At 39.8% G+C, this 72,089-nt stretch overlaps 3 protein-coding genes across 3 annotated transcripts; all 3 read right to left on the reverse strand.

Moving 5' to 3' along the window:
• Window positions 1–15,678: 15,678 nt before the first annotated feature.
• LOC110931591 lies at window positions 15,679–20,939 on the reverse strand. The gene is made up of 3 exons (XM_022174975.1): window positions 19,965–20,939; window positions 16,591–19,845; window positions 15,679–16,515 (listed from the first exon to the last, which is right to left on the reverse strand). Exons 1-3 carry the CDS (start codon window positions 20,937–20,939, stop codon window positions 15,679–15,681), a joined length of 5,067 nt encoding a protein of 1,688 aa, XP_022030667.1.
• A 3,021-nt stretch (window positions 20,940–23,960) lies between these two features.
• On the reverse strand, window positions 23,961–27,411 carry LOC110929168 (purple acid phosphatase 2). The gene is made up of 8 exons (XM_022172288.2): window positions 27,003–27,411; window positions 25,936–26,136; window positions 25,691–25,802; window positions 25,376–25,605; window positions 24,940–25,078; window positions 24,638–24,858; window positions 24,439–24,560; window positions 23,961–24,349 (listed from the first exon to the last, which is right to left on the reverse strand). Exons 1-8 carry the CDS (start codon window positions 27,183–27,185, stop codon window positions 24,157–24,159), a joined length of 1,401 nt encoding a protein of 466 aa, XP_022027980.1. The 5' UTR covers window positions 27,186–27,411; the 3' UTR covers window positions 23,961–24,156.
• Window positions 27,412–36,333: 8,922 nt separating this feature from the next.
• LOC110929167 (V-type proton ATPase subunit a3) lies at window positions 36,334–43,115 on the reverse strand. Its single transcript, XM_022172287.2, has 16 exons — window positions 42,764–43,115; window positions 42,108–42,152; window positions 41,225–41,347; window positions 41,026–41,133; window positions 40,833–40,943; window positions 40,324–40,743; window positions 40,115–40,222; window positions 39,828–39,976; window positions 38,969–39,122; window positions 38,716–38,876; window positions 38,421–38,627; window positions 38,151–38,334; window positions 37,983–38,066; window positions 37,684–37,877; window positions 36,953–37,012; window positions 36,334–36,783 (listed from the first exon to the last, which is right to left on the reverse strand). Exons 1-16 carry the CDS (start codon window positions 42,908–42,910, stop codon window positions 36,579–36,581), a joined length of 2,460 nt encoding a protein of 819 aa, XP_022027979.1. The 5' UTR covers window positions 42,911–43,115; the 3' UTR covers window positions 36,334–36,578.
• Between the last annotated feature and the right edge of the window lie 28,974 nt (window positions 43,116–72,089).

Raw genomic sequence — 72,089 nt, forward strand, 5'->3', positions numbered from 1 at the left:
ATTCATCGTTATACAATCAAACTGTTCAGGCTAACCCTACTCTCAAGCGCTCCCTTCAATCCATCAACCAATTGCTGTGATTATACTCGATCCCTTTTTGCTTTAGCACTTTTGGGTGTTACATACGTTACTTATATCAAAACACAATCGATCACACTACTCAAACTATTTGAACGCTAACCGATTCGCATGTATTACATGACTAAATGAATGCTTGTTATTATGTTTACACATGGAATGCTGTCTACCTGCCTTAACGACGTAGTACTATAGTTTGGACTCAGCACCCGTTCACACGGGGGTTGTTAAGGACAATTACTTGCATGGATTACGGTGGTAATCATGTATTGCGAACTGTCTCGGACAGTCAACCCGCAGTCATTGGTATCGATAGATCCATGTCGATAATTAACATGCTTCGTTTTCCTCTGTGTACGTGTTGGTTATGCGTAAACTATTCGAACTTTATATGCTATTATCAAACTTGTATGCTCACCTTTACATTTTATGCATTGACTTTATTTTAACGTATGTGACAGGTGTTTAAGATGTTTGCTTGCTAGGGAAGCGAGGCTAGAATAAAGATCTAGAGGCCCCCAACAAATAGTTGTCTGTCAGGAACAAGCGTCTAGAGCATAGTTGTCTGTAGATCTTGTTCGACCGGGTCTTTAGGAGCATTTGAACAATATTTATTCGTTGTTAATAAAATCTGAGTTGTCGGAACAGAATTACTTGACTAGTTGTTATCTGTAATAATATATTGTATTATTTGGGATACGGTATGGGACGTATCATTTAACTGGATAGTATTAATAGTTGTTGTGGAAACTTCTGGACAATCTGTTTCGCTCAGTGCCATGCCCCGATGATTCCGCCATCGGTTGGGGTGTGACATCCATGATCTCGACAGGCTTCTCCATGAAGTGTAATGTTTCGTTCACTTGAAGATCCTCCAGTGGAACGTGTAAATCATGCTCCGCCAGCCACTTTTTGAGGTTCGAAACGTGGAAAGTCGGGTGGACGTTGCTAAGTTCCTCCGGTAGTTCGAGTCCGTAGGCCACTTTGCCGATCCTTTCCAGAATCTTAAAAGGTCCAACATATCGAGGCGCGAGCTTTCCTTTCTTGCCGAATCTGACCACACCCTTCCAAGGTGATACCTTTAGGAGTACGTGGTCGCCAACGTCAAATTCAAGAGGCTTGCGTCGTCTATCGGCGTAACTTTTCTGACGACTCCGAGCTTTCAGCAGATTGTCTCGAATTTGGAGGATTTTGTCAGTCGTTTCTTGCAATAGCTCAGGACCGGTTATTTGCGAATCTCCGATCTCGTGCCATACAATGAGCGATCAACATCTCATTCCGTATAATGTCTCAAATGGTTCCATTTGAATGCTGGAATGACAACTGTTATTGTACGAGAATTCGACTAAAGGTAAGTATGCGTCCCAATTACCGCCGAAATCTATGACACACGAACGGAGCATGTCTTCAAGGGTACGAATCGTTCTTTCAGTCTGACCGTCGGTTTGGGGATGGAAAGCGGTACTTAGATTAAGCGTAGTACCGAGAGCGGATTGAAACGTTTCCCATAGACGCAAGGTAAACCGAGCATCACGGTCAGAGATGATGTCGCGAGGCGTCCCATGTCAACAAATGATCTCATTGGTGTAGATTCGGGCTAATTTTTCTACCTTGTAATCTTCTCGTATCGGCAGAAAATGAGCATATTTAGTCAAACGGTCAACGACAACCCAGATGCTGTCGTGACTTGATGGTGTGCACGGAAGTTTTGTTATGAAGTCCATAGCTATACTCTCCCATTTCCACATAGGGACCTCGGGTTGGACGAGTAAGCCAGAGGGTCTTTGATGCTCGGCCTTAACTTTCGAGCAAGTCAGGCACTTTGAAACATAGAGAGCGATATCTTTCTTCATGCCCGGCCACCAGTACTTTTAGCGAAGGTACTAATACATTTTATCGGCACCAGGATGAATAGAATATCGGGATTTGTGGGCTTCGTCCATCAGAATCTGTCGTAAATCGGTCCGCTTAGGGATCCAGATTCGGTCCACATAATGTAATATCCCATTCGACTTGTTCACTGTTTGGGCTACATCGTTGAGCATCCTTTCCTTCTTCGAAGTGCGTTCGGTAAAACAGGCATGTTAGCCGATAATATCATTAGATATTATTATTAGCATATATTGTAAAATATAATTTGTAATATCGTAATGATAGTGTAGGATAGTTACCATAGTTAGTGATTGTCTTAGTATTATTATATCTAGGGGAGTGGGGGTGGTCCGTGATGGCCACCTAGGGCTGTAAACGAACCGAACGTTCAGCGAACAGTTCGTGAACCGTTCGGCGGGAAGTTCGTTTATGTTTGTTTATTTAATAAATGAACGAACATGAACAAGAAATTTCGTTCGATTAGTTAAATGAATGAACATGAACAGAGGTCTCGTTCGTTCGATTGTGTTCGTGAACGTTCGGTAAGGTGTTCGTGAACGTGTTCGTGAATATCCGTTGATTTGCGTTGGTTTATGTTCGCATGTTTGTGTTTTAATTGAAGATTTTTGTACTTTCTTATATTTTATTTGTATTTTTTATATTATTAAACTTTTATTTATTTTATTTTCCTAACAATTAAACTAGGGTACCCATATTCACCTTGTTTATGCATCATTTCCCTTCCATGTATCATTATTTACATCCACGAATACGATCGACATCCGTTCCACAATAAGGGATTCAAGTTCGAATGCTACTCTCTGGGTCATCTATCTTTATCCTTCGTCGCGTTCGCCAAATTTATTTGTGTTCGTGAACCGTTCGCGAACACGCTCATTTCCTTAATGAACGAACACGAACATAAAATCTCGTTCGGTAAGTGTTCATGAACCGTTCATGAACACATTTATTTCCTTAACGAACGAACACGAACAAGGCCTTGTTCGTGTTCGTTCGGTTCGTTTACAGCCCTAGCCACCCCATCACGCGTGGAACTCGATCACACACCGCCGCCGCCAATATTTTTAACGCGTTGAATTTGTAACGCGTTGTTTATATCACGCGTTGAAAATAAATTAGCCACAAAGATTGTTTTGTCGTTTTATGAAATTGAATTAATAGCAACTTTGATGAAAAGTGCAAATTAGCCCCTCAACTTTTGTTAAGCTATTTTTAAATAGCTTTCCTTTAATTGCAATTCAGGTCCCTCATCTTTATATAAATTTTAATTGCCCATCTCGATGAACCGTTTAAGTCGATTGTAATTCAACAAAAGCGCGAGATTTGCGAAAGGTGGGGTTGGGAGATGCCACCCGTTTAATTTAAGTTTTTTTTTCCAATGTTTAGTTGTTTTTTATTTTGCTATGTAATTTATTTTTTAATTTTAATGAAATTTATAATTTAGTGTTTTATTGTTAATTTCTAATTTAAAAAAGAGTAAATTGTCATTTTAGTCCCTGTGGTTTGGGCCATTTTGCCAGTTTAGTCCAAAGGTTTCATTTTTAACATCTGGATCCAAAAAGGTTTCATCGTTGCCATTTTGGTCCAACTGACTTAACTCCATCCATATCTGTTAAAGCTGCCAATGGCATTTTTGTCATTTCATTTGGTCCAACTGACTTAACTCCATCCATATCTGACAAAAATGCCCTTGGCAGCTTTAACAGATATGGATGGAGTTAAGTCAGTTGGACCAAAATGGCAACGATGAAACCTTTTTGGATCCAGATGTTAAAAATGAAACCTTTGGACTAAACTGGCAAAATGGTCCAAACCACAAGGACTAAAATGACAATTAACTCTTTAAAAAATTAAAAAAAAAAAGTTGTGAGTGATGGAATTTCATCACTAGTGATGACCACCGCCACTAAAAAGGCTTGTGAGTGATAGAATAGTGGTTGATGACATGGCGGAACTTGATTAGATGTTTGTGAGTGATGGAATTCTATCATTAGTGACGACCCCCTAACCTTTGTAATCATTCAAGAAAACTTACTGTCTAACAGAGATGTCTTACTTAACAACTGATGACGAAGGCCTCAACGAGGAGGCAGTGGACAACACATGTAAGGTGTTATTGTCTTCCATGCTTCAAACTTACCTACTTTAACTATCCGATGATGATTCTACGGTCTTCTACTTCTTGTAGGCTATCATGGATTATGTCGAATACCCAACCTCCGGATGACGTTGGCTGGATGTTCGCTGACGTTGAGAGCTCATGTCCTTGCTTACTACAAAAGAATAAACCGTTAGCCTCGCCACGGGGGACCCCGGGAGGGGGATCCGTGACCAAGCTCCGGCGTGAGAATAAGTAAACTTGCCGGATGAGGAAAGGAATATTTTCCGATGAAGATATTCACCGGAGAATTCCTATCTTGGTGTGAATCTAATTAATGTGTTATGTGTAGTAAATACGAGGAATGTTGGTCGGATTTTATGAGAGGGAATAAACGAGAGTAGTAAATGAGAAGTTGGCCGGAGATTATACCTGCCTCTGCCTTATCTTTTCTCCCCCTTATATAATGGCATGCCCCTATCTCTAAGAGAAACATCCCTCATGTTATCTAACGGTAACTGTGATACCTTGGGAAGGTCAGACACGTGTCTGACCCCCAACGGTGCGATGCCTTTCTTCATTAATGCATAGCCGGATAAGTACGATGATGGTGACCGGATGCTTCTCTTAACAAGCATTTAATGAACCTGTTATCTCTTAGCTGTTTTCCCGCTCACACGAGGAAGGAACCTTGGTAAGCAAGGGTAATTCACTTAGTGGGTATTTGAGTGATTGGGCTTCCTAAAGAGAAAGGCCCAAAGCGGGTAAAGTGGGCTTCCCCACTGGCTCGTCGTCAAGTCATCTTTAGTCCCTGGTTCTGAGACCCGAGGCTCATGATCCGGGGCTGAATCACAACCGCTTAAGAGAGACGGTTTCTTTTTTTGGTGGGCCCATTCTTGATCAGTTGCAGTTTTGCTAATCATGGCATCGCCGATTCTACTGGGGTGGGAATTAATTCCCTAGTAGCACGTGCCTTCTTTTTGAATTTTGAAGAAACCGCTGACGTGACAGTTACTTGCATGTCAGCGGCCATCTCCTTTAAATATCCCCCTTTTCATTTCTTCCGTCCTCGCATCCAAATTCCCCATCTTCCTTTCTTTTCTCTATAATCACCTTCCCCATTCATCATTTCTTCACACTATGAGACGTGGGGGCCGGTCGTCGATAAGGTCTATCTTAACGGTGAAGGATCTGAAGTCCTTTATCGAGGCGTATAACATACCGGATCAGTTTTCCCCTTCTTTGCCTGGCCCCAATGAATCGGCAGAATGCACGCCGGATAGGATACCCGTTTATACTCTTGCCTTTTCTTCTTGTGGGGTCCGATACCCCCTTTCTGCCTTCAAGATTTCTTTGCTTCGTCATTTCGGTGTGCATTTCTCACAGATTCACCCTTTGGGGTTCATGAGGGTAGTTCATTTTGAACTGTCCTATGCCGCTATCTCGGGGGAACCCTCTGTCCCCTTGTTCTGTATGTTTTACCGGCTGATTTCCGATGGTGACTGGTTCACCTTTGCTAAACGTCAAAACAGTGTTTCGAGGCCTTGCTACAGCTTTATGCCGACTTCGACCTACCCAAAGGACTGGAAGTGTAGGTTCATATTTGTTTCTGCGGCTATGTTACCGGAGTCCCCTGTGCCAAAAGATCTTGACGTCGTTATTGAGGATGTTGTCCCTACCCTTTCTGCAAGTGAGACTGTCCAGTGGAAAAGAATGTGTGATAATCCAACAAGGGCTTTTACTTTCTCTGAGGGGATGCTTGCTATGGGTGGTTTGAGCCCTTCCTACCCAGTTCGTCCAAGAGCCTTCTTTGGCAAGAAAGGTACTTTTTTTGTTCCGGGTTTGTTTCTTACAATCATTTCCTTTTTTCTTTTATGCTTTTGGGGACCCGTAGTCATCTTTGGTGTCTTGTGCAGAGATAACTTTGTGACGGTGATGCGTGTCGGTGTGTATATATTTTAGATGTATAATTAAGCCCTTTTTACACTTTTAGCCAAGTTTTAAATTTATAAAACACGATATTTACTAACACTAAACACACATATGGGCAAGTGCACCCATCGTAGACGTAGTATAGTGTTGGTAAGATACCGAGGTCGTCCAAGGACACAAGAGCTTTTAATACCGGTTTATCCTCAACGTCTAACCAAATCAAAAAAAATTAGAAAAATGTTTTAAACTAAGAAAAATAAAAACTAACTAAATGCTGAAAAATAAAATAAAATAAAAACAGATAGACAAGATGAATCACTTGGATCCGACACGTGTATTAGTATAACCTTTGATTATTTTCGCACTTTTGCACTTGTTTAAGAGATTATCTTAGTTATTGTAGTAGGCCCCTCTTTTGAAGGCGACGTTACCCTCAACCCAGTAGTTTGAGTCAGCAAGGATACAATCCTAAAGGATCGGATTATTGAAAGATAATGAATTAAGTTATTAATGCAAATTATGGTAGGCCCCGCTTTTGGCGGTGACGTTACCCTCGGCTAAGTAGTCTGAGTCAGCAGGGATACAGTCCTAAATAGCCGGGTTATAGTATTAATAGTAGTTAGCTTATGAGGGGGTCAAAGAGTTTGGATCCCCGCCATCCAATACCTATGGGCATTGAAGGAGATCCTACTAAATTTGACCCAGGTCCCAAGCAGGACCTCTAAACGCTGAACAAGGGCAAGACCCTTACCAAACCGTTCCCTTAACCCCCGACCAGGTAGCCAACATACCTCCATATAGACCGTTGAGATATGAATGGTGAAAATCTTTTATTTTATATAGACAGTAAAATAACGCCAAGACACCACGGACAAACGATAAGGAAAGATCACCTTCAACATAAGTAACTAGTTATTAAAGTCATTAATACAAAACCAAATAAAAAGTGCAAAAGATTAAAAATAAAAAGTATTATACTAAACACTTGTCTTCACCAAGTGATGTAAGAGACTTAGGCAAACATGGCCTTGATTGTCAAGAACTCTTACGATCAATCTTGGATCCCGAGACGACTCACACACTCTACGATGGACAATGGATGATGGTGGTGGATGATGGTGTTATGGTGGTGGTGGGTGGTGGATGAAGTGTGAGAGAGGTGGTGTGCCAAGGGATGAGAGAGAATGAAACCAAGCTCCTCTATTTATAGGCTGAACAGAACGCTGGACACGGCCCCGTGTCCGCTGGACACGGCCCCGTGCCCGTCTGACATTCTCTCTCTTCATTAATTGTAATTGCGAATTACAATTAATGCGCCTGCTGTACTTTCAACACGGCCCCGTGGTGAGCAATGGAAGCTTCTACTGGTTTGTCTTTTCTGCTGCTTCCTGGGCACGCCCCCGTGTTCACTGGACACGGGGCGTGTTCAGACTCTGTTCTCTTCTCTTTGTCTTGGGAGGTGCCGTTGAGGGTCCGGGCAGTTTACTTTTGTTCCTTTTCTTGTATTTATGGTAGAATTAGTGGTCTTTTTGCTTCTTTTGTGATTTTGAGCTCATTTCATCCTGAAAATACAAAAGGAAGACAAAAACACTCTTTTTCCAACATTAGTACTTAAAAAGGGTTAGTTTTATGCCTTAATTGATGTGTTTTATATGTTGCATTTTACACACATCAAATACCCCCACACTTGAACTTTTGCTTGTCCTCAAGCAAAACTCTTTTAATGTGGCTTACACTCCCAAATGGAATAGGTAGAAGAGAAGTTTTTTTAACTTGTCCTAGAGTGTCGGGAATCCAAGGTTTGTATAGGTTCTATTTTTATTTTATTTACAATCTTATTCGTCATGGTTTATTTTGAACTTTTCATAAGATAAACTACTTATTTGGGCATAGCATGCCTTATTAAAATTCCATTTATATACAAGTTCACATACCTCACGGGAGATCACTCAATCACTCGGCCGAAGGTGTATATTTAAGTGAATCGCTCGAGAGCGGCACGGATTTACATTCTCCATATGCTTGCCAAGCGATCAATCCTCCTCCTTTTTAACTTTTTACCTTTGTAAATATCAAGAGGTCTTTTGGGGTGAAGGCTTGGGTTTAAAGGTGGGTGGATGGTTAGTGGTTAGTAAAAAGGGCGAAAATCGTAACAAGTGTCGGTTTTCGTAAAATACCTTATTTTTGGTGACATTTATTTTTGAAGTATTTCTCCAAACAAGCTTTTTGTAGCTTATGTTTGTTTTTGACTTCATTTCTCTTTTTTTTTTTTTTTCTCATCACGTAAAGGGTATGTTTATGAAAAACCGAGTTTGTTACTAAAATAAAGGTGAAAAAATGAAAAAGGTTTTTGGTGGGTAAAAAAAAAATTGTTTTGGGGGTAATGAAATGAAAGGTTTAGGCTCAAAGGGGTTTTCTAGGGGGATTTTGGGTAGGTAAAAAAAATGAAAAATAATGGTTTTGAAAGAAAAATAGTTAGTCCTAATGCCTCCATCATTTACTTACTTGGGTTTAAGTTGGTAAGGACCGGGAATGTATCGTCGTGGCAAGTTCTAGATTTGTAAAGACCGAGCGGCTATTCACACAAGAAACGAAAAATGAGCATTTAATCTAAATATGTGTATTTTTATGCTCAATAAAGGCTCAAAACTCACTTTTTGTGGGAATGGGTTTTTAATGTGACCAAGCATATATAATCGAATTTTAGCTAGACTTGTTATACCGTTTCATAATTTTCTTATGTTAGTTCTTTTTATCACGACGCTATCGGTTGTAAGTTTGTAAAAATATAACCCTTTTATAACTTGTTATTCCCAACTTAAACTAAGACAAGTAAATAAAATAAAAAAATGAAAAAGTTTTTGAAAAAATTTGGGGTGTTTAGCGGTTCCAATAGAGTTTTGTGTAAGGCTTGTTTTAGGATTTTGCAAAATTCCAAGGTTTTAGCATCCCCCCCACACTTAAATTACACATTGTCCTCAATGTGTCCAAAAATAAAGTTTTTGGTTGATTAGAATATGTAAAAGTGTGTTTGAAAACAAAGATTTGTGTTACTGGCGCTCTGGACACGGCCCCGTGTTGACCGGGCACGGCCCCGTGGTCAAGTGCCAGTAACAAAAATTATAGAATTGAAACAGAAGCCTGGACACGGGGGCGTGTCCGCTGAACACGGCCCGTGTCCAGTTACCTGAACTGGGTGATTTCCTGCAGGGGGCTCAGCACGGGGCCGTGTTGGTTGGGCACGGCCCGTGTGGAGCCTTCTGTTATGGAGATTTTGTCGGTTTGTTCTGTTCTTCTGCATGGTTCCATTTTTTCTCGTTCCCTTTTTCATCCATTACCACCATGAGTCCATAAATCATAAAAACCATCATAACATTGCTAACCATAGAGGAATTACATAGCTAATTAAACTAAGGGAAACATAAGGTTATCATAAAGGTTCTACTTATTTAGGAAAATTTCGGGAATAGTTTCCCGATGTAGAAACATTCTTCAGCCCATGGCTCCTCGGTTTTCACTCAAAGCCATTCTTCTATCTCCCTTGGGAGGTAGAAGGTAGCCTCATTTTCTTCGGTTTCTCGAGGAGGAGCGCTAACCGGGACTCCTTGCACTACTCTTGGTTGAGGCACTTGGTGCAAGGCGTGCCATTCTGCTGGGATGATAACCTCGGGTACTACATTCCACGCCCTGTGTGTTATCACCGGAACCAAAGGCGGGGAAGCAAGAAGGTTTAACCTTTGGTGCAGAAGGTTCACTTCTTGCAAGCAGCCCTCCAAGCTTATCGTCAGATGATTAACGCGGTCCACCAAAGCTTCTTCTACACTTGTCATTTCATCTACGGCTTCCCTTAAAGCGTAAACGTAGTTTACCAGGGAATCCTCTGCGGCGGATGATCTCCTTCCATTTCGGTTATTCCTTGAAGACGCTCCGCTGTTTCGGCTGGCCATTTTCTGCGAAATAAGCCGAGGATAACTGAATTTTTGCTAAACAGTACCTTGAACACGGCCCCGTGCTCAGTGAGCACGGCCCCGTGTTCAACTGTCTGCAGGAATTTTTGTCTAATGGTTCTAGTTTTTTTTAAATTATTTCCATATACTTACGTTGTGTTATAAGCTCAGATAATTTAAAAACAAAGTTATAGAACTAACTTTAGACAAGAACCCATAGCTAAAACTCCTACAAACTTTGCATAGAAGGTTGGAATCATGGGTTTCCAAGCTTCCATGGAGGTAGGGTTTGAAAAATCTTTGGAAGAAGAGGAAATGAACAAAAGTGGAAAAGACAAGATGGTCCTTAGGAACCTTCTTTTGGTACTTACCTAGGATGGTATATGTGAAGATTCCAGGGATCTCTGCTTGGTGGAATGGTCAAAAATGAGCAGGATTCAGGCTGCATTTAAAGAAAACGACAGCACACTGAACACGGCCCCGTGTCCGCCGGACACGGCCCCGTGTGCAGAGAAAATCCTGACACATTTTGTCCGTATTCTGACAGAATCAGCAGAAAATCTTCTGAGCGAACACGGGGTCGTGGTGACCGGACATGGCCCCGTGTCGGAGGGCTGTTTTATGGAGTTTTGTCTTTATTAAGGAGCTAATTCTTATCGGGTGGCTCCTGACTTGTTGGAACAACCCCAAAATGCCTAAGATACCTTAATTGTCCTATACTAAGGCGAGAACGCAAGAGGTTGTCGGTGAGGGTAATTCCTATTTTCATTCTAGGTGGACAAGTCCAACCCTTTCCCGGGCTCTCGTTAAAGAAGGTGTATGCCGAATCGCTCAGGTCTATGTATGCACCGAACGAGGTCGATGGGGAGTCCTTCATGGCACAATCGGCACAGGGACGACTATCGTCCACGTCTTGTTTAGGAAGAAAGGTATTTTTGGGAGCAACGAGGTTGTCAGAATGCGGTTCCAACATTTCCTCATGGTCATCATCTTGGGATGGATCTAAGAAATCCTTCCTAAGTTCTTTTGACCAATTTAGAAGTAGTTCTTCTAGTTGAAATAGCTCGTCAAGGAGCATATCTCCTAGAATATCTGGTTGGGCGCATTCGAGGGAGAAATAGTGTTTATTTTTACTTTCGCCCCTCTTAAGGTTACAAGGAATTGGTGGGTCTATATAGTGTGGCCTATAAGTGAGGAAGAAACATTTCAATTCCTCGTGTTCGCCTCCACATATTTGACACCACAAACCACAAGAGTGCCGAAAGTAAAAAGAATCACTATTACTCATGTTTGTATCAGAAGTTACCAACCGCCGGGATCAAACGGTTCTGTTTTCAGCAACTGAATCTTGGGCACGGGGGCGTGTTGAGTGGACACGGCCCCGTGTTCAGCCTACTGTCTGATATAAAACAGGATTGCCAGTTCCAATGATTGGGCACGGGGCGTGTTCAGCGGGCACGGCCCCGTGCTGAGCTCTGCAGAAGCTGAAAAATCTAAAAAAATCCTAAAAAATTAAAGAAAAATAAAAAGATGATTAGGCCGTTGATTCCTAACTTTCTTAAAATCCTTGTGTCCCCGGCAGCGGCGCCAAAAACTTGATGCGTGTCGGTGTGTATATATTTTAGATGTATAATTAAGCCCTTTTTACACTTTTAGCCAAGTTTTAAATTTATAAAACACGATATTTACTAACACTAAACACACATATGGGCAAGTGCACCCATCGTAGACGTAGTATAGTGTTGGTAAGATACCGAGGTCGTCCAAGGACACAAGAGCTTTTAATACCGGTTTATCCTCAACGTCTAACCAAATCAAAAAAAATTAGAAAAATGTTTTAAACTAAGAAAAATAAAAACTAACTAAATGCTGAAAAATAAAATAAAATAAAAACAGATAGACAAGATGAATCACTTGGATCCGACACGTGTATTAGTATAACCTTTGATTATTTTCGCACTTTTGCACTTGTTTAAGAGATTATCTTAGTTATTGTAGTAGGCCCCTCTTTTGAAGGCGACGTTACCCTCAACCCAGTAGTTTGAGTCAGCAATGATACAATCCTAAAGGGTCGGGTTATTGAAAGATAATGAATTAAGTTATTAATGCAAATTATGGTAGGCCCCGCTTTTGGCGGTGACGTTACCCTCGGCTAAGTAGTCTGAGTCAGCAGGGATACAGTCCTAAATAGCCGGGTTATAGTATTAATAGTAGTTAGCTTATGAGGGGGTCAAAGAGTTTGGATCCCCGCCATCCAATACCTATGGGCATTGAAGGAGATCCTACTAAATTTGACCCAGGTCCCAAGCAGGACCTCTAAACGCTGAACAAGGGCAAGACCCTTACCAAACCGTTCCCTTAACCCCCGACCAGGTAGCCAACATACCTCCATATAGACCGTTGAGATATGAATGGTGAAAATCTTTTATTTTATATAGACAGTAAAATAACGCCAAGACACCACGGACAAACGATAAGGAAAGATCACCTTCAACATAAGTAACTAGTTATTAAAGTCATTAATACAAAACCAAATAAAAAGTGCAAAAGATTAAAAATAAAAAGTATTATACTAAACACTTGTCTTCACCAAGTGATGTAAGAGACTTAGGCAAACATGGCCTTGATTGTCAAGAACTCTTACGATCAATCTTGGATCCCGAGACGACTCACACACTCTACGATGGACAATGGATGATGGTGGTGGATGATGGTGTTATGGTGGTGGTGGGTGGTGGATGAAGTGTGAGAGAGGTGGTGTGCCAAGGGATGAGAGAGAATGAAACCAAGCTCCTCTATTTATAGGCTGAACAGAACGCTGGACACGGCCCCGTGTCCGTATGACATTCTCTCTCTTCATTAATTGTAATTGCGAATTACAATTAATGCGCCTGCTGTACTTTCAACACGCCCCCGTGCCCGCTGGGCACGGCCCCCTGGTGAGCAATGGAAGCTTCTACTGGTTTGTCTTTTCTGCTGCTTCCTGGGCACGCCCCCGTGTTCACTGGACACGGGGCGTGTTCAGACTCTGTTCTCTTCTCTTTGTCTTGGGAGGTGCCGTTGAGGGTCCGGGCAGTTTACTTTTGTTCCTTTTCTTGTATTTATGGTAGAATTAGTGGTCTTTTTGCTTCTTTTGTGATTTTGAGCTCATTTCATCCTGAAAATACAAAAGGAAGACAAAAACACTCTTTTTCCAACATTAGTACTTAAAAAGGGTTAGTTTTATGCCTTAATTGATGTGTTTTATATGTTGCATTTTACACACATCAGGCGGCTTCTTCAATGTGATTCCAAGGATGTGAAATATGTGGTTGATGATGAAGTTGATCCCCGGTTGAATGCGGAGGCACAGGTTGCGGGGGGATCCGTCCAGGCAGGAGGCTCTGTTGCCCTGGGTGGATCTGAGGAGGATCCTTCTGGTGGGGAGGAAAGTTCTCCCGACCTTCCTCCTGTTCATCCCTCCGGTCAGAGCGACGATGAAGAAGTGGAGATACAGCTAGTTCGTAAGAGGAAGTCTGTCAGTCCTCAGCCGGCTCCCGCACCTCGCAACATTCGCCAGAGGCTTCGGAGCGCTAGTGGTCAGAAACTTCCTCCTTCTTCCAAGGCTGTCTCAGACCTTCCTCCTGCCGGGGTCAAAGGTTCCCTGTCCAAGCATTTAAAGTCCTCAAGCTTAGTGAGTGCTCCGTTACTGGTAAGTTATCCCTTTTCTTCTTCTTTCTTTTCGTGTCATTTCTGATTGTTCTTTTTTCTTTCTTCTTAGGGGAGCTCCCGGGAGCCTATCGAAATTCCAACTGGTCCTTCTCCCTCCCGCATCCGGGACAAAGCCTCTGAGGTGGAGGTAGCTCGCTTTTCGTCGGCCTATGAACTTTCTCCTTTACATGCTACTGGGACTAGCAAACCTACTTTTCAGGAGGGCTTTGCTTATCGATCCCCCCTTGCCCCTTTGTTTGCTGATGCCCTCCCTGTCACTTATGTTCCCAAATGGAAGGTAACTAGCTCTTCCGTAATAGGGACTCCTGAAGCTGCACGGGACTTTCTGAGTCATGTTGTCCCTCCCTCACATAAATTTGTAAATTCTGCCCTGAGGGATGATCTCTTTGAAGATCAATATAGCATTTCTTTATGTGAAAGCTTCTTTAGGGGTGCTGGGATGTTGCAGAGGATTGATGATTTGAGGAAAGCAAACGAGGGACTCAAGGCTGAGCTTAAAGCTTCCCAGTTGGTTGTTGCCGGGCTTAGAGGCCAGGTGGTTGATGCTGAGAGGAGGTTACAGGAGGAGAAGGTGCATAGTCTTCTCCCTTCCCCCCCCCCTTTATATATATATATATATATACAGCCGTATTCACTGATCCTTTGTCTAGGGAGCTGGGGCTATGCTTGAGAGGAAGGAGCGGGCTTGGGAGCAGGAGATGGCGTCGTTGATCGCGGAGAAGGAAGAGCTTGCTGCTGAGCTGAAGCATGTGAAGAAGTTGGCTCCGTTTCCCAGGAGCAGCTTAATACTATGTATGCAGATTATGGGATAACTTCAGATGATAATCAACGGTTGGCGGGGGAGAAGCACTGGTTGATTACTGAAGGTTTTGGGGCTTTCCTTACTGCTGTTGCTCAATCAGAAGACTTTAAAAGCGGTTTGGAGGAGGTTTATAGGGCCTATAGGGATGTCGGCTATCAGGCGGGATTGAAGGATGGCTATGCTTATTCTGCCCAAGGCCTGGGCAGAAAAGAGACCCCTCTTTATAATTCCAAAGCGAAGAAGAGGTTGTCCAAGCTGAACGAGGAGTTTGGGCGTAAAACCCCGGCCGTCCTTGCCAAGATCCTTGAGCATCCCTTGATTTCAATTGATGAACTGAAGGCCCTGTTCTCCTCCGCTGGTCCTTCGTCTCCGCCGTCCCTTCCGGGGGTGATCCCCAGTGAATTCTGAACACTTGACAAACTTCGATATGGTTGTAATAACTCTAACTTACTTTGGGATATTTGTATGTTTTGCTTGACTTTGTTTTGGATGGTCCTTTGTGTTGGGGACCACCTTGACCGCTAATCGTATGGCCTATGGTTATGTATAGCTCCTCCTTTGCTTTGTTGCCTGTTCTTTGTCTTGTTTGTTTTGTTTTGCAGGGGCTTTTATTGGATTCCCTGGAGACTTTCAAGCTGCTTTAGCGAGGAGCTATGTCTTCACTTTGTCTCGCTGTGTTTGTAATTTTGTGTATTGTTTAATTTTTGCCCAAGTTATTGGGGCTTCTTTTTGTATATTTTGTATTAAATAAAGCAGGTTCCCCTTCGTAGTTTTCTATATACGAGTGTGTTTGCATTATTTGTTCTTTACTGTTTGCTTCGTTAAACTGTGATTGTCTGTTCGAGGCCAATCGGTGGACAAGTTTATAATGCGATATTATGTTTTTTGACTTGCTTTTGTCCGTTTTAGGTTAGCTAGACCTTTATTAGCCCCACGGCCGGGCTTTGGGCATGTCTTGAATGCCTCATACACGTGTGTTCGTTTGCTCTAGTTTTAGATTTAAAGGGTGTTCATAGGCACGTCTGCCCAGGTATGGTTACCCATAGTTTTCAAAATGGGACGTTTTCGTCCCTCTTTCATTTATTCTTCGGGGGATTTATACTTCCCTTCATAGACTGTTTACAAAAAGGTTTACTTTCTGGGGGAAAAATCCCCGTACACATAGTTTTCCTACAACAAAAGTGGCTCTTGGCCGTTTTCCCCTGGGGGTATGCCCCTTACATGTAATACTTCCTGAGCTGCATGAGGTTCCAGGTCCTGGGGACCTCTTTTCCTTCTAATGTCTCCAACTTGCATGTTCCCTTCCCGTTTGCCCATGTGACTCTGTATGGGCCCTCCCAGTTGGGGCCCAATTTTCCGGTGTTTTCCTGCAGACTGGCCTCATTGGCTCTAAGAACCAGGTCCCCTGGGACGAGGTTGAGCTTCTTCATCCGGGTGTTGTAGTAACTTGCCAGGAGTTTTTTGTAGTGAGCTTCCTTCACCGCTGCTATCTCTCTTCTTTCTTCCAATAAGTTCAAGTTTGTCCTTAGATCCTGCTCGTTCTCCTCATCCCTCAGCTTCATCCGGGCGGTTTGGGATCCGATCTCTGCAGGGATCATGGCCTCCGTCCCGTAGGTAAGGCTGAATGGGGTCTCCCCATTGCAACTTTTGGGGGTGGTTCGGTATGCCCATAACACAAATGGAAGTTCTTCCAGCCAGCCCTTCTGTTTCCTCCCAAGCCTGCCCTTCATTCCTTTGATTATGCTTTGGTTGGCTCTTTCTACCAACCCGTTACTCTGGGCATGGGTAACAGAGGTGAACACTTGTTGAATCCTCATCTGCTCGCACCATGGCTTGAAGGGTCTTCCGGCGAATTGAACCCCGTTGTCACTCACCAGTTCCTTCGGAACCCCATATCTGCACACGATGTTATCCAGCACGAACCGTCTCATCTGATCTCCAGTGATCTTTGCCAGGGGTTTCGCTTCGATCCACTTAGTGAAATAATCAATGGCCACCACCACGTATTTGACCCCTCCTGGGCCTTCTGGAAAAGGCCCAATTATGTCAATGGCCTATTTCTGGAATGGCCAAGATGTCGAGACCGGGACCATAGGGTGTTTGTGCTGATGAGTCATTGGTGCATGTACTTGGCAGTTATCACACTTCTTGATTTCTTCAGATGCCGTCTCGTACATTCGCGGCCAGTAGAACCCTGCGTTCATTGCCCTTCTTACAACCGTTCTTGGTCCTGAGTGCATTCCACAGATCCCCTCGTGCATCTCCCTGACCACATATTCAGCCTCTTCCATATCTATGCACTTCAGGGACGAACCCAGGTACGACCTTCGGTACAGCTCCCCCCCAATCAGTTCATATTGTAGAGCTTTGACTCTTATCTTTCTGGCCGCCCATTCCCCCTCGGGTAAAGTCCCGTCTCGGAGGAATTTAATGATTGGGGTCATCCATGTTTCTTGGGAACCTTCGATCATGGCCACTTCCGTTGTGTCAAGGGAGGGGGATGTCAGGACCTCCACTTTGACCTCCTTCGCGAGGTGGTCGAATGCTACTGAAGCTAACTTGCTGAGTGCATCAGACTTCCTGTTCCTCCCTCGAGGGATGTACTCTAGTTTGAAGGTTCCGAATGCCTTAGCTGTCTCCTTAACTTTCGCCACATATCGAGCCATGATGCTATCCTTGGCTTCATATTCCCCCTGGTACTGCTTTACTACCAACTGTGAATCGGTACTACCCTCCACGTGTTTTGCTTTCATCTTCTGTGCCAGCCTCATCCCTGCTAAGAGGGCTTCATACTCGGCGGAATTGTTGGTGTTTTCGAAATCCAACCTTATAGCATACGTCAGCTCAACCCCCTCGGGGCTTACCAGTGTGATGCCTGCACCATTCCCCTCTTCACTAGATGCTCCATCAGTGAACAACTTCCACACAGCCTCGTCTTCCCTTTTCTTTTCTTCTTCCTCCAAAGCTTCCCACCTTAGTAGTTCCCTCTCTTCGTCCTCGGGGACTTCTGCTAGGAAGTCAGCCAGTATTTGTCCCTTCATGGCCGTCCTGGGCTTGAACTCCAGAGAATGTTCTCCCAATTCTACGGCCCATTTAGCCAGTCGTCCTGACTGTTCCGGTTTTCTAAGCACTTTCTGGAGGGGTTGATCAGTTACTAAGGTGACCTTATGCCCTTGGAAGTACCTTCTGAGTCTCCGAGATGCAAAAACCATGGCCAACGCAAGTTTCTCTAGAGGCATGTACCGTTCCTCGGGCCCCTTAAGTGTTCTGCTGATGAAATATATAGGGATCTGTTTCCCCTCCCGTTCCACCATCATGATCGCGCTTATGGTCGTCTTAGAGGCAGATGGGTAAAGGAGCAGTGGGTCTCCGGGCACCGGGGTGGCTAACGTCGGGAGCTTGCAGATGTAGGTTTTCATTTCTTGAAAGGCGGCTTCGGCCTCGGTGGTCCAGTTGAACTTGCTGGTCTGGAGGCAGTCTTTTAACACTTTCATGAAAGGGAGGGTTTTGTCAGCCACTTTTGATAAGAAGAGATTTAGCGCAATCAGCCTTCCGTTTAACTGCTGGATGTCCTTCAGGGACCTGGGAGAGCGCATTTCGGCTACAGCCTGGGTCTTTTCTGGGTTTGCTTTTATCCCTCCTTTAGTTACCACCACCCCCAGGAATTTTCCTTCCTCTACCCCGAAACAGCACTTCCCGGGGTTCAGCTTCATGTTTACATCCTGCATTGTGTTGAGAGTCTCAGCTATGTCGTCTATCATGGCTGCTTCTGTCAGACTCTTGATGACAATGTCGTCAACATACACTTCTAAATTCCTTCCCCTTTTTTCCCTAAACAAGGTGTTCATAAACCTTTGGTATGTCGCCCCCGCGTTTTTGAGACCAAAGGGCATCTTGGTATAGCAAAATGTCCCCTCATCGGTGATGAAAGCAGTCTTTTCTTCATCTTCTATTGACATCTGTATTTGGTGGTATCCCTTGTAGGCATCTAGGAAGCACTTCAGCGGGTACTGGGATAGGGAGTCCACCTGGGTGTCTATCTCCGGGAGGGGATAGCAGTCCTTGGGGCATGCTTTGTTTAGGTCTTGGAAATCGATGCACATCCTCCATCCCCCATCTTTTTTCTGAACCATGACTGGGTTAGCAACCCAGGATGGGTATTTGACTTCCCTGACTATCCCCGCCCTGAGTAATTTGCGGGTCTCTTCACAAGCAGCCCTTCTTTTGTTTGGTCCCATGCTCCGCTTCTTTTGCTTCACTGGTTTCGCCCATGTGAAGGTGTTGAGCCGGTGCTCTGTCAGGCTTCTGGGAATTCCCGTCATGTCTCCGTGTTGGAATGCAAACACGTCTAGGTTATGGAGGAGCAACTCCTTCAGGGCACTCTTGCACTTGTCACTTAGGTGGCTCCCCACCTTGACTGTCTGCTCCGGGAACTTATCACAGAGGACCCATTCTTCCACCTTCTTCCCTTGGGTTTTCCCGGGTTCCCCCCCTTTTGATACTGAAGAGACCACTTCGTAGGCTGACTTAACCCATGCAAGGCCTTTTGGTGTTTGGAATACCAAAGCCCCGTGGGGAGTAGATGCTTGTACCTGTAGGTCTCCGATCCCAGGTCTTCCCAAAATCGCGTTGTACTTGGAGGGTGCCCTGACTACAATGAAGGTTAAATTGATCGTCCGGACCCTATCCCCCACACCAACTGTAAATGGGAGCCTGATCTTTCCCAGGGGGTGTGACACGCTGTTGTTGAATCCCACCAATGGGATAGAGTCTTCCTCCAACCTATCTCTTATGTCTCTGTCGAATCTGAGGAAGCAATGTTCATATATTACCTCGACGCCTGACCCTCCGTCCACATGTATTCTAGACACTTTGTGCCCAGCTATCACAGCTGAGATATTCAGAGGAAGCCGTTGTACTTCGCTTTCTTCTAAGTACGGCATAAGGATGGGAGTTTTCATGCAGTTCGGAGAGCCTAGGATCCTGGCCTTAACAGTTCGGATAACATCAAATTCATTTCTCCTCCTTATCATATCAACATCTGCCCTCCCAGGCTCTCTTGCATCTCTTCCCTTGCGATCCCCTCCCCCTTCCTTGATTTCCTTGACCAGATGGGCCAGCCTTCCCGTTTTCACCGCAGCCTCTATTTCCCTCTTGAGGTACATGCAGTCGTCAGTTTTGTGCCCGAAGCCCTTATGAAACTCACAGTATTCGTTCGGCTGTGCTTTGGGTCCTGGCTTTATGGGGGGTGGCCTTGGGAAAGAATTCTTCACCCTCTCCGTGGCCAGTATCTCACTAGGAGTCTTGACGAGGGGGGTGAAGCTGTCGGAGTAAGGGGAGGGCCTCTCCCTCGGGGTCTGTAGGGGGAGTATGAGGGCCTTGCCCTGTCATGCAACATTCTATCAAAGGTGGGTTTCCGGGAATAGGGAGTACCTTTCTCAGGGGGTCTTGCTGTTGGGGTGGCTCTTCGTGGTGTGGTGTCCGTCTCCTTAGCTTTGCTGACCGTATCCTTTCCCCGGACGAAAGCCCTGACCCTGTCCATAAGATTGTCGAAAGAAGGTGGGAATTCCTCTCCCAGCTTTTCACACAGCTGTGCATGCTTCAGTCCATTTATGAAACTACTAATTTTCATGACTTCCGAGACATCCTTGATGTTCATGCTTTCTTTGACAAACCTTTCCATGTACTGGTCTATCCGTTCATTGTCCCTTTGCCTGATATGGAGGATTTCGTTGGGATTCTTGACCACCTTCCTTTGCTGCCCAAAGTTCCTGAGGAATTTTTCGCTTAACTCTTCGTAGCTGTCTATGCTCCCCGGAGGGAGGCTATCAAACCACAGCCGAGCTCCTTCCGTTAAGGTTTGCACGAACATGTGGCACCATACTGGCATGGGCCACCTTCCCAGTTGCCACGCTCCTCGGAAGGCATGCAGATGATCTTCTAGATCTCTCGTTCCGTCGTAGCGGTCAAAGCCTGGGGGCAGCTTAGTCTTGGGGGGCATGGGTGCCTCTGATATTCTCCTTGTGAACTTTGAGACCTCGGCCAAGTCTCGTGGCAGGTATGGTTGGTCCAAACCAACGTTGCCCGAGTCGTCTTTCTCCTTTTCCTTGTGTTTCTGACCTGTGATCAAGTCCTCTCTCTCTTCAGAAGACATCTGCCTCAGGGCGGTCATGAACGTTTCCAGCTGGTTCCCATTGTTGCTCTTATTCTGGGGGTTCGCTCCTTCCTGATTAGAGGGTGTGTCAAAAGAGAGTCTGGCCCTGAGGCTGTCTAGCTTTTCCTGTCTCTTCAACTCGTCAAGATACTTGGTTATCTTTTCCCTGTGCATGGCCACAAAGCCAGGAGTGACATGCTCCGTCTCTTCCAGATTTTCTACCAGATTCTCGTTACCCTCTTCATGAGTAATATCCTCCACAGTGACCTTATCCAAATCATTTTGTGTCGTCTGGGTGACACGCGAACTATGTGGGGTTGCCATGTTGTTTTTGGAAGGGTAAACTGCTCTCTGAACGTCGACTGTTAATGTGGGAACACCGGTCAGGCCTGGGTCCCACGGATGGCGCCAATGTCGAATACCCAACCTCCGGATGACGTTGGCTGGATCTTCGCTGACGTTGAGAGCTCATGTCCTTGCTTACTACAAAAGAATAAACCGTTAGCCTCGCCACGGGGGACCCCGGGAGGGGGATCCGTGACCAAGCTCCGGCGTGAGAATAAGTAAACTTGCCGGATGAGGAAAGGAATATTTTCCGATGAAGATATTCACCGGAGAATTCCTATCTTGGTGTGAATCTAATTAATGTGTTATGTGTAGTAAATACGAGGAATGTTGGTCGGATTTTATGAGAGGGAATAAATGAGAGTAGTAAATGAGAAGTTGGCCGGAGATTATACCTGCCTCTGCCTTATCTTTTCTCCCCCTTATATAATGGCATGCCCCTATCTCTAAGAGAAACGTCCCTCATGTTATCTAACGGTAACTGTGATACCTTGGGAAGGTCAGACACGTGTCTGACCCCCAACGGTGCGATGCCTTTCTTCATTAATGCATAGCCGGATAAGTACGATGATGGTGACCGGATGCTTCTCTTATCAAGCATTTAATGAACCTGTTATCTCTTAGCTGTTTTCCCGCTCACACGAGGAAGGAACCTTGGTAAGCAAGGGTAATTCACTTAGTGGGTATTTGAGTGATTGGGCTTCCTAAAGAGAAAGGCCCAAAGCGGGTAAAGTGGGCTTCCCCACTGGCCCGTCGTCAGATTACATCTACCCTTCTACCACACAGCTGCGCCTTTATAAAAAATCTATGAGTCCTTATGAAATGAAGATATCCCGTCTAGATCCTCTGGTGGGCAACTGGCCACATTGTGATCGGTTTCTTGCATTTTGCAAAAAGTATAGATCAAAGTTTGACGAGTTGATGGAGAAGTATTCAAGAGTTGGCGTTTATGATAAAGAAGATGTGTTACCGGACCCTCGTGCTAAAACTTCACAAATTGCAGCGGCTGATGATGTTCTCGATAGGTATAAAAACTTCAAGGGGGTTTGATATGTTCGAATGTGGTGAAGTTCGCTTAAACCTTAGCCACCAATGGACCTTACCGTCTGGAAATATCTGGGAGCCTTTTGACACGACTGTGTACGACCTTCTGGTCGCCATACGGGATCAAGTTTTGAACGCTGACCCTTTGTTCCACCAACCTGGATTTGTAAAGTGCGAACCCTCTGTGGTCTCAGAATACTTTTCTTTACTCTACAACGAGAACGTCCTGATAAATTCGCTCAAAATAATGACGGGTGTCATGAAAAAACCTCCCAAGGTAAGGTTTTGTGTTTTTATTCTTCCTATGGACGGTTAACTAATGAGATGTTGTGGATGGTGAATGATGCAGGACTTTGAGGCTTTAGTAATTAGGCATTTTCGAAATCGTGCATTTGATATTCTAGAGGCGTGTATGGCTTATGAGCAGGGCCTGAGGCCCTGAGAGCCGGACTTGTAGTCGGTGGTGTGGGTAACAAGGGTTGCTGCTGCTCACATGAGTTCCGGGAAGCTGTTGGTTTATGCATCCCGGAACTGATAGACTCTTTTAATAAAATCGGAACAAATGTAGATGACTATGTCACTTTTTTACGTGCACCAACCCGTGTGAGTCTTCATGGTTATAGCTGCCTGCTTAAAAGTATCATTTGTTTAAATGGAATCTTTAGATGAAAAACACATAAATAATAACAATAGATTATGTTTAAATTTGGTATTTGGGAATCAATCAAGAATAACCCTATAATTTCTATCAAAATGATGCAGTCATCTTTTGGATCTTCCGCTGTGTACAAGCAAGAGCTTCCGAGATCTTCCACTGTGGACAAACAAGAGCTTCCAAGATCTTCTGTAATCTCTTTCTCACCCTATCTACCTTTATTCATGATTCTATGTATTTGTGCTTGTATATGCTAAATTTTGTTTTATGACTGATTATGGTTTTTGTATTGATCTTTGGTCAAAAGATGAAATTATTGGGCTGCCTGGTCTCTCAAGATTCTTCCAAGTAAGTCTTGTAAAAATGTTTGTGTTTAGCTATCTAACTGGAGAAAAGTGTAACAACCACTTGGTACACATGTAAACGAATCGAATGAACTGTTCGTGAACTTGTTAATTCGGTGGGAAGTTCGTTTATTTAATAAACGAACGAACATGAACAAGTTTATTTGTTCGTTTAATTAAGTTTAATTAAATGAACAAACATGAACACACATGTTGTTCATTCATTTATATCCGTGAACGTTCGTTTATGTTCATTCATTTATGTTCGTTGATATTTTAACAAATACATATGGAGTTGTATTTATACAAATATAAACATAAAAGAGGTTTTCTAACTACTTATATACATATACTAATTAATAATTGGACTTTCCAGTAATTAGGGGACCCGGGGTGGTTCACTAGTGATGGGTTCTAGTGATGGGAGCACCCAATCAAATAATGCCATGTCAGCACCCAATATTCTAGTGATAGTGATAGAAATGTAGTGGGGGTGGTATCACTAGTGATGGGGATTCCAATATACAAGTATTAATGCACAATGTACAAGTGATATCCTATAAAACTCAAAAGTTTAACGCGTAATGGTGGTAACGCTTTAGATATATAACGCGTTTTGAATGTAGCGGCGGCGGTGTGCTTTACGGCCATCACGCGTGAAATTCTCCCATAACGGGACCGCCCCGTCCTGCCTTAAAATGTGCTTTCCAATTTCCAAGAGAACTTATCGTAATTAATCAATAATTTATATAAAAAGGCTACTTTATGTCCGTTTATGTTTGGTCATTTATGTTCATTTGTATTGTTTATATTAGTTAAATTACAAACACCAACATGCCCATTTTTTTTAATGAACGAACATAAACACACAAATGTGTTTGATTATATGTTCGTTTTTTGTTAAAGTTAAATGAATTCATTTACAGGCCTACATGCAAGAAAATCAAACAAACAAGAGGGTCCATAAGTACACAACTATATCATAAAAATGAGAGTATATGAAGACCAAAGAGTGTAGTAATAGTTTGGTTGCAACAAAAACCATGTTTTCACTATTTATTTGAAGCAACCCAATACTCCATTTCGAATGGCAAAGAATAAACACAAGAAAGCTGTATGGTTCTTGCACAAATACACAAGTTATGTTTAGTAATTAAACACTTTTAGATTCATCTTCTGGTTTCCAGTATCGGTTGTAAAACCACATTGTATCCCCCGTTACAGCGACTCCATCTTGGTTCCTGTGCCACCCGTAGAATGCATGGGTTCGGTTCTTGATGTCAAATGTCGCGTGTCCGAAGCTAGATTCTCTGAATGCCGAGTACTCCGGTTGAGGCTCTGTCATGCTACACCACCATGCACAAAAAACAATCTCAAATTAGATACACACTTTTGTTATATGTTATAAACATTTGACCAGTGTGTAAATAATTACTTGGTTGCTAATCCCTCGAGGTTTCCACCGTCACCGATGGTTATGTACACTGGTGCCGATTGATCCTTTACGGGTTTGCAGATCCCGTTTACAATGTTGTAAGCAATGTTTGATACGCGTTCCTGTGCCAATCAAGAAAAAACAATAAAATGTTGGTTTACAACAAGTTGTAACAGATGTTTAAAGAGCGAGAAGTTACCGTGCGTTCATAGGCATGGACATGACCAGCAAACACGACATCAACCTTGTACTTTACAAACCACGCCTCGTACATTACTCGCATGCTTTCACCTTCCATATAGTGATAGTTGTAGCTGTTGTACCATGGAGCGTGCAGCAGGACGATCAACCATGGAGTCTCGGTTCGGTTAACTTTTGGTAGTTCCTCCTCCAGCCATTTGTATTGAGGAGTGTATTTACCTAACAAAATATATATGACCAATTCAGATATTGCATTTTCATTTTCATTATATGTACTTTTAAGATTATTTGTTTAATTACCGTAAGCCGAATACGAAGCCAAAACAATGATGTGAGCTGAAGCTCTCTTGATGGAGTACCAAAAGGGGGCGTTACTCCCGGAGGACTTGTAGGGGACAGGAAACCGGTGAGTAAAAGGCTTAAAAGGTTCATCCTCTCCCTGCAATGAAACTACTGGTCAAACTGCTTTGACTTTTGAAGTCAAATGGACTCAATCTTGATGTGTGTTCTTGAAGAACAGTTATATGAAAAAAAACATAAACTTTATGCATGGGAAATTATATATACAATCAATCACAATGCCAATTTCAAAATTCGGACTGTAGAGGTCAACATTCCATAAAGTTTGACTACTTTAGTCAAATGAACTAAGTTCCAAATTTCAACATGAACCTTGATGTGAACTGTATCGATGAACACATGACAAAGGCATAAATCGACTAAAAAGAAAGCTTACGATTTCAGGGGCATAATCAAGTTCATGATTTCCCGCAGTCCATATCCATGGTTGGTACGCGGTACTTCTCTCTGCAAACCTTCCCCATGAATCCCATCTCCTATTATCATGATTAGGATAGTTATCTGCATACGAAATGTCTCCAACGAACAACACCGTTTGCCCTTTCACAGGGTTCATTTCATAATGTGAAAGTGTGATGTTTGAATCATAACTCTGGCCCAGATCCCCTGCAAATTCACACATAAAATGCTTTACAACAGGCGCTTTTGACCCCTTTATCATATACGGGTCAAATGGGTAAAAGCACAATACCGATGAGGCCAAAAGTGTAAGGAACATCAGGTCCAACTTCAGGAGGAGTAGTGAACCAGAACGTCCGTGTAGTGTATCCGATTCCAACCATATAGTAGTATTTCGTGTCATGCTGCCATATACAAATGATCATATAAAGAGCTCATATGAGTCTAGGGGTCATTTGAACCGGGCCATTTCTATTGAACTTTATCTTGCAGACAATTTTTTTAAATAAAGTTTGATATTAAAGAAGAACGGATTACCTTCAAATGAGTAAGATTGCAATGGTGGATGAAACCGGAAGTATAATTGAAGAATGAGTATCTAGTAAGCGTGCCTTCGGCATTCCTCTTTCTTTTACTGTTTGCACTCCAGTAGCGAACTGTATTTGAACCGGGTTCATCCATGGTTACCCACGACACAATCATTGCCTTTCCCACATGATCTCCTTGTGTTATATGGACCTTTTAGTAGCAAAAAAAGATAAAACTTCATTATAAGTAACAGAAATCCCACCTGTTTATAATTAGCATAAATTGTGTTTTACACTGATTTTCATTGGTTAGCACGATATTAACGAGTTTGAAAGTTACGAGGTCAATGGGTACTTTTGGTCGTATGGTTCAAACCAATTTTATTAAAAAAAATATCAATGTGTAAGACAAACTTATTAGGACCCACCATGACTTTAAGAAATTTGCACATAATAGTCCCATACTCCCAATTATTCAATTATTAAAACGAAGGAATATTGCAATATGGTCCCTTAAAACTTAAGATATATTGAGATAAAACATCCAATTACTTCAGTTTTAGCCTACAATACACAGTTACAAAAAAAAATTAAATAAAATAAAAAGCGACCACTGTAAAAATTTAAAATATTGGGTTAGATTGAATCATGCTTTGAGATCACGTGGGCATTAAATCATTGTATTTGAAATTTGAAAAAAAAATAAATTGACAATAATTCTTTTCTAAAGTGAGCATTGAAAAAATTAAATTCACAATAAATCTTTTCTAAAGTGAGCATAATAATGCAATAAGGTTTTAAATTTCTTAAACCAAAAGAGCGTTACTAATGCAACACGGTAAGACCACCCGTAGTGGAATTTTTTTGACGTGTTTTCTCAAAAAAAAAGCCAACCATATGACACAAAATGCCAAGAGTGAGGCTTTGTTTTACCCTTCCACTACAAATGGTCTAACAAACAAATAACTTAGAAGTTATTTCTTGAACTAGACACCAAATAACTTCCAACAAACTTCAAAAACAAGCATAACTGCATAATGAAATCAGAAAACCCAGAAAAGAAAAACATAAACAAACCTGTTGAGGCGCATTATAGCCAGGCGGCGTAGTAAACACATCACTATCCATAGGCATATCAATGGTTTTCTCAACCTTTCTAACAAAACTGCTTGTTGAACCACCATCTACAACCACAAACAAAGCTGCTTTCAACACCAAAACCCCAACAATAACTGACCAACACCATGCGCCTGCACCCATCTTATCCTACGCACCTCACTGCCTCTTCACACCTTAACCTACGCTGAATAAGAACTTCTCTTATGTATATATAGGCTGAGGTTTGAAAACAAATGGGAATATGCAAAGATAATATTCCACAGTTTGTCAACGCCTTTTAGTCTTTAATTACCACTGTGCCACTCAAATTTATTTATTTGATTTGCAGTGATCTCGAAGGTAATCCCTAGTTTTAAGGGGAAAACCAATGTTTATCTATTTAAATTTATATTTATATACAGACTTAGATATAATGTTTTTTAAACTTTTTTTTTAAATCCTTTAAAAAGATTAATACATATTACCGGGCCCAAATTTACTGTAATTAGTTAAAAAAAAAATACCCAATTTTTTTGTTAAATCCATTAAATTTTTATTTAGATTAGGCCCATTAAACAATTAAACTTATTTAGCAAACTAAAACTCTTTAGCCCAATATTGTTTTAAATTACACTTTTAAACCTATGACGAGTCGCGCGGCAACAAAAAAAACAGCGTCAATCCAATTGTCGATTGAAAAAACGAAGGGGTGTAAACAATGTTAGCAAACTGACGATTGAATTGAAGTTTATATATGAATTATTGAGTTTTTATATATTAGGGCCCATTTTTACACATCATGGTACTCGAATTCTTATTCTTTGGGTCGACCCTAGTGTTGTGGATATCAAGGTGGCACTTATACCAATGAGTAGGTTTAAGTGTGCATGTAGTTTTCCGTATAAAGTCAATTTTGTATCAAAAACTACTCATTGTCATTAATCAAATTATTTTATTAAAATGTAGAGTCACAGTCGGAAAAGAATAATTTGTTGGAGCAATAGGGGATCAATGATTTTTTATTTTTTATTTTATATAACATAATGTTTAGCCGGCGAGTTATAACAACACTATTTGTTGGAAATATTAAAGAGGTAAACATACAAGTTGGTATGTTTCCTCCATCCCACATTGGTGGAGTGATTGAAGTTTGGGTGGTTTATAAGGGATTACCCCTTATGGGCCTCCATAGTGATAAATGGGTTGAGAAGTGGGTAAAGCCCACACGCGCGCCGAGCCGAGCCGAGCCGCGAGCTCGCGAATGGTCGCGTTTGAGGCGCGAATGGGCGCGTTTGAGGCGCACTTTGAATTCGTATGGGATTAGGTATATCTCTCCCCGTTTTTCTCATTCTCTGGTATAACCCACAACTATAAATAAAGGCTTCCTGTTACCCATTCACATACACACAATTTCGCAGCCTACTCTCCTCCATCTGGGTGTTCGTGTTTTCGTTCCAGCTTCTGCGTTTTCTGGTTTCCATTGCTGTTGGAATACCAGATCAGTTCTGCATTAAATCCTGGGAGTTTACGCTGCAGCTCACAGCAATACGAGCGCGTAAAATCCTTTAAGGACAGGAGTTTTTCCGTGCAGTTCAAGGCTTTCGTTCAAGGATCTTCGTTCTCACTCGCCAGGTTGGTTTTAATTTACTTGTTCTTTAAATTCGTCCGACAACGGGACAGTCTCCTTCTACCTTTCTTTAATCAGTTTGCTCAAGTTGGAACAAACTGGTTTGGCTGATAACTCGGTAATTAATAAATTAATTGTTTGATTAAATTATTTTTCAACAATCTTAAAGGATTTTAATTTGTGTTTTAATCAACAGAATTAATGGACTCTGAACTACCAACAGCCAATCTGAGATTCATGAATCAAGAGTTTGTCAAGTTGGACAGATTCGATGGTCAGAACTATACCCGCTGGGCGGACAAGGTTAAGTTCATGCTAGTTGTGCTGAAACTTTACTATATCCTTGATCCTGACTTGCCTGCAATCCCTGATGACCCTCCTGGTGAAGCAGGAGAGCTCCCAAATGAAGATTTGGCAAGGCAAAGACTTATCCGTAAGGAAGCTGAAGATCTTTGCCTGGGTCACATCAAAAATTCCCTTTCGGATCGTCTCTATGACTTGTACGCGCCAATAAAAAGTGCTAGAGAATTGTGGAAAGCTTTGGAAGATAAGTACAAGGCTCATGAAGAAGGTACTAACAAATACCTTATTGCCAAGTACCTAGACTTCCAAATGGTCGATGACAAGTCAATCTTGGAGCAGGTGCATGAACTCCAAGTTCTTGTTAACAAATTGACTGCACTTTCTATTCCGCTGCCAGAAATATTTCAAGTAGGGGTTATTATTGCAAAATTGCCTCCTGGTTGGAAGGATTTCTCAAAGAGAATGATGCACAAGTCTGAGGACTACTCTTTGGATGAACTGTTGAAGCACCTTCGAATTGAGGAGGAAACGCGCAACAGGGACAAAAGAGGTAAAGTCGGATCGAGTGTGAATCATGTTGCTGGTGGATCTGGTCAAAAGGGAAAAGGGGCATCATCAAGGAATAAGAAGTTTACAGCACCAAAGAAGAAAGAATTCAAGAAGTCACAACACACTAACAACCATCAACCAAAGAGGTCTGGTAAATGTCATGTTTGTGGAGAAACAGGGCATTATGCACGAGAGTGCTCTCAGAGGAAATCTGGATCCACGGTTGGTTCTACGAGTGCTATTGATGTTGAGAAAGTCACCAATCTAGTGGCCAATGTGGGTCTTGGTGAAGTCAACATGCTTTCTCAATATACACGCATTGTGGCATGTAGAGGATGGTTTTTGGATTCTGGAGCCACTGTTCATGTTTGTGGGAATCGTGGCTCGTTTCTTACTTATGCTCCTGTTCCTCAAGGAACAGTGGTGGTATGTGCTGATGGACATCGTGTAGAGGTTCGAGGTAAAGGCACGGTGCGTCTAAACTTCAGAGATGGTCAAGTGGTTACTCTTCAGGACGTGTTGCATGTTCCTGGTATCACCAAGGGTCTTGTTTCTGCTGATAAGTTTGATCGGAATGGTTACAAGCTGGTTATCAAGAATCTCCGTGTGAAGTTTTCTCTAAATGACATCTATGTGGGTCAAGCAAAGAACACGGGTGGAATGTATCGTCTTGACTTAGCTGAAGATGGGATTGGTGAAGAAGAAGATTCGGATCAAGGGGGCGTTTCAGTGATTGACGGGTTTGGGAATGAAAGTGATAGTGATAGTGGTGGTAGTGTTAGTTCTAGTGTTGGTGAATGTAATGCAATTGGTTTTGATTTGAATGAAATTATGTCTTCTGATTATATCGCTTGTTCAATTTCTTTATGGCATAAACGTTTAGCTCATACAAATATTAAAAACATTGAAAAAATGCAAACTAAAGGTTTATTAAAATTAAATGATAAAGACTTTGAAAAATGCGAAACTTGTGTTAAATCAAAATTCACAAAGAAACCTTTTCCAAGTGTTCCTAAACGCAATACATCACTACTAGAACTAATTCATTCAGATATTTGTGAACTGAATGGAGTTCTTACTCGTGGGGGTAAGAGATACTTTATCACTTTCTGTGACGACTCGAGCCGATACTTATATGTTTATTTGTTGCATTCAAAAGACGAAGCTTTTGAGGCATTCAAAATATATAAGGCTGAGGTTGAAAAACAAAAGGAGAAACGCATTAAAATTCTTCGCTCGGACAGAGGCGGAGAATACTTTAACCGAAAGTTTGATGCATTCTGCGAAGAAGAAGGCATCATACATGAGAGAACTGCACCATATACTCCCCAACAAAATGGTTTGGCTGAGAGAAAGAACCGAACCTTGGTAGAGATGGCTAACTGTATGTTAAACCAATCGGGTCTACCTCGTAATATGTGGGGGGAAGCTGTGTTAACCGCATGTTATGTTCATAATAGGATCACTAGTCGTGTGATACCTACGAGTCCATATGAGTTATGGAAAGGAAGAAAACCAAACCTAGAGCATTTGAGGGTTTGGGGTTGTCTTGCTTACTATCGCGTACCTGATCCAAAGACACTCAAACTGGGAGAACGAGCTTTCAAGAGTGTATTCATTGGATATGCTTCGCATAGTAAATCTTACCGATTGTTGGATGACGAATCAGGTATAGTTGTAGAATCCAGAGATGTGGAATTCTTTGAGAACAAGTTTTCTAGAGATGATGAAAACTCAAATGGCACCACAACTTCTAGTACTTCTGAGAAAAGGGTTCAACCCTCACCAATAGTTGAAGAACCAAGGAAAAGTACTAGAGTTAGAAAAGAGAAAAGTTATGGAGATGATTTCTTTTCTTACCTGGTTGAAGGAACTCAAAAGAAAGTGACGAGAGAGGTCATTTTTGCTGTAAATTTGGATGATGATCCTAAAACTTTCAACGAGGCAATGTCATCAAGAGATGCTCCTTTGTGGAAGGAGGCAGTCAATGATGAAATGGATTCCATTATGGGAAATGGAACTTGGGAGTTAGCTGATCTACCCAAGGGAAAGAAACCTATTGGATCCAAATGGATTTTCAAAAGGAAGTATCATCCAGATGGATCCATTTCTGCCTACAAAGCGAGATTAGTCGCTAAAGGGTATAGGCAGAGAGAAGGGGTCGACTATTTTGATACCTATGCACCTGTGGCTAGAATAGGTTCTATTAGAACTCTAATAGCGGTGTCTGCTTTGAAAGGGCTGTACATTCATCAAATGGATGTAAAGACAGCATTTCTAAATGGGTATCTAAATGAGGAGATTTATTTGGAGCAACCAGAAGGGTTTGTGATGCCTGGACAAGAGAACAAAGTGTGTAGACTTATTAAATCTCTGTATGGTTTGAAGCAAGCTCCTAAACAGTGGCATGAGAGATTTGACACCACTGTGACTGCTTTCGGGTTTCGACACAACAGTGCTGACAGATGTATTTATACTAAATGCGAACCCGGTTATACAGTCGTGATTTGTCTCTATGTTGATGATATGTTGATCATTAGCACTCACCTTGAAGGTATTTCTGAAACAAAGAAATATTTGTCCTTGAACTTTAAGATGAAAGATCTAGGAGAAGTTGATACCATTCTTGGGATCAAGGTGAAGAGAACTGGAAGTCAGATTTCTCTTAGTCAATCTCATTACATAGAGAAAATTCTGACTAAGTTTCAACACTTAAATATTAAAGAGTTTAATACTCCATTTGATCCAAGTGTGAAACTTAATGTGAACTCTGGAAGAGCAGTGGCTCAACTGGAGTATGCGAGTGCTATTGGAAGTATGATGTATGCAACGCATTGCACTCGTCCTGATATTGCTTTTGCTGTAAGCAAACTGAGTCAGTATACTGTTAATCCAGGGACAGAACACTGGAAGGCAGTGGGTAGAGTACTTGGATACCTGAAAAGGACCAGTAACTTAGAACTGACATACACGTCTTCTTCCAGAATACTTGAAGGTTATTCTGATGCAAGCTGGATTGATCGCACAAATGATTCAAAATCTACAAGTGGGTGGATTTTCACTCTAGCAGGAGGAGCAGTTTCTTGGGCGAGCAAGAAACAGACGTGTATTGCCCACTCGACTATGGAAGCTGAGCTCATAGCGCTAGCTGCGGCTGGTAAGGAAGCAGAGTGGATTAGAGATCTACTTACTGACATCCGTCTGTGGGATGTTCCAGTGCCGTGTATTCCCATGTATTGTGATAGTGAGGCCACACTATCTAAAGTGTACAACGCAGTGTATAATGGGGGATCAAGACACATAGGTCTTCGGCACAATTATGTGAGACAACTGCTTGAAAGTGGTACCATCAAGGTTGTCTATGTCAAGACAAGTAAGAACTTGGCAGATCCATTTACTAAACCTCTGACGAGAGATTTGGTTGTGAATACCGCGAGAGACATGGGTCTAAAACCACAATAGAATCGTTAGTGATGGAAACCCAACTTGAACTTAGTGCTCCTATTTCTCAAGTTTAAAGGGTAACAACGAAGTCACTTAACGATAGAAGGTACTATCAAATTTGATAGATCCATGTGAGGTATGATAGTACGTCGTTGCCGAGAACAAGGGTGAGCTTATGCTCTTAACAAAGTTTTGGAGGCATCCAAGCAACGTGGATGATGTAAAACTTTGCCTATATGATCTAGGGGTGGTGCCGCCTCGAGTGAATATTAGTGGTTTATCTTCTAAAGGGTCATGAAAAGGATTTATAGCGCACGGCCATATTCGCGCTCAGTGAGAACGCAAAGTCAACTGGTGATGTGTGGGGGTAAACCGAAGGGGGCTATCAGGTTAATGGTTTAATTCCATAGGACACCATCTAATCTGTCTCTTCTTGTTTATCAACATAAACTGGGTTTAATCTTCGTGACACCTAGTGACATCATTAGTATAAGTGAAAGGAAACATTCCAACTTGGTGGGGGATTGTTGGAAATATTAAAGAGGTAAACATACAAGTTGGTATGTTTCCTCCATCCCACATTGGTGGAGTGATTGAAGTTTGGGTGGTTTATAAGGGATTACCCCTTATGGGCCTCCATAGTGATAAATGGGTTGAGAAGTGGGTAAAGCCCACACGCGCGCCGAGCCGAGCCGAGCCGCGAGCTCGCGAATGGTCGCGTTTGAGGCGCACTTTGCACTTCGCACGTACGCATCGTCGCGAGGAGCTGAGGAGCTTTTATTTTTAGCTAAGGTCTGGTCAGGTGGGTCAGATCTGGGGTTCAAATGAGATAAGGAGATAGAGATTAATTCGAAACAGTGGGGGTTATCCCATACTGATTCGAATTCGTATTGGATAGCTGTTCTGTAACCGAATTCGTATGGATATGCATCCAGAAAAACGAATTCGTATGGGATTAGGTATATCTCTCCCCGTTTTTCTCATTCTCTGGTATAACCCACAACTATAAATAAAGGCTTCCTGTTACCCATTCACATACACACAATTTCGCAGCCTACTCTCCTCCATCTGGGTGTTCGTGTTTTCGTTCCAGCTTCTGCGTTTTCTGGTTTCCATTGCTGTTGGAATACCAGATCAGTTCTGCATTAAATCCTGGGAGTTTACGCTGCAGCTCACAGCAATACGAGCGCGTAAAATCCTTTAAGGACAGGAGTTTTTCCGTGCAGTTCAAGGCTTTCGTTCAAGGATCTTCGTTCTCACTCGCCAGGTTGGTTTTAATTTACTTGTTCTTTAAATTCGTCCGACAACGGGACAGTCTCCTTCTACCTTTCTTTAATCAGTTTGCTCAAGTTGGAACAAACTGGTTTGGCTGATAACTCGGTAATTAATAAATTAATTGTTTGATTAAATTATTTTTCAACACTATTAACATATGAGATCACTCATTTTATTGGTTTTCTACATGATATTCTGCAATGTAAACTTAATATTTTTATTCATATTAAAATGAGATTTTTATCATTTATTTATGAGATAACGTATAAATATGGTTAGTTTTGTTTATAACTATATATAATATAATATCTGAACACTATAAAATGGTTGTTACTAGCTTTTTTTTATGTATATAAAATGGTTATTATTAGCTTTTGAATATTCAGTCCTTTGGATATGTTTTTATAAGATTGAATATATAAAAGTTTAAATACTAAAATAAATAGGATAGCCTCGACAAACACAATCATATTATTTATGAAGTAGTTTTATAGGTTTAAAAGTAATAAATTTGATACCAATAATTCAATTGGCAAATCCTAAAAGTCAATGGTGAATTGATCATAATAGAGTAGAAGACTGAGGTCTTCGGATGTGGTAGTTGAAAACAAAGGTTGTCAATTATTATGACATCGTTTTCTTGTTGGGAAAAATCTTAGGTACTGTTAGGTAGTACCAATTGCCTTCCTTGAGCACCAGATTGGTGCCGTTTTGGTGGTGGTGTAGCGGCGTTCATCATCTTCACGCGCTGGAGCAATTGTTGTAAACACGTGAAACCTGTTGGAAGGTCCATGTGGTTGGAGCCCGCACACACTTTGACGTTCAAGTTGGTCACCATAACGTAACTTTGTCAGAGGGACTCAAACGCTTACAATTACCCCCATCCATTTGGAGGTTAAGAAAACAATATAAATAAATATTTATTTATGGACCATAAAATATATAAGTATATAACTTTTATTTTATATTTCTGGCTAGAAGTGGTCCATCCGTGAAATTGAAAACTCAACCCAAAAAAGATAGAACACGAGTCAGAAATGAGAAAAGGAAGCTACATGCAAGGTTCAGACTTCAGTTCAATCGATTATGGACCAGAAACATGTGATGGCAACCCCACCCATCAAGGAAAATTTATGACTAATACAGTGGAATATGACCCATACGTCAAGGCATAATATTTATGAGTCTAGTTAAAAATATGATTTGATTATTTAAAAGTTTTTGTTCTAGTCTTGTATTAAAATAATCTGAAGGCTTTAAGTATCAATTTGATTGTCGTCTAAAAGTCGTTTGAAAAATATGCAATAACATATTACTCTTAAGCCTTTGGGTATACTTTAACCTATGTTAACTCCATCTAAGTGCCACATCAATCTTTTTTCCCCATTTCACTTTGCCACACTCCAAGAAAATGGTTTAATCCCATTAACTTCATTTAACCCTATTAAAAAAGAAAAGAATAATTAATTCAATCTCTTAACATTGGATTAATATGTTAATACATAACCCATTTAATGTCCTTTAACACAAGGAGGGAGTGGCTTGCAATATTAGTTAACATGTCATGTCATTGTTAACAATCTAAATCTCAGAGTACACCTCATGGCCTTATATAGATTAACATTAACATATTACGCGTAGAGCATATGTAATCGGTGTTTAAACCCCTAACCCCAAGTTTGAATCATCTCAGAGGTGCTCTCCTATATTTACATAGTTTGCACTTAGTAGGAATCGAACCTGATACCTCCCCACAAGGAAACCACTTAGTGAAAAACCCCCTGACCAACTGGAAATCCAGTTGATCTGCCGTTCAAAAAAAATCTGTAATTGGTGGTTTGTAGCTCCATGGATATCAACATATAATAGAGGCATGCGTGGATAAGAGAGGGATTCCTGACACGGACATGTTAATACAACACGACACGGAGTTAAACAAGGTTGGCTTTGAGCTTAATAGGTTTCATGGCTTAAGGTCGACACGTTTCATGCTTTTCCTCGCTCTTGAGCTTTCTATTCTATGATTGTAGGAGGAACTAACCTATAGTTTTCTATTCTATGATTGTAGAACTAACCTATAATGAGTAAAACTTGTAATATTGGCCACATGGATTTACATAAATAAACAAATCATTATTACCAAAAAGCCATGGATACAAATTGTTATAGCACTTCACATGAGCTAAAAGGCACATGCTTTCACTAGAATGCTTCTTATTGATGGAACCAATGCTCAAATATTGCTATCCAACTTAAATATTGTTTAAACTGAAGAATCAAAAAAAGTAAAATCACACATGCAAATATGCAGAACCAGCATGACTGCTGATTGCGAAGGTTTGAGGATGGCGATTTGGTCATTCGTCATCATCACCCAGTAATGCAAACGAGTAGGGCGCGAATTTGTACCCGTCTCCTTCATAGAACTTGTTTTGGAACTCCACCCAGTGGAGCCTTAACGCATGTAAAAACGCACTTAAGGTTTCCATCACTAGCAATACTCCAACCGTCGCAAATATGAACACAATTATGCCCACACCAAGAATAATCCAATTATTGTACCTGTGCACATTATGAAAATGTGTTTTATAGATGTGTGTTAACGGTTTATAGTAGTAATTAAAAGATCATATGTTAATTATGTCTTGTAAATTGACCAAATACGACACTTTATGAAAAAAGAAAATAACAGATAATTAAGAACTTTGATTATTTGTAAGAAGGAACTTACCCCCAAGCAAGAAGCAGAACCTTCTCATAGAACACAGTTGACAACTCCGAATGTGCCAAGCTGAAAGTGAAGTGGTGCATTATCAGTCAATATATTACAGTATAACAGTAATACCGGAGTCAAAGTCAATTGTTGGTCATATTAAGTGAAAACAAAAACGAACTATAACATTTTTTTAAGAAAAAGAAGGTTGTAACAATGTTAATAGGGCTGCAAACAAACACGAACAAGACTAGTTTGTTAAGGAAATATGCGTGTTCACAAACTGTTCATGAACGCTTACCGAACGAGATTTTCTGTTCTTGTTCGTTTGTTAAGAAAATAACCGTGTCCGTGTTCGTTTGTTAATTTTAGGTAACCAACGTTCATGAACACAAATGAAAACAAACGAACACAAACAAACGTTCATGAACAAAATAGATAATATACTAATACTTATTAAATATTTTATTTGTCGGAATTGAAGTAATTAAATAAAATATAAAAATTAAAAACACTAATGAACTATCGAACACAAACAAACATAATCGAACACATTACCAGCATTCACGAACATAAATGAACGAACATGACCTCTGTTCATGTCCCGTTCATTTAACTAAACGAACGAAATTTCTTGTTCGTGTTCATTCATTTATTAAGCTAACGAACACAAACGAACCTCCCGCCGAACAGTTCACGAACTATTCGCTGAACGTTCGGTTCGTTTGCAGCCCTAACAATGTATATACCTGAGTGCCCATAAACGAAGGTATGAAGCTGTATTCGACACTGCTCCAAGTACAAACTCTATCGTATGAATGAGTTGATGAACAAATACTTCGCTGAACTCAAATTCTTCATGATCATGTGAATCATGACCCGCCTCCACCTGCAAAGATTCTTCCGTCCCTTCAAGGGGTGTGTAGGACTGACCTTGATGTCTCTAGAAAGCCGTGAAACACAAAACGCAAGTTTAAAAAAAGCGCGATAATATGATCATGAGAAAACAAAACATGTGTGTGTTTGCATAATGGAAATAATAACATACCCTGTTATGCTGTGCCTTTAAAATGAAAGGTTTGGGTAGCAGCATCCATGGGACAGCAATTAGAGAGAGCAGTAGTAGCACAAGCTGGTAACGAAATGAATCGCGTCATGTTTTTATAATATAGTTTTTTATCCAAAATGAATATTACTGTTGCTAGAGAAATCGTACCTGAACTGTCTTCTGGTTTGGGAAAAGCTGATTTTCACCAAGATCGTCAGTTGGGCTAAGGAACATGTATATCATTACGTGATATAAATCAGCTTGTGAACCAGTGACCCACTTTACGATAATTAGGACGGAAAGATAACCAAACAGGCCATTCAAAAATATCATCTGGGGAATAAACTGAAACCTGGAATTTACAACATTAAAAAATATTATCATTAAAGTTGACGTAAGTGAGCAGAGACAACAAAACGAGAAATTCACCAAACTTACCAAACATTGACGGGATTCCGAAAGTATAGAGCGTTGAAAAAGCTGAGTATTATTCCAAGGTTCATTTGTGCTACCCCAAGAAGAATCGACATTTTCATCTTTAGAGAGTTGAGAAATGGCAATTCGCTTCGACTCCCGTGCCATGCGGGATCCACACCAAACGGGTATGTACCTCGCGCCTTTATCAGGCCTATGGTGGTAGCCTCACTGCACAAAATCCGGAAGATATTAAAAGATAGAACAATAGAGACCCGGGTATGTGTGTGTGTGGGGGGGGGGGGGTCTGATAAACTACCTGCACGCAGCATCACGGCAGACATATGCTGAGGGACTAAATAACTCAAAAGGCACCGAGAAAAACTCGTTATATATCAAACCCGTGTAGATGGAGAAGAGGGCCATCAACAATATAACATAACGACCACCAAACGTCATTTCCATTATGTCTCCAAGCTTCTGTATTCATGAAAAAGCATAAAAAAAATCAGTCTCCGCTTGCGAATATCAAAAAGTATAGATACATAGTAGTTTTGTTTTGGCCTAGTTACCTGACTCGAGTATTTCTTCTCTCTGAATATTAAAAATAAACATGCCAGCAGGATACATATACCATGCCCCCAATCACCAAACATCACAGCAAACAGGAAAGGGAATGTGACAACAGTATATACTCCAGGATTTGCTTCTTGGTATTTGGCAACACTGCAAGATGAGTAAAATAGATGATTTACGGAACGTAAAACAAGTAAAACATTCACATAGACCAGATTCATATCATGAATATAGGGGTGAGCAGAAAACCGAAAAAACCAAACCGAAACCGAAAAAAACCGATTTAAGCGAACCAAAAAAAACACGCAAAAAACCGAACCGAATAACCTAAAAAATCATTTTTTTATGTTTGTTATATATTAATTTAAGAATTATTAATATTATTCTTGAAAGTTAAGTATTTATAATAAAAACATTAATATGTTTATTTATCTTTGAAATGATTTATCCATTGCCTAAAGAAATAACAAAATTTAACATAAAAATTAACTGATTAATAAAACGTCTTAATAAAAACTTTGGAGAAACATTGAAATAGATTAGAAGGTTAGGTTTGTTTCAACAATATTAATTAAAAAGGTTAAATACAATAACTTAAATGTAAACATCTAAGAATGATTCTTAAATCTTGAGTTATATTATTTATATTTAAATCTTACGTAATTTAGTTCCAACAACCGAAAAAAACGAAAAACCGAACCGTTACTAAAACTGAAAAACCAAAACCAAAGGGTTTTCAAAAACCGAAAATCGAACATTTTGGTTATGGTTTCGGTTTTACCATAAAACCGAACCGGCCGAACCCTGCACACCCCTAATGAATAAGGCCCGGAATAGAGACAAAAAAATGCTTACCCGTATGCATCAACGATTGTTTGAAAAGACTCGGTAAACTTATTTGTCCTGAAATAGGTTGGAGGCAATTCTTTTGTGTGCAAAACTTGGAAAATGGCACCAACTTGAGACTTTGAGTCAACTGTCGCCTGCTGCAGTGCATCCTGAATCTGAAAAAAGAAAGGTCTTTTAAGTAAAATGTAGCATTACCTAAACATTAACCCTAGCAATTTTAAATGTAGCATCGAGCATGGATAAAAATGGTTATCTAAATAAAAGGCATATGAGGTGCAACATGAACACCAAACCTGTTGGGTGGCAAATGTGGGACTCCAGCCTTCAGCCACAAGACATTTCTTTGTTACATCAATGCTAAGCATATTTAGCGTGTGATAGATTGATTTTTCCTTCCGAACCTTGCAAGAGCAACATGATGAGATTCAGTGATCTATATAAGAATAAATATGTATGTGTGTCTGCATGAAAATGGTAACAAAAAGACTTAAAAGAGACATACCAGCTCACTCCACTGTTCGTATTGTTTTCCTATGGTTTCCAACAGATTCGCACGGTGCAAAAGTCCAGCATCTATTGTTGTTTTCAGCTCAGATAGCTTCCCAGATACCTCAAGTATCGTTTGGGCTTGCTTGCCCAAATCTTCAGCAAAAGGATAGCGGTTTGCCCCAAACGCTTCACATATCTTGAGAATTTTGCTCTTCGCTCTTTCTCCAGAAAAGAAAACCACAAAAACGTTTTTCTCAACCTTTTCTCCTGAATTAGGATCAATAACAGCTTCATCCACAGAAGATTGCCTCAGAAACACATTTCCTCTTGTAGCACGGAATAAGATTCTTTCAAAAGCCAAAGATCTTCCTTTGGGCACAAGGCCAGTGACGAACCCTAATTTCACTTGTTTCCCTTGATCAGCTGTTGAATCCTACACATAAACATCAAACAGAATCATTAACTTCTAGAACCTACACTAAAATATTATGAGAATAAAGGATTTACGTCATAGCAATGTACCTGATCCTTCAATAGAGGAGTTTCCAAAGATTCTTCAGCGGCCTGTTGTGATGAAGCTTCTGTCTGCTGAACTTCAGCCCTGCTTTGCGCAGCTTTAAAAAACTCGCCAGCCTGTACGACAGTATGTACTTGAAAATATAAATAAAAAAGCAGCAAAACTGAAGCTGATGTGTGGCATTAAGGTAAGATATACCTTTTGCAGAACAAGTTTATATTCTGAAAGTTCATTATAGCCGCGCTGCAACTTTTCGTTATTCGCGTTGACTTCAGTAAGCTCGGCTTCAAGTTCACCAAGCTTTATCTAAAACATCACAACAGACAAGAAAGCGTTAGTTCACGAAACATGGTCCTAAATGGTGCATATGCAGATACATATAAATACTTGTATATACCTCCAGTTCATCCAGATTAAATTCAGCTTTGGCCTCAGACTTCGCTGATGATTTGACATCTGCCTTTGACATTTGATCTTTGAAGAAACGCAGCTTTCGTGCCAATTCTGCACATCTTTTAATCTACATTATAGAAGCAACTTAAATCATAATCTCACTAAAGAAAGTCTCAACAAGTAATGGAAGCACGGAATTATATGCTCTCAATGCATATGTTAGGACAGGAATTTCACACATATGGTCAGATAGCAGTAGAGTTTCCATGGATATTAACCATTGCTTAGTATATAATATGCCTTTAAGGTACTTATATATGCAAGCAGATCTTTAAATGTGACAAATATCTAGAATGCACTAGAAATGAAGTGATATGATGCTTTTAGTTATATAGCAACATTACCTATATAAACTATAATATACATGTTACTTTATAAGTTTATATAGCAGATTTATGAAATCCAAGCCCATCAGATTATAATTTATGTGGATTGTTCAAAATGTGTTACACTAGCAGGGTAAAAACCATTAAAAAAGGCAACATAATTTCTTACTTTGCACAAAAAAGTCCCTTAGTCAAATTTGGTATATTAAAGCTCCAAAGCTTGTAACAAAACACGAGTAAGTCCCTCCACCCAATTTTGGCATATTAAAACCCCTAAAGTAGTCTAAAATACAAGTACTTGTGAAAAAATATTAAAATAATGACTTGTTACCTTATTGAATTGTATCCAAAGTTATCAACACTCGGATTAAAATAAACTGATTTCAAAGGTTACAATTTCCAGAATATAACACCAAATCATCTCTAGTTTGAGACTCAGAGGGTAACAATATGCATCTTACAAAACCATACAAAAATCAGGGAGAAACAAAAAAAGCTCACCTGACTCGCATAAGTCCGCTGGAAAGGGCTTTTTTCTGCATTCAGCTGTAAACATCAACAAAATTGATATCAGACCTTCACTAAGAACCAAATTACATAACCAAAAAAAGATGAGCTACAAACAGAAGGAAAAACAAATAAACAATAACCTTGATGTTCAACCAGCTAGCCAGGAACCACTAGAAATACACTAAATAAAGTAATAGCATACTCTAAAAAGCTCCTTATTACTTTCAAGTGGTATCATGCCTTATCTTTTAATCAAACCTTTATCAACTGTATATGCCATCAATAGCTCTTTTAAGATAACTAACTTTATTCAAGTCAAAATCAACACGTTATAACCTAAAATAAAGCATGTAGTGACTAATTACAGGATCATCAAGTATCATTTATAGAAATCACTAATAGTCCACAAATCGCTAAAACCCTAACTATCAGATTCAGCTCAATTCATCAAACCTTATCTTCCAATTCAATCAATCAACATCCACAACAACATAACAAACTCACACAACAAATCAACAACTCATGATGCACAACAAAACACTACAATTATAACAAATCCACCACATAACAACACGCACGATCTGTATGTATATCTGTATATCTATACAACAACAACAAGTAGAAAACTAGAAATAGATTGTACTGACGTCTTTGAATTGAATGAGACCGATATCTCCAAGGTAGGAGACGGTTGTTCGAGCGGATTCGATCGGAATAATGACTTGAACTAAGTGCATCGGCTCTGAACGGAAGAGATCCATCGGAGGACAACAGCCGCCGCCGTGATCTGCCATCGGTTTAGCGGTGATTGCGGCAGTTGTTGGTGGAGATCGATCGGTATCTGGCTAGCACAGAAATAAGTGGACAGATTGTTTGGGTTACTGCATATGTATTATCGCTAGCCACGTTCTTCAGATTGGCTGATATTTTGTGTGGTTTTTTATTGGGGTTTATTATTATTTTGTTACGGCTCCACCCAATACGCTCCCTATCCAGTAATTCGTGTTAAGAGTAGATATGGGATGTGTCCTCTTAAAAGTGGATTTAGCCTAGGTAATCTAGGAATGATTGTTAGGCTATAGAGTGTGGTGATCACTTTCATGACTACCATGACCCTCCATATAGGTGTCATGTCATTTTCAATTCATCATTCAAAACCACTACTTAGAGTGTGGTCATGACCTAAACCACTATCTCTTTTATTTTTTAAATTTATTTTTGTCTTAAGATTATCAAATGGGAGGGTCATGGTAATCGTGGTTTAATCCATGGGAACCACTATCAATCAAGGAGGGGGATGGTGTACCATTTAATTAATGGTCTTATGTAGAAATAATGTTCCAATCCATTACCCCCACACCCCATAGCCATGTGGCACTCCTTATAAGTAGGAAGTATGGGCATTTTGGTACTAAAACATTTTGGTCCTTATAAGTAGGAGTATGCAAATGACATGTGGCACCATTTTTGTTTTCTAAAAAATAAAACAAAAAATCCAGTACAAAAAATTTAGCATAAAAAATCTAGTACAAAAAATATAGCAAAAAAAATCTAGTACAAAAAAATATAGCACAAAAAGTCTAGTACAAAAAAATATAGCACAGAAAAATTCAGCACGAGAAAAAAATCTAGTACAAAAAATCCAGCACAAAAAAAGAGAAAAATGCAATTTGCGTCCCTGTGGTTTGTGTGAAACATCAACCTGGACCCCTAAATTCATTTTTTGGTTTTCTGAGCCCCTGACCTTATGAATTCATAACAGTTTGAGTCCTTCCGTTAGTGTTCCGTCAGTTTGACTGTTTGACAATTATGAAGTCTTTTATACCCTTAACCTAACCCTTAATATCTACATTTAAGAGACATGGAGATCAGATCAGTTTATCACACTTCTCAACAAAATCTCTCCCAACTCCCAACACCTTCATCGAACAGCGAACAGATCATCATCTTCATCGACATCGCTGAACAGACCATCTTCATCGCTGAACAGACCAACATCTTCATCGCTGAACAGATCATCTTCATCTTCAGCGAACAGATCATCTTCATCATCTTCATCTTCATCTTCATCAGGTTCATCTTCAAAACAAAGGTTTGGTTTTGTTTGATTCTATAGTTTCAGATCTCATGTGATCATTTGGCTGATTAGAGTACAGATCTAGGTTGTTTGTTTATTGAAACTATGATACTTGTGTGTTTGTTTATTGAAACTATGATACTTGTGTGTTTTAATTTCTGTTTAAAAAGAACTGATCAGATCAGTTTCGGATTGATGTGTTCCTCATATTGATTTTTGGTTTGATTCGATGATTTGAATGTGTTATTTGGGTATTTTTGGTTTGATTCGATGATTTGAATGTGTTCCTCATTTTGATTTTTGGTTTTGGTTTGATTCGATGATAATCAGTTATTTGGGTATTTTGGGTTATTCATGTTTGTTTTGCTTGTGAAAAAACAGAGGGTTCTTCATGTTTGTTTTGCTTTGAAAAAACAGAATGTGTTTATTGGTCATTTGAATGTGTTTGATTCGATGATAATCAGTTATTTGGGTATTTTGGGTTCTTCATGTTTGTTTTGCTTTGAAAAAACAGAATGTGTTTATTGGTCATTTGAATGTGTTTGATTCGATGATAATCAGTTATTTGGGTATTTTGGGTTCTTCATGTTTGTATTGCTTGTGAAAAAACAGAGGGTTCTTCATGTTTGTTTTGCTTTGAAAAAACAGAGGGTTGATGTAATAACCCTCGGTAAAACCAACACCCTCAAAATAGTTCTAACACCCTAATATATCTTATAATGTCCCAATATGTCTTTATATGCATCCCGTATGTGAAAACCGAGCCCGAAATATAACATAATTTATAAAATAAATTAAAAACAATAAATATTAAGTTGAGGCGGGCCGCATAGACCCACCCCAACCATTTACGCGGGCCGTGTGAGGGTGTAACCGGACTCCGCTAAATTCTTTAGTTCATGCGGGCCGCGTATGATCCCGTTTAAGTTCATGCGGGCCGCGAGTGTCCCAAATTGTGGCGCAGCCCTGAGCTGACACGTGTCAGCACCGTGTCAAGTCTACTTGGTGACCCATCCAAGCTACGCGTTGACCCAGCGTTGACGCGGGCCGCGTAAGCTTTGCCTGTTCTTTACGCGGGCCGCGTGGAGACTCGATTTCAGCCCTATATAAGAAGGCAACGGGCCTTCAGTCTGTTTCATTCATTTCTTTCAACTCTCTCTCTAAATTCTAAATAGTGGGTATTATACCCGAGTCCAATACACCCTAAATAACGAGGTTCTGCTACGATGTAAGTATTATAACCCCTGGAGACGTATTAGATACGCTGCCCGATTGATCTAGGGTTCCGTAACGGCTGTCGTGGTTCTGCCCGACGTAGTCGTTGGAATGCCGTCTCGAGGAGGGTATTACTAATGTTAAAATGGGTTATTATACTAACACACGTGCATTTGTGTAAATTATAGATTATTCCCAGGAAATCATTACTGAAAACCCTAAAACAGCAATGTGAGTTGATCCACTTTTTATTAACTGTTTTTACGAAACCTTAAATACTTTTCCATGCGAATAACAGTTATTGAGTATTTGTAAGAATACAATTATCGTGGGTATGTTGGGGTTTTGTATACAAAAGTTTTTACCACCTGGTTAAGGAGTAACAGTTCCACAAGTCAGGTCTGACAGTACCGACGGGTGATAATTGATATAACTTGGAAACAAATGTAATTGCGGGATTGCCCTCAATACTGTTCACTGTGAAATGATTTTAGTTAAACTTGATTAAACTGGGATTCACTCACCAGTATTTCCCACTGACAAAATGTTTTTAAAACGCGTTTCAGGTAACCAAATGTGAAAGCCAAATAGAAGCCAGCTGGACAGCACTGAAGGCTTGGAAAAGTGGCAATAAAGTTACCTAATAATAAAATGAATGTTTTGTTAAATAATATAGGATTTATTCCTATAAAAGTGTGTATACTGAAAACTTGGGTTTTACCCATGTGTTTAATATTATAAAATGTGGTGGTTTACTCTGATTTAATATTTCCTAACTACGGTCCTGATGAAAATTTCCGCTGCCAAATTGGATAATAATGCGATACCACCGAAACTGGTTCGCGGCCGCCCGTTCCTGGGAGCAGGGATTGGGGGTTGCAACAGAAGGTGGTATCAGAGCTATGCCACTGATTCAGCCATAGAAGTGTTCCGTTGACATCAAAATTCAAAGTGTTAGGAAATAAATTACGGGAATACGTGCATAATTGTATTTACTTGCTATGTGTTATCTGACTATTTGTTAGTTTACAGTATGAGCGACCAAGGACCATCTGACGCGTATCGTCAATTGTCTGGTTCGCCTAGGAGCGAAGGCACCTCCTCTTCTCAGCCTGCCCTCTCAGGGTACTCTGCTGATACGGAAGAAGGAATCTTTGTGTTTAAGGCTCAATTTGAAGAGCCATTTCCTCAGAAAAAGAGGGGATGGTTCAGTAGGGGAGCACACGAGCGTATGAAACATATGAAAAAGTTACAGGAACATCGAGTGTTAGCCGCAGCAAAAAGAGAAACTGATGCCTATAACCAGGATATGCTCAATAGGGGTATAGCTAATATCCGTATTTTAGCAACCACTGCTGCTGACCCAAACCTGGAGCAATTGCTAGCACCTCAACCACAACCACAAATTCCTGACCAACCCATGGAAGTAGAAAACCCTGGAAATCAAGTAGAAATGCATGATTTCAACCCGGAGGAGATACCTAGGGTACCTGCACCAAACCCCCTAGACCCAAATTATGACCCCTGGTGGGATGAAATTAGGGACTACGTGTAACAAAACCCAATACAGGAAAATGTGCCAATGTTCAACCTAGGAGCCTACCTAGGGTTAAATCCTCAAGATCCCTACAACATTAGTGATGCATATGTTAGGGAAATTTTAGAGAATCCATATCCATACCCGGCCCCTATCCCTCCGTACCAGGAACCCGCACCTCAGATTCCAAACCCAGTCCTAGAACCTGCACCCCCAATGAGTGCAGAAAATGTCCAAGAACTTAGGACTTTCGGTGAGGAAATTTTAGGAAACAGTGAGAGAATGCGACAGGTGGGAGAGCGTCTCGTATGGAAATACGATGAGCGCAATATGGATTTCTGGATGAATCCATATCCCTGAATCGATGGTGGAGACGGTAGTAATAGTAATAATAATATAATAATATATGTGTGTATGTGTTAGAAAAAAAAAAACTACGGATGCATACTACTAGTATTGTAGCTTTATATTTCAGTCGATATTGTAATTTTAAATTCAGTACTGGTGTGTAATGATTCATAATATATAAATAGAGTAAAAGTCGCAATGCTCGACGCTTTTGGCTAAAAGTGCGTGTCATGTGATTGGCTATATTCAAATATTATTTGTAATATTAATATTTGGTAAATGTTTAAAATTCAGATGGCCGACGAGGGAAATCAAGATAATCTGAATAACGATAACCAGAGTAACAATAACGTGGTTAACGAGAATCCAAACAACAATGGAAACCAAATGGATAATAGTGTCGTTCAACACATAGTGGCACAAGGAATTATAGATGCAATGCCGTTTATTATTCAAACAGTTCATGAAGCGAATAATAAAAGTAAGCATAGCAGTAAACGACCAAGTGAACCGGAACACAGCGTGAACAATGGACCCATACTTCAGGTGCCCATTCCCAAAAGAAGAAGAACCATGCCATATGGTTGTTCTTATAAAGAATTCTGGTCCTGTAAACCAATAGAATTCTCGGGCAACGAAGGACCCATTGCAGCTCTACGCTGGATAGAGAAAACTGAGGCTGTTCTGAAAATAAGCAAGTGCGCTGAAGAAGATAAAATAATGTTTGCCTCGAATCTGTTTAAAAATGCAGCCTTAGAATGGTGGAACACTATCCTCCAGTCAAGAGGAAGTGATCGGATTTATAACATGGAATGGGAAGAATTTAAAACATGGTAGAAAGGAAATTTTGCCCTCCCAATGAAAAGGAACAGATAGCAAACAAGTTTCTAAACCTTAGAATGACCGGAGTAGATAGTAAGGGGTACACTACTACATTCTTTGAATATGCTAGAATAGTGCCAACCCTTGCATCACCTGAACCGGTATTAATCTCCCGTTATATCTGGGGATTAATTGGAGAAATTAAACATGTAGTCAAGGCAGCTAGACCCCAAACCATAGAGGAAGCTGTAGAACTAGCCAATACCTTGACAGATGAGTTAATCCGTACTAGAGAAGAAGACCAGAGGAGAAACCTAACCCAAAGGCTTACTCAAGAATTCCGTTCTGGGAATTCCAACCGTAGGAATGTAGGTTCTACCTCTGCACCATACTGCAGAAACTGCAAGAAGAAGCATTCTGGAAAATGCTCCATTCACTGTAATTACTGTAAGGCACCAGGACACAAGGAAGAAGATTGCAGGAGAAAACCCAGTAATGGAATGTGCTACAACTGTGGAGAAAAAGGTCATATTAAGACAAACTGTCCGAAATTGGCTCCAGCTGCAAACAACAAGAATCCTAAAAATGCTAGAGCCTTTGCTCTAACTGCAGATGAAGCCAAGATGATTCCAGATGTCATAGCTGGTACGTTTTTAGTTAATGATATTTTTGCTAAAGTATTATTTGACTCTGGTGCAAACCAAAGTTTTATTAATACTTCATTTTGCAAACTTCTAAATCAATCATTAACTAAACTACCACAAGAATGTCTAGTAGAGACAGCAAATGGAGAAACCGTTAAGATTTCTGAAATCTTGCAAGGAACAAGAATAGAAATTTTTAATCAAAAGTTTATTGTAAACCTTTACCCAATGAATCTGGCTGGATTCGATGTTGTGTTAGGAATGGATTGGTTAATAGCCAATAAAGCCAATATCTTATGTGATCAAAAGTCAATTCAGGTAAAATCACCAAGAGGTGAAAAGATCACAATTAAAGGAGATAAACCATCTAGATCCACTAAATTCATCTCTGTGATGAAAACTGCAAGTTATATAAGGAAAGGATCTATAGTTCATTTGATTTCTATAATCACTAACACTAAAGGAAAAGAATTAAAAGACATTCCAGTAGTGTCTCAGTTTTCAGATGTCTTTCCAGAAGAATTGCCAGGACTGCCGCCAGACAGAGAAGTTGAATTCAGAATCCATCTGCTACCAGGAACAACACCAATTGCCAAAGCACCTTACCGTTTGGCACCCGCTGAAATGCAGGAACTGAAGAAACAATTAGACGAATTATTGGAAAAAGGATTCATACAGCCAAGCTCATCGCCATAGGGAGCACCAATTTTATTTGTTAAAAAGAAGGACGGGTCAATGCGTATGTGCATTGACTACCGTGAATTGAACAAGGTCACGATTAAAAATCGGTATCCATTACCGAGGATCGATGATTTGTTTGATCAACTTCAAGGAGCTCGATTTTTCTCTAAAATCGATTTAAGATCAGGATATCATCAATTAAAGGTACATGAAGAGGACATTCCTAAAACCGCATTCAGAACAAGGTATGGTCATTATGAATTTACCGTCATGCCATTTGGTTTAACCAATGCCCCAGCCGCATTTATGGACATGATGAACCGAATATGTAAGCCATATTTAGATAAATTCATAATTGTCTTCATAGATGATATTCTAATTTACTCTTAAAGTAAAGAGGAACATGCAAAGCACTTGCACTTACTTTTAAGATTATTGAGAAAGGAAAAGCTTTATGCTAAATTTTCAAAGTGCGAGTTTTGGTTAGAACAGGTACAATTCCTTGGACATTTAGTTAATCATGGAGGAATTCATGTAGATCCAACAAAGATCGAGGCAATTACCAGATGGAAAACCCCTGAGTCGCCAACTGAGGTTAGAAGTTTCTTAGGATTGGCCGGTTATTATAGAAGATTTATTCGGGATTTTTCTAGAATAGCCATTCCTTTAACTAAATTAACCTGTAAATCTGTTAAGTTTGAATGGGGACCAAAACAAGAAGAAGCCTTTAGAATCCTTAAGCAAAGATTAACCCATGCACCCATACTAGCATTACCAGAAGGAACTGAAGACTTTATAGTCTATTGTGATGCTTCCAAGTTAGGTTATGGATGTGTATTGATGCAACGTCAGAAGGTTATAGCTTACGCATCTAGACAGCTTAAGAATCATGAAGAGAATTATTCAACCCATGATTTGGAATTAGGAGCCATAATTTTTGCCCTTAAGATTTGGAGACATTATCTTTATGGTAGTAAGTTTACCATATTCACAGATCATAAGAGCTTAAGGTATGTTTTTGGACAAAAAGAGTTGAATATGAGACAAAGACGCTGGATGGAATTGCTTAGCGATTATGATTGTGATATCCAGTATCATGCAGGAAAAGCCAATGTGGTGGCTGATGTTTTAAGTCGAAAGTATCACGAAAAGCCAAAAAGGGTACGTTCTCTTAAATTAAATCTACAAGTAGATTTAAATGATCAGATTAGAGAAGCACAAGAATCAGTAATCAAGGAAGATACTGAAAAATTAAAAGGAATGATTAAGGAGTTAGAACAAGGAACAGATGGAATTTGGAGATTCCATAAAAAGAGAATTTGGATACCTAAATTAGGAAACTTACGTCACCGTATATTAGAAGAAGCTCATAAATCTAAATATACGATGCATCCAGGAAGTGATAAAATGTACCAGGATTTAAGGAAAAATTTCTGGTGGATAGGACTGAAAAAGGATATAACAGCTTATGTTTCTAAATGTTTAACTTGCCACAAGTTAAAGCTGAACATCAGAAACCCTCAAGTTTGTTACAACAATTAGAAATGCCAGTTTGGAAATGGGAATTTATAACAATGGATTTTGTTACCAAATTACCCAAAACAAGAAAAGGTAATAATACAATCTCGGTGATTGTAGATAGGCTAACCAAGTCAGCTCATTTCTTACCAATGAAGGAAACTTTCAGCATGGAACAATTAGCTAAATTGTATGTAAATGAAATTGTTTCATTACATGGAATTCCTTTATCAATTGTTTCTGATAGAGATAGCCCATTTACCTCTCATTTTTGGTCAAGTTTCCAAAAGGCAATAGGAACTAAGTTAAATTTAAGCACAGCTTATCATCCTCAAACAGATGGGCAAAGCGAAAGGACAATCCAAACAATGGAAGACATGCTTAGAGCTTGTGTAATTGATTTCGGAGGTAATTGGGATGATCACTAATAGAATTTTCTTATAATAACAGTTATCACACAAGTATCAATGCTGCACCATTCGAAGCACTTTATGGACGAAAGTGCAGAACCCCAGTCTGTTGGGCAGAAATTGGGGAAAAGCAATTATCTGGACCTGAGATAGTACAAGAAACAACTGACAAAATCATTCAAGTCAAGGAACGACTGAAAGAAGCACGTGATCGACAAAAGAGCTACGCTGACAACAGATGTAAGCTGTTAGAATTCCAAGTAGGCGAGAAAGTGTTACTAAAAGTCTCTCCTTGGACAGGAGTGGTAAGATTCATCAAGAGAGGAAAGCTAAGTCCCAGGTACATTGGACCTTTTGAAATTATTAGAAGAATAGGACCTGTAGCCTATCAGCTACAACTGCCAGAGGAAATGGCAGGAATACATAATGTATTTCATGTATCTAATCTCAAAAAGTGTCTAGCCGACGAATCACTCATAGTACCTCTTAAAGATACAGAGGTAAATAAACAACTTAAATTTGTAGAGAGACCTCTACAGATTGAAGATAAGAAAATTAAGAATCTCAAGCATAAGAGATTTGTTCTGGTCAAAGTAAAGTGGGACTCCAAAAGAGGACCTGAATACACATGGGAGCTTGAATCAGAAATGCAAAAGAAATATCCACACTTGTTCCAGTAGATCTCGAGGACGAGCTCTAAAACAAGGTGGGGAGGATGTAATAACCCTCGGTAAAACCAACACCCTCAAAATAGTTCTAACACCCTAATATATCTTATAATGTCCCAATATGTCTTTATATGCATCCCGTATGTGAAAACCGAGCCCGAAATATAACATAATTTATAAAATAAATTAAAAACAATAAATATTAAGTTGAGGCGGGCCGCATAGACCCACCCCAACCATTTACGCAGGCCGTGTGAGGGTGTAACCAGACTCCGCTAAATTCTTTAGTTCATGCGGGCCGCGTATGATCCCGTTTAAGTTCATGCGGGCCGCGAGTGTCCCAAATTGTGGCGCAGCCCTGAGCTGACACGTGTCAGCACCGTGTCAAGTCTACTTGGTGACCCAGCCAAGCTACGCGTTGACCCAGCGTTGACGCGGGCCGCGTAAGCTTTGCCTGTTATTTACGCGGGCCGCGTGGAGACTCGATTTCAGCCCTATATAAGAAGGCAACGGGCCTTCAGTCTGTTTCGTTCATTTCTTTCAACTCTCTCTCTAAATTCTAAATAGTGGGTATTATACCTGAGTCCAATACACCCTAAATAACGAGGTTCTGCTACGATGTAAGTATTATAACCCCTGGAGACGTATTAGATACGCTGCCCGATTGATCTAGGGTTCCGTAACGGCTGTCGTGGTTCTGCCCGACGTAGTCGTTGGAATGCCGTCTCGGGGAGGGTATTACTAATGTTAAAATGGGTTATTATACTAACACACGTGCATTTGTGTAAATTATAGATTATTCCCAGGAAATCATTACTGAAAACCCTAAAATAGCAATGTGAGTTGATCCACTTTTTATTAACTGTTTTTACAAAACCTTAAATACCTTTCCATGCGAATAACAGTTATTGAGTATTTGTAAGAATATAATTATCGTGGGTATGTTGGGGTTTTGTATACAAAATTTGTTACCACCTGGTTAAGGAGTAACAGTTCCACAAGTCAGGTCTGACAGTATCGACGGGTGATAATTGATATAACTTGGAAACAAATGTAATTGCGGGATTGCCCTCAATACTGTTCACTGTGAGATGATTTTAGTTAAACTTGATTAAACTGGGATTCACTCACCAGTATTTCCCACTGACAAAATGTTTTTAAAACGCGTTTCAGGTAACCAAATGTGAAAGCCAAATAGAAGCCAGCTGGACAACACTGAAGGCTTGGAAAAGTGGCAATAAAGTTACCTAATAATAAAATAAATGTTTTGTTAAATAATATAGGATTTATTCCTATAAAAGTGTGTATACTGAAAACTTGGGTTTTACCCATGTGTTTAATATTATAAAATGTGGTGGTTTACTCTGATTTAATATTTCCTAACTACGGTCCTGATGAAAATTTCCGCTGCCAAATTGGATAATAATGCGATACCACCGAAACTGGTTCGCGGCCGCTCGTTCCTGGGAGCAGGGATCGGGGGTTGCGACAGTTGATTTGTTTTGCTTTGTTCAGGTTTGTTTGTGATGTTTTTTTTGTGAAAATATTGTACAGAATGGCTGCGGATGTAAAGATACACAAAACACCAACTACGAAGGCGAGAACACTTGACAACATCCTAGAAGATGGTGCGGTGCACATATGGAAGTGATTGATATGAATGAATATAACCCCAGTGTAGCTTTTCGATTTTCCTTGAAATTCCAGAGCTCGCTAATTACATATCTACCACTGAGGTTATATTCATTCATATCTGCTACATTCCGAAGTGCACCCGTCAGTAAAGATCCACAATTGCTTGTCTCTGTATTGTATGTTACGGTCTTTTGTTATCGAGTCTGTAACGTTTTGTCTCTGTATTGTATGTATTAAAAGTTTACATTTAATATACAATTTAGGCTTTAATAATTTGTTATATATAGTATACATTTAATTATTAGATTGCATTTATTTAAAAAGAGTTAATTATTAGATTGCATTTATTTAAACAAAGTTAATTTGAATTATTAAATCAATGATTTCTTAACAAAAAAAGCAAGAAATGAATTTAGGGGCTCAGATTGATATTTCACTCATACCATAGGGACGCAAAGTGTTATTAATATATGTGCAAAAGACGGTCTTACCCCTGGCTCAAAGAGTCAAACTGACGGCACACTAACAGAGGGACTCAAAGTGTTATGAATTCATAAGCTAAGGGGCTCAAAAAACCAAAAAAATGAATTTAGGGGCTCAGGTTGATGTTTCACACAAACCACAGGGACGCAAATTGCATTTTTCTCGCATAAAAAATTTAGAAAAAAAAAATTTAAACAAAAAAATTCAGTACAAAAAATTTAACACAAAAAATATAGTACAAAACTCTAACACAAAAAATGTTATACAACATAGAAAATCAACACAATTTTGTGGGTTTTTTTAGTCGTCATATTTTATATAACAATATGGTACTCAAATTAAAGATAAAAAGACGCTCGATTTTATGGTGAAATTTTTATGAAAAAAATAATATCGTATAAAAAAGTTATGAACGTCTAAAAATGGGAGTGGAATATGCATGTGTCTTGCATATGGAGAGAGAAAGTCAAAATATACGATTTTCCCAAGATACCCTTGAACTTCTCTTTTTTCCTACATTTTCATCTTAACCATTGATTTGAAAAATGAATGGTTAAGATTCCTTCTCATCATATTTAGGCATAACACACCTTTTATTTGATCTTACCCCGAGTAGATATAACATGATAGCGAGTAATATAACCCTGAAACCGTCTAAATTGGTCATCGGTTTGGTTTTGCAGTCGGTTTTCTTTGTTAACTTTCGGTCAGTCGGTTTTAAAAGTTTCAAACCGTAACGAACGGTTTGGTTTACGGTTTATATGAAAAACTATTTGATTCACTATGTATTAACTTTATAGGTATTTCATATTATATCCATTTCATTACTTATATTTATACTTGGCTTAAGAGTAAAATGCACGGATAGTCCCTGTGGTTTGACAAAGTAACACATATAGTTCCCAACTTTTCAAAATTACACTCTGCTCCCTGTGGTTTAACAAGTTGTTACTCGGATAGTCCCTAGAGTGAATGACCGTTAGTTAGCTCAGTTAAGTGGGTGTGAAATGACATAATTACCCTTTCTAAAAGACAAAACAATTAAAAATATTTAAATTAAAAGATCTATAAGTGAGGCCCACTTTTTATTTGAAGTATAAAAAACCCACCCCCACCCTACCCATCTTCTTCTTTTTCTCCATCCACCTTCAATAACCTTAACCTCCACAACCTGCTACCATCCTTACACCACAATTGTTAACCACCTACATCGTCTCAACTCCGCCATCCAGCCGTTGTTCACCTCAGATCCACCATCTACTTCACCATAATGACCAACAAATGCAACTAACCTCAGACGCCATCACCAAACTGACCCGACAACCCAAAAACCCCTATCGTCCACCACCACCATCGGATTCCATCAACCACCACTTGCAATCTAACCCCCAACTCCCTCCGACCTGAAACCCTAACCTCCAAAATACCGTGCATCACCGTCTCCACTACCAGAAGCGAGTTCTGATTAACGAGTTCTTTGCCTACGGGATTGGTTGCAGGTTTCATCAGGTTTGGATCTCATTTATTTCGGTGAAGAGATTCAACTAGAAAGAAAAGATGAGGGGTGATTGCAATTTGCTTTGAGATTGTTGCAGGTTTTATTTTGGTTCATTGTGTGATGTTGGTAGACCAGGTGGTGGTGGTTGGTTCATGCTGTGATAGTGGTGGTCCGGTAGTGGTTGTCGACAAATGGTGGCTGGGGGTGAGGAAAAAGAGGGTGGGGCTTACACCATACAATAATAATAAGTTAATTACAATATTTTTAATTGTTTTGTCTTTTAACAAGGGTAATTATGTCATTTCATACCCATTTAACTGAGATAACTAACGGCAATTCACTTTAGGGACTATCCGAGTAACAACTTGTTAAACTACATGGAGCACAAGTGTAATTTTGAAAAGTTGGGGACTATAGGTGTTACTTTGACAAACCACAGGGATTATCCGTGTATTTTACTCTTGGCTTAATTAATTAATATATGATTAACTATTTATATTAATTATTGAGTTGGGCTTATACCAATATGATTAACTATTTATATTATGTGATTTGCTTGTTTTTATATATGTAATCTATCATGTTTTTGTCCTTGTATTTTTATGTGTATTTGTTGTATTCCTTCACATGTTTTTATATACATTTTTATTTACAACTTCCATTTATTTAAAAATAGTTTAAATGTTGAAAACCTATAGTTTTGAAAGCATTTCCACGTAGTTTGGACAAGTGTAGCCGAGATAACATTCCTTAGACATTAGCCATAATTTCGTATCTGGACACTTTTATGATGTATCTACGATGGTTTGTCTCAAATAGGTTTTTTTTTTTCATTTTGTATATAATCCATGTCTTATTTTAGACAACGTAGTAAGGCCTAATGATCCTAAACTGTGAAACTGAACCAAAACCAAACCATTGGTAACGGTTCGGTTTGGTTTGGTTTTAACTTTTAATGGTTCGATTTAAGTTTTCAATAATAAAAAACAGTTACTTACGGTTTGGCTTACGGTTTAACCTAAAAACCGTCTAATCCGGACCATGAACACCCCTAATATAACATAATCTCGAGAAAAAAACACAATGAATCGTAGAAAAACACCATCACAAATAAAAAGACGTAATGATTTGGAAAAAAAAATCTAGAAGCTAAAATCCAAAATCGAAACTTAAAATTTGAGATCGTAAAGTTTGACGCGAGAGTTCCAGTGCCGTTAGAATGAGTTTAATCGAAGTTCGTTTGATACCCTTTCTGCGACTTTCTAGTTTTAGGAGTCTATATATTTAACCCTTTTTCCAATTAATTTATTTAAAACATATAACAAAAATGTTGTATTTTGATGATACCAAAGTTAAATAAACTGACTTTTTAATGTGTTTAAAAGTAAAATAAAATTTAGGTAGAGAACACATTATCTATATCTTAAAATAGAAGGTGGGTGCTTAATGCATGAGCCCGACTTTGGTCCTTCAACTTTTCATTTTTAACATGTTTGGTCATCTTTCTCCACATCTTCCTATAGTTGTCTCTTTCTTGTACTGCTTTAGCACCTGTTTGCTACACGTGTCCCTGGTTCTCTCTCTTTCTACACTAGCAAACGCTCTGTTCTTTATCTCTATTTCTGTAAAACGCAAATCCGAACCAAGTGAATTATTTCTATTGTTAGTATTCATATATTTCATCATCAATTCAGGGAGAGGACAACGTACCGATGGGCATTTCTTTATCTCCTCATCCGCCGCCGCATCCACTGGACCACTTCTTATCGATTATCACTCACTCGCGGTGTAAATTCTGCCATCATCACCTTTACTGCAATGATGTACCTCAGTGTGTGGTGATTGAGAGAGAGTAGGGCGTGTTAGGACCACTATTCCGGCAACTACAACAAGCGATGACAGCGGCGTTAAGTACCTATTAGGAAAAAACCGGCGACAACACTAGCTTTCTTGGATGCACAGACACCATCAGATTGATAAGCAAATCCGACGACTGAACAACATTATTGGCGACATAGGATTTATACCGGCGACGATAGTAGCTATTCCAGCCAATCGGGGTGTTTGCAACGATTGATCGAATGTTTTTAACTGCAGCTGCTCAACTCTGTTAAAGATCTGGTTATTTTTATTAGTTTTTTAGGGTAAAAAAAGGTGTGGTGGGGGGGGGGGGGTTGAGGTTGAGTAAAAGACAAACTTTAATTCACTCAAGGGATTTTTATTTTTTTGAATTGAAAAAGTGAATTACTTTTGAATTCTATTTGACCTTCCCATTTTGCCTTCGTATTATTTGCTTAATATAAATCATGTTATCTATCTATGAATTGTTAATTAAATAAATAATAATATTAGTATTAGTAATGATATTTAAATTTGAATTTTTAACGAAAATAAGCTCTATGCTTATTTTAAAACATTAGAAAAACCTTTACTTCACATTTAAAAGCAGATAAAATAAAATGAATTCAAAACACTTCTGATTTGAGTTCGTTATTTAAAACATTTATTTTAGTTTAAAAGGTAGACTCACATTTAGTTGCCTCATTGTCACAATTTTAAGAACATAAAAATTCTATAAACCAACTACTTTGTTATTGTTTTAATTTAGAATATTATTTGTTTTGTTTGGTTTCCAACTACATACGGTTCTAGACGATTTTATGGCTATATGTAACAGGTGATTTTCCCGGCTAAATATTTATTTATATTAAACTGCGGAGCAAATATGCACAACCAATTCTTTTACAATACAAGTATGAGAGATCAGAGATTCAATCTTCCTAATGTAAAAGTTTTGCCACTAAGACCATATGTAGTGGGGTATTATGGGGCATTATAGGGCAAAAAAAACGCCCCCTTCACCATTACATAGGGCATTATAGGGGAAAAAATGCTTTGGCGTTTTAATGAAAACGCCTAATATCAATTGTGGAAGGTTTGAATGGGTTTGACTAGCCAATGAGAAAATACTATGGTAGCGTTTGGTATGAAGGAATGGAAGGTGGAATGGAATGGATCATTCTGATGGAATGAAAATAAACATGTTTGGTTATAATGTGGTAATGGAATAGAGCATTCCAAAGGAATATAACTCCTTCCAAATATAACAATTTCCATTCCTTGGTATGTATGTGTTTTTTTTTTCCATTCCTTCAAGGAATGGAAAGAAATATGTTATTATTATTATTATTATTATTATTATTATTATTATTATTATTATTATTATTATACTTATACTTTTATTTGTATTTATATTTATATTTATTAATACTCATACTAATATTAATATATATCAAAAATCTATTATTAATTTTTTATCATTATATTATTATTATTATTATTATTATTATTATTATTATTGAGGCAAATATATTTTTGTCGTTTTTAATACAGTTGTGTTTCGTTACTTCATCTTTTTTTGTTTATCAAATTGTACAAAGTAATGATTCATTCTATTCACATATGAGTAACCAAACATCACAATGGAATGGAATGATCCATTTCATTCTGTTGTCCATTCCATTACCTCGTCCATTCCATTCTCTCATCTATTCCATTACCCCATACCAAACAGACCCTATGTTTTTTTCTGTTTAATGATTGGTAGGGGCATTATAGGGCATTATGCCCACTACACCACTTTTGCTATAATGCCCAAATATGACTAGGATGCCACATGTCAGATAATGCCCCATGATGGGGGCATTATAAATTGTTACCACTACACATGGTCTAATAAAAAAATAGTACATAATGCATGAAGTGGTTCATTTAATATATTCATTACTTATGCTAAATTTGAGTAGCGATACATATTTTTTTATAATTTTATTTTAGACGAAATCACGCTTTCGCTCCAATACGCCACATGAATATACGATTTTGCGCCACATGAATATACGATTTTGCCGCTGCAAAGCGCGGCAGAGCAAAATCCTAGTTTAACTTATTTACAAGTTGATTATAAACGTTTATGATTGGTACACGTCAACCATTTAACATGACAACCCGTTTGATCGTTCGGATATAAATATATATATATATATAGGAGAAGGATCCGTTAGGAACCACCCTTTATTACGAGAACCGTATATATATATATATATATATATATATATATATATATATATATATATATATAGGTGAATTATAAGGAGAAATCTCATGTGAGTTACAAAAACTCTGAAAACCTAATTGATTGACATCATGTTGCCACGTGTTACAGTTTTTCACTGTAACATTTTCACTGACACCTGCAATATTTTATGACAATGACACACTTTTCATAATAATGGAGATAGGAGAGAGAATGTGTTGCATTTTTCAACTGTTCACATTTTTTGTAACTCACCTATAACACTTTTTTGTTGTTTTTTTTGTTGTTTTTAATATTATATTTTGTAATATGCGTAAAATATATGTTACATTTTTTTACAACAGAATTTTTATGTAACACTGCAGTTGTCACCCTTTTTTATGTCAGATGAGAGAAGAGAGAGGTGAGACTTGAGAGAAAGTGTAAAGTTGTTACACTTTTTGTCAGAGACTGTAACATTCTCTGAAAAGGTAACTTTTTGTACACTTTTTAATATCAACAATTGTTCACATTAGATTAATGATGGAGATAAAGTTTTCTAGGTTTCTTTAACTCAGATGGGTTTTCGATTTATCATTTCCCTATATATATAAGGGGATATGGGGGAATAATGTCAGGCAGTTTCCTACCACTATTGGCACTTCCTCATTTGCTCTGATAAATTACGTTTTTGCCCTTAGTTTAAAATTACAGTCTTGCCATCGTTTTCGTTTTTTTTAGCAAAACTAGGGTACTTTTTTGTTTTAATTGGTTTAATCAATTTAATTTTTATTCATGGCAGGCAGCTGACTGGCACTCGTTCATTGGTTCTGACAAATTAAAATTTTGCACCCGGTTCAAAATTACGGTTTGCCATTGTTTCATTTGGTTTCAGAAAAAATGTGGTAATTTTTTGTCTTAATTTTTTTACGAAAATTATGCTAGTGTTTTGTTTTAATTTGTCTGACTATATGTAATTTTTATTGAGATTGTGTTATTAATAGTATATACAAGTAACTTAAATACAAGTGTACATGTTATGAAACTAAGAAATATTCAGTTTAGCGCCCTGCAACACGAGCGGGTCATAAAACTAGTTGATTTACATAGGTTATATTCGGTTTTGATGTTTTTATAAGTGCGTGAGTTCCTGTATTTATCCCCCACAGGTTTTTAATCAGAATTATTTCAAATGGTATACTTTACTTTTAAATATTTAGTTTGGATGTATGTCATACTTGTGAAAGTTATTTCAAATGGTATACTTTACTTTTAATCAAAAGATGCCACTAGAGTATTATCGTACTATCAGTGGAACCACCCGATTATATTCATCTCCATTACTTCTAAGCTACAATGCCTATACACCAATTTACCAGTGGAACCACCCGATTATATCCGTCTCCACTACTTCTAGGCTACAATGTCTATACACCAATTTATGAGAAAACCAAATAAATCTAAGAAAAACCCCTGTGAAAATCGAACTCAGAACCTTATGATCTTAAAGCCTTAGCCCCAAGATGCCACTATGAATACTTATCTTGGAACGAAACATTACAAATTTTAATTAGATTTTTCGTGAGTTCCTTATTCATGACTAAATTGTTGAATCTATCAAAGACCATTTAGTATATATTATTATCTATCAAGACCATATAGTATATATTGGGTTAAGTTATTCTACAAAGGCTCATAAAAATAAAAAGTGTACAAAGACATAATGGATTGCATACAATGACACAATGTCGAGCAAAATATAACACAATCCCGAAAAATATTACACCATGTTGAGGAAAAAAGACACAATGAGTCGCAAAAAGACACAATGACGCAAATACAGAAAAGACACAATGATAAATAAAAAAAACACAATAATGATAAACAAAAATCCTAAAATCTACAACCTATAAATCTGAAAGTGAAAGCCTAAAATATCATATCGTAGAGTTCGATGAGATGGTTTCAATACCGCTTGAATGAGGTCAATCTAAGTTCGTTTAATACCCTTTGTACGACTTCTTATTTTTACGCAAATACAGAAAAGACACAATGATAAATAAAAAAAAACACAATAATAATAAACAAAAATCCTAAAATCTACAACCTATAAATCTGAAAGTGAAAACCTAAAATATCATATCGTAGAGTTCGATGAGATGGTTTCAATACCGCTTGAATGAGGTCAATCTAAGTTCGTTTAATACCCTTTGTACGACTTCTTATTTTTAGGAGCCTTTGTATGTTATCCTAAACCAGTATATATTATTTTAAATGTAAGTTACCTTGAATAGTTGTAAATTACCTTGAAGCAGGGGCGGACCCACATTGGTGTCACCGGGGTCCCCGGACCCCAATCTTTTTTTTAAAAAAAAATAGTAGATTCAGTATATTAAATTGTACATGGACCCCATAAATACAATTAGGTGGACACTATAGAAATAAAAAGAAAGCTGGTGTAGTGGTAAATCTCTCTCTTTTCCACCAAGAGGTCATGGGTTCAATCCTTGATAAGCCTATTTTTCTTATTTTTTTTAAAAATCTAGTTCAAACCTCACTTTAACTCGACCCGAACGAGGACCGACCCGAAAATGGACCCCATTGAAATAAAATCCTGGGTCCGCCACTGCCTTAAAGAGTTTTCAGACAATTTTGTATTAATTTTGTCCTAGGGTAAATCATAGACTATAATAGCCCTTTTGTATTCTATCTTAAAGTACAATATATATATATATATATATATATATATATATATATATATATATATATATATTCAAACCCCACTACCATTATATGGTTCTTGTGAGGATAAGTAAGGAGTTTAGATAGGTAGAGATGATTGCATCTGTTGTGAGGAAGTAACAACAGATGTTTGCTACTTTTGTGCTACGGTAGATACCTCTGGCATCTCAACCCCCATAGATACCTTTGGTTTTTCTTTTAGATTTGGGGATGAAAATGGAAGAAGTTTTGTGGAAATTTCTAGGGTGTGTTCCATAGTGCTATGTTGTGCACTGTGGTCACCAGGAGCAGTGGGCTCAGCTGTAACACCCCGTGTTTCTGAAAGTCAAAGTCAAAGTCAAGATTGAAGTCAAAGGAAGAAAAGATCGCTAATTGCGATCTATCACCCTTGCTCAATCCCTGTTTTGACTTCTTTGACTATAGTTAGTCTATTTTATGTTTATGTTAGTTGTATTATGTGGAGTAATTAATTACAATCGAAGTAAATCGATATATATTTCTCGATACGAATCGCTTTACGACTGTGAATGATAGGAAGTAATAATGCGATAAAGTCAATTAATCGATAATCGAGCTAATCTAATCATCATCAAACTCGAACTCGAATTATGCAACTTTGGTGTTATTATACGTGTGTGTGCGCCTTATGTGATACTTGTGCATGTTTACTTTATGTATGTGTGGTAATCAATCGAATCGCAATCGAAACTCAATCGAAATCGAATTATGATAATTGGTGGAGAAGAGACTGTGCAAGATATAGATGCTTGTATGTTAGATATAGTAGTTGGGATTAAAAGTAATTTGAATAGGAAACTTTATCGTACTCGCATCGTCCTCAATCGAAATCGAAGTATCAAAAATCGTCGCACCGAACACTCGAATCAGGCGACTGATCGATCAGGCTACCAGCCGATCGAACAGCCAGCCGATCGGACTGCTGTCCGATCGGACACGCTGTCCGATCGTGCTGACCGACCGATCGGCCAGCCATTACCTCTTTTGGCATCCTATAAATACCCCTGTCATTGTCAAACTTTCTACTTTTGGAAACCTCTGTCCGACCAGCACGATCAACTCACTTTTTCTCAGATTTCACTCGATTCCGGTAAGATTTCGTCCTAAATCTTGTACTTTCTTGATCTACATGCACTCCTACACCTTTCTATCTTTCAAATCTTAACTTTTAACCGTGAAATCATCAAGATTCAAGTGTTCTAGGATGATGTCATCATGGGTTCTTGAAGAACTTCATCTTTTGGCCTCAATCCACCAAGAATAACTTGGATTTAGCCTATTTCCACATAAACAAACAAAGATCTTTCATAGATCTAAACTTATACACGGTGAAAAGGATTGAAGGATGGTTTTCTAACTTTCTTTCAACTCTTTTACACTCAATGCCTTCAAACCGATAGAAACGGAGCTTGTACCGACTTACCAATCATTCTAGTAGTTGTGCAGTTCAAGAACCGGGTTCTATCTACGAGGTTCAACGATTTCGTGTTAAACGTTAAACAACCGTCTCGAACAGTTCACTGATCGGGTTTGGGTGATTCCTGTCCGATCAGGAGAACCAAGTAAAGACGAGTTTTTCTGTTGTATGACTCGTTCTCAAAATATCTCGATAAAATGACAAACAACCAGAACAACCAAGTGTTAGACGAATAGGCTGATCAGGTCAGGGTGCTGTCCGAACGGACAGCCAGCCGATCGGACAGTCAGCCGATCGACTGGCCAGCCGATCGGCTAACACATGTTCCCACACTTAACCAATTTATTCTTTTGAAGTTGAGTATTGAACGAACTGATGTTCGATCGGACTACCGTCCGATTGAATTACTCTTCGCATCATGAGATACTACACTTCAACACTTAATCGATTTTTCATCATGTTCGACGCACTAGGAGTGCCACCCGATCGAACAGCCGTCCGATCAGGTGACATCCTGCAGAGAACTTGTTTTGCTGAAATACCTAGCTGATCGGGATGCCAGCCGATCGAACGACCGTCCGATCGACCGACCTGAAAGGTAAAGATACTTCAATGTTTTCAAATGCTACAACAAAAACTTCAAAAGGTCAAACCATCATACACAAACACATCCTTCTCAAAGGAAGAAACAATCCACTCGAACAGCCATCCGATCGGCCTACCGACCAGCCGGACAACTGTCCGAACGGACTGTTAACCGAACGGTCAGCCGTCCGATCGACCGGCTGTCCGACCCTCCAACACTTGTTTCCGTTTTACGCGTTGCTTATCGTTATGCTATCGAACTATTCAGGCTAACCCTACTCTCAAGCGCTCCCTTCAATCCATCAACCGCTGTGAGTATACTCAACCGCTTTTTGCTTTCAGCACTTTTGGGTGTTACATACGTTACTTATACGAAATCACATCGAACATACTACTCAATTACTTTAAACGCTAATCGTTACCGCATGTATAACGTGGCTAAATGAATGCTTGTTGTTATATTTACACGTGGAAGGCTGTCTACCTGCCTTAACGGCGATAGTACTATAGTTTGGACTCAGCACCCGTTCACGCGGGGGTTGTTAAGGACAATTACTTGCATGGATTACGGTGGTAATCATGTATTGCGAACTGCCTCGGCCGGTCAACCCGCAGTCATTGGTATTGATAGATCCATGTCGATAATTAACATGCTTTGTTTTCCTTTGTGTACGTGCTGGTTATGCGTAAACCATTTCGAACCTTATTATGCTATTATCAAACTTGTATGCTCACCTTTACATTTTATGTGTTGACTTTATTTTAACGTATGTGACAGGTGCTTAAGATGCTTATCTGCTAGGAATAGCGAGGCTAGAATAAAGCTCTAGAGCCCAACAAATAGTTGTCTGTAGTGGTCAAATTAAGGGTCTCTAGAAGCAGATAAACAATTGCTGTTTATTTAAATCTGAGTTGTCGGAACAGAATATTTGCCTGGATTTTTGTCTGTAATAATTTATTTACTGTTTGAGATACGGTATGGGACGTATTATGTAAATTGAATAGTAATGATAATTGTTATGGAAACTTCTGGACAATCTGTTTCGCTCAGTGCCATGCCCCGATGATTCCGCCATCGGTTGGGGTGTGACATCAGCAACGGATGTTGTAATATCTGTTGCTTGATTTTGTAAAACATTTTCGTCACCCACACTTTCTTGACCATTGGTCATCATGCGGGTAAATGTTTCATTTGAAAGACTATTAGTTTCAAGGGCTTCAGCCTATACAAAACTTTCTTGTCTTAAAACACTTTTTAGGTAAAAGCTTAACAATCTTGGATATTGTAGAAAAGGATTGCCAATAGCCCTCTTGATTGCTCTTATGTTTGCCACCAAATCCATAAACAGTGTTTAGGATAGATTATAATCTGAATCATACCCTAGATACTGAGTTCTTAGGGAAATTTCATTAAAGGTTATGGTCTTAGCATACTGCAAACCAAGAGTGTATGGAAAAAGAATTTTATTGTTGGTGAAAATTTTGGTTTGAAAAGTATGGCTCCCACCAGTTGAGCTTCACATCCCGTTTCTATGAACTCATGATATAGATCATTTTTAGAGATAGTTTCCATACCTACCATATCTTGTACATTGAACACTATGGAAATGGATTGTGGAGTTATTTCAACATGTTCCTTATTGATGATGGATGTGATGATGTAGGGATTTTTGTTTTGAAACAAAAAGCTTGCATTTGTTTCAAAATTCCCTAAGAGCGGATAGATGAATAGGGCCGTTTACAGTGAGGATGTTATCATATTTGGAGGATGTGATGATGTCTACAATTGAGTGAAAATCCGTGGTCTTGCTGTGTTATACAAGATACGACAAGTAGTTGTGAGAGGATTTTAGATCGAGAGCCATGGTGAAATTAGGTCAAATCTTTTGAGAATCTTTTGAACAGATAATCTTTTGATTGAAAGCAATGTTTGTTGAATGCAAATTAGGAGTTTCCTCTTTCGAAATGCTTTGATTTTGATAAGTATATATGACGGATGTAAACTCTGTTTGTCAAGGTTTTTATTGGGTTTGTGAAATAGGGGTGCCAGCGTGGCCAATCTATTTCTCGATTTTTTTGCATATTTCGATTCTGAGCCGCAACTGCTAACTCTGATGACTCTTTGATTTTATGTGTGTTTAACTGTTTATGTGTTTAATTTTGATATTTATTTGATTTTGCTCTCACTTCTATCGACACACACAACCCGCATTGCTCTTCTATCTCCATACTCTAACAGGTCACTACAATAAGAACGACATTATGTTATACGCTATACTATACTATTCGATATATTATACGCGATCGCTATATTCGAATACTTGCAAACTTTGAGGTAGTCAGGATACTGTATGTGCTTCTGTGTGATGATAGGAGGATTTCATGATATTATATGCTTCTGTGATTCTGTGCCCTACGTGCTTATGTGCTTCTGTGACTACGTGAATCTGTGGTTATGTGCCTATGTGTTTATGTGATACATGCTTCAACGTGTTCCTAAGCTTTAGTAAGTAGTAGACGTGCGAGGTGAGAATCGATTATGAAGTGTCTGAGACCTACGACGATGTCTGTTGAAGACAATGTCGTCATCTGGACACCGAACCCCACTTACTCGCCAAGAAAAGAGAGACAAACGCCTTGCTGCCATCATCGCCAAACAAGTAGCAAAAGATGTGAGTGAGGTTTTTGAGAATGTCAGCAAATCATCTGAGGAGTCGAGAACTGAAGCTCCCAAAGATGCTGCCAAGACTATTTTCAGCTTCAAACAGTTCAAGGCACGCGGACCAAAGGAATTCACCGGAGAAGATGGCCCGACAGCTATGTTTCAATGGTTTGATTCCGTCGAAGTCACTCTGCGCCAAAGCGGCTGTCCAGAAAATCTCCGTACCCTAAACGCAACCGCTGTCTTCCAGTCCCGAGCTCTAGACTGGTGGACGGCCGAACTAAACAAACGCGGGAATGATGCAGCTTATGAGCTGACTTGGGAAGAGCTGAAAGCCATTATGATGGACGAATTCTGCCCTCCCCATGAACGCCAAAAGCTGGAGGACGAGTTTTGGAACATTAAGCAGAAGGATTGAGACAACGCTACCCTGACTGCTCGCTTTAAGCAGCTCAGCATTATCTGTCCCGACCAAGTCAAGACGCCAGAGATAGCAATCAAGAAGTACATTCGAGCTCTACCCGATTGTGTTGCCGATTTTTTTCACGCTGCGAAGACCTCATCAATTGAAGAGACTTACTTGCTTGCCTCCGAGATCAACGACAAGCGAGTAAAAGCTGGTTTCTGGGATAAGCCCTCCAAGTCTCTGCATCAAGCCACCACTGCACCGACCGCCGAAACCGCTACTGCTCAACCGTCCAAGTCATCACGCCGCAAGAAGAAGCACAACAACAGCAGCTCCAGCAACAAGAACTGTCCTGTCACTACCATTGCTGCCCCTCTGCAAGCCGTAACGGCTCAGCAGCAGTCTCATCATCGACCAGCACCAGTTACTCAAGCACCGCCAGCGAAGCGTGCCTACACAGGTCCCCACCCGCTCTTCCTGACATGCTCATATCATCATCCGGTGGGTCTCGCCTGTCGTTTCTGCACTCATTGCAATTTGTACAGTCATTTCACTGCCAACTGTCGCTATGGCCCCTGTAACACCGCAGCTCCTGCCACTGCTCATCAAGCTCTACTCCCAGCCCCGCAAGGCCAACAAGCAGCTCAGGCACCCGCGATCAATGCTCGATTCTATTTTGCATGTGGTGATCCTAACCATTTGGCAAACATGTGCCCGAACAGGGTTGTGAAGCAAGAGCCCCAGCAGCAGCAACAAGCAGCACGCGCCAGAACCTTCAACATCAATGCTTGTCAAGCCCGGGCTGACAACAACGTGATTAATGGTACGTTCCTTGTGAATGGTATTTATGCGTCATGTTTGTTTGATACTGGAGCCGATAACTGCTTTGTGTCGTTTGAATTCGAGAAGCTCCTTAGTCGAAAGCGCTCTTATCTTCCCTCGTCATTCGAAGTTGAAGTCGCTACCGGAAGAACTATCGCTGTTAATTCTTTTCTTCGTGATTGTACCCTCGAGCTCAACAATCACATCTTTCCAATCGACCTCATTCCGATGCAACTCGGGAGTTTTGACGTCATAGTAGGCATGGACTTTCTTCGTGAAAACCATGCTGAAGTTGTGTACTTCGACAAGATGATTCGATTCTCGCTCGCGAATGGAGATTTATTATGTGTGTACGGCGAAACTGCTTCGAAAGGCCTCAAGCTTATGTCCTGCGTCCAGGCTAACAAGTATCTCCGCAAGGAATACAGAGCTTTCTTGGCCAACATTGTAGTAGCGGAGAAGGAAAAGAAAAGAAAGACAGAAGTCAAAGACGTTCATGTGGTCCGTGAATTTCCTCAGGTATTCCCTGATGATCTTCCTGGACTACCGCCAAGTCGTGATATCGACTTCCGTATCGACCTCATTCCTGGAGCTAACCCCGTTGCCAAAGCCCCTTATCGACTCGCGCCATCCGAAATGCGGGAACTTTCGAACCAACTCCAGGAATTACTTGAAAAAGGTTTTATTCGCCCGAGCACCTCTCCTTGGGGCGCGCCAGTCCTCTTCGTTAAAAAGAAGGATGGGTCGTTCAGGATGTGTATCGATTATCGGGAGTTGAATACGTTAACCATCAAGAACCGTTATCCCCTACCTCGCATCGACGATTTGTTTGATCAACTGCAAGGTGCTACGTGTTTCTCGAAGATCGATCTACGCTCAGGCTATCATCAGCTACGCATTCAGGAAGAAGATGTACCCAAAACTGCCTTTCGCACTCGCTACGGCCATTATGAGTTCGTTGTTATGCCTTTTGGTTTAACCAACGCACCCGCGGTTTTCATAGATCTGATGAATCGCGTGTGTAAGCCATATCTGGACCGTTTCGTCATCGTGTTTATCGACGATGTCTTGATCTATTCCAAGTCGAAAGCCGAACACGCGCAACATCTACGTTTGGTTCTCGAGTTACTCCAGGGGAATCAACTTTATGCCAAGTTCTCCAAGTGTGAATTCTGGCTAGAAGAGGTTCAGTTTCTGGGTCACATCGTGAATAGTCAAGGTATCCATGTCGATCCTGCGAAGATTGAAGCAGTTAAGAGCTGGATTATGCCAAAGAACCCGTCTGAAGTCCGTTCTTTTCTCGGATTAGCGGGCTATTATCGACGATTTATCGAAGGATTCTCCAAGATTGCTGTGCCGCTTACCGCTCTTACGCATAAAGACAGGTCTTTTGTTTGGGGAACTGAACAAGAGTTTGCTTTCCAAACCCTCAAGCATAAGCTTTGCAATGCTCCTGTTCTCACATTGCCCGATGGAAACGACGGTTTTATTGTCTACTGTGATGCTTCCAACCTTGGTCTTGGCTGTGTTCTCATGCAACGGGACAAGGTCATAGCTTACGCGTCTCGTCAGCTCAAAATCCATGAGAAGAACTACACAACCCATGATCTCGAGCTAGTCGCGGTTGTTTTTGCATTAAAGATTTGGCCACACTACCTATACGGTACCAAGTGTACGATCTTCACCGATCAGAGGAGCCTACAACATATCTTTGATCAGAAAGAACTTAATATGCGTCAACGCCGATGGGTAGAACTTCTCAACGATTACGAAACCCTCATCCACGAAGCCCAACATGCTTGTTTTAATGAACGCACCTTGAAGAAGGAGAGAATCTATCACGATGGAGCTCAGCTTATAAGCAAATCGAATGTGATCTTCTATTTTCTAGACCGAATTTGGATCCCTAAGCGGACCGAATTGCGAAAGATTTTAATAGACGAGGCCCACAAACCCCAGTATTCTATTCATCCCGGTGCTGATAAAATGTACCAGGACCTTCACTACAAGTACTGGTGGCCGGGCATGAAAAGGGATATCGCTCTCAACGTTGGGAAGTGCTTGACTTGTGCAAGGGTCAAGGCTGAACTTCAAAGACCCTCTGGCTTACTCGAGCAACCGCCAATCCCTATATGGAAGTGGGAGAGTATAGCTATGGATTTCATAACAAAGCTTCCGCCCACGTCATCAGGTCACGACAGCATTTGGGTAGTCGTTGATCGTTTGACCAAATCAGCCCACTTCTTGCCAATACGGGAAGACCACAAGGTAGAACGATTAGCCCAAATCTTCACCGACGAGATCATTTGTAATCATGGTACGCCTCGTGATATCATCTCTGACCGTGATGCCCGGTTTACTTCGCGATTGTGGGAAACGTTTCAAGCAGCTCTTGGTATGACGCTTAACTTAAGTACTGTATTCCATCCTCAAACCGACGGAAAGACTGAAAGAACGATCCGTACTCTTGAAGACATGCTCCGTGCGTGTGTCAAAGACTTTGGTGGTAATTGGAATAAATACCTGCCGCTAGTCGAATTCTCGTACAACAACAGTTATCATACCAGCATACAAATGTCACCATTCGAGGCTTTATATGGAAGAAGATGTCGATCGCCTATTGTGTGGCACGAGATCGGTCACTCACAATTAACCGGTCCTAAGCTATTGCAAGAAACGACTGACAAAGTCCTCCAAATTCGAGACAACTTGTTGAAAGCTCGAAGTAGACAGAAAAGTTACGCCGATAGAAGACGCAAGCCCCTGGAATTTGACGTTGGAGACTACGTACTCCTAAAGGTATCACCTTGGAAGGGTGTGGTCAGATTCGGCAAGAAAGGGAAACTAGCGCCTCGATACGTTGGACCTTTAAGATTCTGGAAAGGATCGGAAAAGTCGCCTACAGACTCGAACTACCGGAGGAACTTAGTAAGGTCCACCCGACTTTCCATGTGTCAAACCTCCGAAAAAGCCTGGCTGAGCATGATTTAATTGTACCTCTCGATGACCTTCAAATAAACGAAACACTACACTTCGTGGAAAAGCCTGTCAAAATCATGGACCGCCAAACCAAGCAACTCAGACGCTCGTGCATTCCTATTGTGAAAGTCCGATGGGAAGGCAAACAGGGCGCAGAGTTCACTTAGGAACTCGAAAGCGACATGAAGGCGAAGTACCCGCAACTGTTTAAGTGAAAGTCTAGAGAGAGAAAGTTCTCAAACGTGATTCACGGTGTTGTACATCCTTCGACCTAATTTCGGGACGAAATTCCCTAAACAAGTGGAGGCTGTAACACCCCGTGTTTCCGAAAGTCAAAGTCAAAGTCAAGATTGAAGTCAAAGGAAGAAAAGATCGCTAATTGCGATCTATCACCCTTGTTCAATCCCTGTATTGACTTCTTTGACTATAGTTAGTCTATTTTATGTTTACGTTAGTTGTATTATGTGGAGTAATTAATTACAATCGAAGTAAATCGATATTTATTTCTCGATACGAATCGCTTTACGACTGTGAATGATAGGAAGTAACAATGCGATAAAGTTAATTAATCGATAATCGAGCTAATCTAATCATCATCAAACTCGAAACTTGAATTATGCAACTTTGGTGTTATTATACGTGTGTGGGTGCCTTATGTGATACTTGTGCATGTTTACTTTATGTATGTGTGGTAATCAATCGAATCGCAATCGAAACTCAATCGAACTCAA

The sequence above is a fragment of the Helianthus annuus genome, chromosome 3, assembly GCF_002127325.2.
Source record: "Helianthus annuus cultivar XRQ/B chromosome 3, HanXRQr2.0-SUNRISE, whole genome shotgun sequence".
Classification (NCBI taxonomy): domain Eukaryota; kingdom Viridiplantae; phylum Streptophyta; class Magnoliopsida; order Asterales; family Asteraceae; genus Helianthus; species Helianthus annuus.

What these genes read in the sequence shown, in the direction of transcription:
- LOC110931591 (XM_022174975.1), bottom strand. Translation starts at nt 20,939, where the DNA reads ATGGCAACCCCACATAGTTCGCGTGTCACCCAGACGACACAAAATGAT. An exon ending in TCGTCCGGGGAAAGGATACG is followed by an intron (nt 19,846 to 19,964) that starts GTCAGCAAAGCT and finishes GTTGCATGACAG; the next exon opens with GGCAAGGCCCTCATACTCCC. An exon ending in AGAAGTGTGATAACTGCCAA is followed by an intron (nt 16,516 to 16,590) that starts GTACATGCACCA and finishes TTCCAGAAATAG; the next exon opens with GCCATTGACATAATTGGGCC.
- LOC110929168 (XM_022172288.2), bottom strand. Translation starts at nt 27,185, where the DNA reads ATGGGTGCAGGCGCATGGTGTTGGTCAGTTATTGTTGGGGTTTTGGTG. An exon ending in TCCATGCCTATGAACGCACG is followed by an intron (nt 24,561 to 24,637) that starts GTAACTTCTCGC and finishes TGATTGGCACAG; the next exon opens with GAACGCGTATCAAACATTGC. An exon ending in CTCGAGGGATTAGCAACCAA is followed by an intron (nt 24,350 to 24,438) that starts GTAATTATTTAC and finishes ATGGTGGTGTAG; the next exon opens with CATGACAGAGCCTCAACCGG.
- LOC110929167 (XM_022172287.2), bottom strand. Translation starts at nt 42,910, where the DNA reads ATGGCAGATCACGGCGGCGGCTGTTGTCCTCCGATGGATCTCTTCCGT. An exon ending in AGCGGACTTATGCGAGTCAG is followed by an intron (nt 41,348 to 42,107) that starts GTGAGCTTTTTT and finishes TCTATAATGTAG; the next exon opens with ATTAAAAGATGTGCAGAATT. An exon ending in GTTCTGCTTCTTGCTTGGGG is followed by an intron (nt 36,784 to 36,952) that starts GTAAGTTCCTTC and finishes TAATGTGCACAG; the next exon opens with GTACAATAATTGGATTATTC.